Source organism: Anser anser (assembly GCF_964211835.1).
Source record: "Anser anser genome assembly, chromosome: 4".
In the NCBI taxonomy this organism is placed as follows: Eukaryota; Metazoa; Chordata; class Aves; order Anseriformes; family Anatidae; genus Anser; species Anser anser.
Genome location: NC_139724.1, coordinates 30,976,406 through 31,033,160, shown reverse-complemented (window position 1 = coordinate 31,033,160; position 56,755 = coordinate 30,976,406). Strand labels below are relative to the sequence as shown.

At 38.5% G+C, this 56,755-nt stretch overlaps 2 protein-coding genes and 1 long non-coding RNA gene across 5 annotated transcripts; 2 read left to right on the top strand and 1 right to left on the bottom strand.

Moving 5' to 3' along the window:
• Positions 1 to 12,867: 12,867 nt before the first annotated feature.
• GASK1B (golgi associated kinase 1B) lies at positions 12,868 to 34,290 on the bottom strand. Its single transcript, XM_083833731.1, has 5 exons — positions 34,046 to 34,290; positions 32,138 to 33,424; positions 24,613 to 24,827; positions 19,820 to 20,046; positions 12,868 to 19,086 (listed from the first exon to the last, which is right to left on the bottom strand). Exons 2-5 carry the CDS (start codon positions 33,132 to 33,134, stop codon positions 18,879 to 18,881), a joined length of 1,647 nt encoding a protein of 548 aa, XP_083689857.1. The 5' UTR covers positions 33,135 to 33,424; positions 34,046 to 34,290; the 3' UTR covers positions 12,868 to 18,878.
• LOC310898519 lies at positions 20,054 to 32,131 on the top strand. Its single transcript, XR_014583355.1, has 4 exons — positions 20,054 to 21,288; positions 22,466 to 22,571; positions 24,619 to 31,791; positions 31,943 to 32,131. It is a non-coding gene; the product is annotated as an uncharacterized lncRNA (long non-coding RNA).
• Positions 34,291 to 38,490: 4,200 nt separating the features above from the next.
• On the top strand, positions 38,491 to 53,686 carry TMEM144 (transmembrane protein 144). Of its 3 annotated transcripts, none has more exons than XM_083832708.1 (13): positions 38,491 to 38,617; positions 39,546 to 39,661; positions 40,873 to 41,069; positions 42,301 to 42,423; positions 42,805 to 42,904; positions 43,438 to 43,518; positions 45,350 to 45,431; positions 46,628 to 46,701; positions 47,579 to 47,697; positions 49,033 to 49,152; positions 49,623 to 49,720; positions 51,723 to 51,776; positions 52,894 to 53,686. In XM_083832708.1, the coding sequence occupies exons 3-13, from the start codon at positions 40,931 to 40,933 to the stop codon at positions 52,975 to 52,977; spliced, it is 1,074 nt and encodes a 357-aa protein (XP_083688834.1). In that variant the 5' UTR covers positions 38,491 to 38,617; positions 39,546 to 39,661; positions 40,873 to 40,930; the 3' UTR covers positions 52,978 to 53,686. The 3 variants fall into 3 exon arrangements, with proteins under 3 accessions (XP_083688834.1, XP_083688836.1, XP_083688835.1); XM_083832709.1 differs by lacking the exon at positions 38,491 to 38,617 and adding an exon at positions 38,631 to 38,782; XM_083832710.1 differs by lacking the exon at positions 39,546 to 39,661 and having other exon boundaries at positions 38,499 to 38,617.
• Positions 53,687 to 56,755: the final 3,069 nt, after the last annotated feature.

The following is a 56,755-nucleotide window of genomic DNA, read 5'->3' as shown; positions in this document are numbered from 1 at the left end:
CTTTCTGGCACATTTCTTTAAAATTACTGGTTGCATTGTAGCTGTGTTTCAGATTTTACTCTCTTTAGAACCAGACAGTCTGTCAAATGAGTTCAGCAAATAATATGTTTACTGAATTTCATGATGTATTAGAACGCCATTATTCAAAGGAATGTTCTCAATGGTTCATTCAGCTCTGGTCAAGGCTCTGCCATATGGGCTGTTGTTCACTGAATTTGCAAATCCTCCTACACATGCAGCAAAATACCATGGCATCACAAGAACAAGTTAACTTTATAAATCTCACCACCTTTTCCCTTTCCTTGAAACACTGCTGCTATTGTCTTATTTGCAAAATTCCTCTTGGTATATAGTGATATTTAGTCCCAGCATACCACTGTGGTGCCACAGAGATCTTAACTTTTTCAGTTTGTTTGCAAAATTAACATATATATAGCAATTAAGCTTACGAGTTACTTCTCAAAATGTTTTTTGTCTCAGATTCTGGTATCTGGGGGCTAATTTATACAATGCAAGGAGCAAGTTCTGTCAATAGTTGTCTCACTGTTGAGCAAAAGATTGAAAACCTTATCTTAGAGATTTAGCTATACATTTATCATGAACTATGGGAACAGTCTAGCAAGTTATAATTAGCATTCATTAATCATGGAAATGGCTTAATTTCTCTTTTCACATTCCATCCAGGTTTTAATGCATATTATAGACTGGATTCCATGTACTTTGTGGATCTTTTCTGCTTTAACTCATTCCACTTGTACATTTAGAGTCAAAAAAAAAAAAAGTATACAAGTTGGCAATTGTACATTCCTTCATAACTCCGTAGAAGTACTAAAGAAATTACGTATTACCCAAAAAGCTGACTTTCCACTGGCTGTGGAAAAGTATTTCTAAATTAACCTTACAGCAAAAGTCATTGTCCTTCTATTTCACACTGTGAAGATTTACTGCTGGATGTGCAACCCTTTCAGACCAGCAGAATACTGAATCCACTGACCAAACCTATTTTTACAATAACGAGCCTTGTTCGTTCTGTACCTCCTGCCAAGTGTCAAATATATCTTGCCTCTTTGTACGGTACAGCATTAGGGCTATCTATTGACCTGCGTATGAGGCAACCCTTAGTGAAAACAATATCAAAATGATAGTGACACAAACGCTGTCACCGTTTCTAGTCTGTCAGTGTTTCCAGTCAGAGCCTGTTGATTTTGGCACTAACACATGATAGAATTTGTCACAGGAATACTCCATAAAATGTCCTGGTAGGGGAGACAGTGTTTGCATTTGGTGTGTTAGGGAATTGAAGGTTAGTAGTGAGATCCAAAGAGAGATAAATGGTCATAATCTTTGCTAGCAGTGTTATGAATGGTTGCAACATTGCAATTGGCTAGCACACCCCAGAGAAAAGGGTGTTTCAGGACTCAGGACCTGATATGAGACTTGTAGAAAACACTTAGCTGTTGGTGGAAGTGAGAAGGCTAAGATGCTGAATGAAGATGCCTAAAGATGCTGAATGGAAGAATTTCAAAGGTAAATTTGACAGCGGAGTGGCAAGCCTGAGTGACAAGCTGCCTATTGATGTTGTCCACAGTGACAGACAAGTTGTCTGTGAGGATTCGAGAAAAAAGATAAAGATCTTCACTGAACTGCTGGCAAGAAATCCATGAGATGGTATCAGAGAGAGAGGCCAGTCAAAACAAACTAGAGGCTTGGTGTTTCAAGCCAGTTTAGAAAATGCAGACAATAAGGAACTGTTTGAAACAATGGTGAACTTTCAGATTCTTTTTATAGTTTGTCTTGATTTTTTTCCCAGAAGAACAGCATGCGATCTTGGTGTGAAAAGTGGCACACAGAAGTGAAAAATTCCTACATTTATGCATGTTCAAAGAAAACAAAAGGGAAATGAATTCATATGTATTTGGTGCTAACTTCTAAGCAAGGATGACCCATCTCTAGAAGGAGTTATTAAACACGTTATGATTTCCTTCAGCCTCCTGTTGGATTCCTTCAGACATATAGTGTATCTAAATCTTAATGTGTTTTACTATTTACTCACTATCATGACTGAAGATCCTTCTATAGCAAGAACATTACTTCACCTTAGAAGCCTTTTGATAACAGCTGTTTCCAATATTTTTCTTGTTTTCCCTGCCTTTCCCCATCTTAGGTTTGACTTCAGTCCCATATCCTCATTTTGCAGTGCCAGGATATGTGAGGAAAAACATTTTATATAGGGCAGCTGGAGCGGAAGAGGAGATAGAGACAATAAAGCTCAACTGAAAGGCTGGGAGGGAAAAGAAAGCTTTATCTCCTAAATTCTTTTGCCTTAAAAAAATTGCACCTCGAATTTGCCTTAAAGGAACTGCATCTCCGATTCCACTGGTGAGCATGACTGCCAAACACAAGCTGCTGTACCCCCTCTTGCCCCAATGCATACACCCTTGAGCCTTCCCTTCACTCCTCCACAATGAACCCCAGTGTCCTCCCATTTCACTGCCTTCTCCCAGCAGAAACTTACAGACTTACATGTTCTCCCTACCTAAACAAGCTTCCACTGGAGAAGAATGACCTTGCCTGAGCTACCCTGTGCATATGCTATATTGTGTACATGCTGTGCTTGGCCTTGCACTTGCCTGGTGACCATGTGGACTTGACTGGTGGTCACTGTGCTGCGGGCTGAACCTCATTTCACTGGACCTGCTCTATCCCTCCTGGGGAGGGATGGGGACAGCACTCTACTCCCAGTGGCCACCCTCAGCTCATGGCTTGCCTCCACTTCCACAGCTCCCTGACAAATGGTTAGGATGGTCTAATCTTCCAGTGTTCCTCCACACCGCTTTCCTTGTTCTTAGCAAATCAATTCTTTTTCTATAGCAGGTATTGGGGACCTGCCCTTCAACACAATGTATTCAACTGAGTTGTGTCAATACCCTTAATCTTGCTCTTTATGTTTTCTACTTGGTTCTATTTTTATGTTAACTCTATGAAAGTAGCCCAGCCTAAATAAACAATCCCATACATAATCCTTATCCTAAAAAAGATAATTGTTTCCCAGTTCCTTTGTGGCTGGATGGTTACACAGATGGTGTGAATGTCCTTCTGTATGTAGATTTTGGCTCTGGCACTGTTTGTCACAATTGAACACTCCTGTCCCACTATGTCTCCTTCATTTACATGAAATTGTTCACTGGAATTACAAGGTCACACATTCAGGGTCTCCTTCCTTTTCCAGAAGAGCAAGAGACTCAAGAAGCATTACTGATCACTTCTGCTTAAGCGAGGGAGTTTTCAAGGAGTTGCTTTATGGTGTTCTTTTTCCAATTGCTGACTTGACTCACCATGCTCCATTAAGACAGTCTTGTGTCCTAAACGAGCCTCAGAAATGGAAAATTGTGTCTTACAGTAATTTAGACTCCCCCCAAAAGAGAAGATTAATTCCTATAGGATATGTGCTGGCACAGTTCTGAGCAGCTGGGCTTGCACAAAGCAGCCTTTTTTTCTTGATTCTTTGATTCTGGCCAAGTTTTGTCCCTGTCCATAAAAATTGCCTGTATTACCCTGAAAATAAAAGCTCGGGAATTGAGCCTTCCCTGACCTGATCTGGAGGAAACATTAAAAAGTTCATTTTGTTAAGAAACATAATTAATTAACGCTCTTAAAGATCATCAGAAAAACTTTGTTGAAAAGCATTTGAAAAAGCAAAGGAGGCCTCAAAAGTGCTGTTACTCACTGTCCACTGCATGGCTATTGCCTATTATGATTCTTTGGGAGTACTGTGCAAATCTGCTATGTGAAACAGTTGCACAAGAGTACTCAGTTACAGGATTTCCTAATATTCTCCAGCTTCATTCTGGAGAACTACTAAAAACACTGTTACTGTGGTTTTCCAGGATACAAAGCTAGGTTTGTAGCATCATCACATTGCCTTTGGAAATGCTGGAACAGAAGCCAGGCTGCCCTGTGTCCTAAACAGAGATGCTCATCCTGTATTAGAAAGTTATTCTGCACCAAGGCTTAATTTTAAAAACAATCTCCCTTTGTTGAGTAATGAAAAGACTAAGGGTTAAGAGTTTATTTACTTTTCAGTTAAAGCTTTCGTCCTCTTTTTTGTTTTGTTTTCACTGAGGTCAACTTGAAAATGTTTATAAAGTTAGCTTGGAAAGCTCAAACAGTGATTTCTGCATGGCTGAATTACAGAAAAACAAATGAAACTAACAGAATCTACCATAGTTATCTATCTGTCATCTTGTTTGCTGTTTGTTTTTAATAGCCTATCTTCAAATTATTGCTCTATTTTGAAGTGTACCTCTCTTTTGAGCAATGGATTTTTAATGTTATCTATCAAACATTTGTTATATAAGATCACTAATTTTAATCTCAAAATTGTATATATTTCAATCCCCCACCAGCTCTATTTGATGAAAATATGAACAATTGAGTTTAAGGACTGTAGAAGAAGAGGTTAAGGAAACATTCAATCACAATGTAGAAAGAAGTATAAATATCAGACATATGGTTCCCATTATCATAGTAAGCATCTTGATTTTCGAGCAAAGCAGTTTACAGAAATAGGCAATAGCTTTTAAGAAAATGTTTTTGCTTTTAAGAAAATGTTTGATAATATTTAGACAAATTGAAAAAATGGGCAAGAACTCTAATCATAACTGCAATGGTGCCTGCACTGCAATTTCTAGTGTGATTATTCTTATCATAACAAGGCAATGAGTAAGCAGGCAAAAGTCACCATTTTACCAGCTGTGAATCAAAGTACATAAGGAAATAGGTAAAGGCATGGCTATCCAAATGATATTCATAAGAATTAGACACTTAAGTGATACATATCTGTGCTTTAGAGATCTCTTGCATAGAGATATTCAGGGCACCTGAAGTGGAAGAGAGACCCAAATACTTGTACTTGAGATGGACAACCATTGCCACAAACCCATAACATAGTCAGGTCTTTCTGCCAAGGTTTTGTATAAACATGCAATTATCTTGCACCCCGCTTTTGGGCAGTAGCAAAATGCTGTGGAACAATTGTCTAAAAAACAAAGCCAGACCTCAGACAAACTCTACGTGCAAACTGAATCCTAATCTGAGCTAAGGACTGTTTCCAAAGCTCTCATAAAAAACATCTAATTAAATGTAATTTTTAGAGTGCTCTGTTTTTTCAGTCCATCACATTTCATAAATGTTCTTTTATGTATGTGAAATGTTTTGGGAGTATGAGAACTTTTATACATTTGAAGTTTGAAGCTGTATCAAAACCTCAGGAAACAGGCCCATTTAAGAGGAGATACTTCTGTGTAGGTGTAGATAAACTATCTGACAGACAAAATATCGGCAAATCTGGTGTTGGGCCTAAGCATTGATGTTCCTGATTTTTGAAACACACTTTTGTCTGCTTTCAGAGATACAATAAAATATATTTGCTACGAGAAAGTTTCTGTCCCTAGAGATATAGGAGAAGAAACCCACAAAAAAAGTAGATGAAAGGGAAATTGATGTTGACAGGAGCCAGTGGAAGCACACAGGGCTTCGGTAACAGCCTTCTGGTCTTCTGGGGGCTTTGTTTCACAATCCGACACCCTCCCAAGACAATGATCTGGCAAGCATCACCGGTTCCAGAATTTGGCTCCAAATTAGAGTGGCGTAATTACTGATTAATGTTCTTTGCTGGAAATTAATAACTGCTTTGCATCTCTCAGAGAATGGATTGAAATCCTTTCATATTTTACAAGTAAATTAAAGCTGTCTAATTGGATTTCAACTTCAGGAATTACAGGTATCCACCTGCACATCCTGTAATGATGATTTTAAAGCTGATTTGAGGCCATATTGTCGTATGCGGGCATATTGTCATCATCCCATTGATTCTCTTTCAAAGCTGTTATCAGATCCTGTCAGTCAGGTGTAAATCACAGAAATCTAGGAAGTACTTTGCAGTAGTAACATTAGATTTTTGAAATATCTTCTAATTAGTATTTTTTTAAAAAAATATCACCCTCACAAAGTGAGAAGTTAAAGGGAATCCAACAGTTTCAGTGTGTCATACTTTCACAAAAATGAATCTAAAATGACAAGGTAAGTAATGCACATTTTAAGAACTTGCTTTTTACATCATTTTCTAACTTACTTTATTTGATGAGATAGCTAAGACTGTCTGTTCATTAAAACAGAAATCAAGCGAATTATAGGAAATGAAACCAGAAAGAAGTTTTATGAGGAGGCAGCATCAGATTTGATGTTCACTTCTGCCCTTTGTTTCTTTTTTGCTCTGTTGCACCAGGCAGAAATAATATGCATTTTAAAATTGAAAGAAGTTTGGCTCTCAGGACTCATCACGATGGTCACATACATGTTGTCTGTGTTGATTTCACAATAAGCAAGAAGAAAGCTTTCACTTTCCAGATCCAGTTTGATCACTCTGAAAAATTTTAATTGTTCAGTTTCCCAACATCTGTGTGTTGTAAGAAAACTGACCCATAGAAAACTGAGCTTTCTCCAAGAAAAATGACTAATTTCCAAATCTGTTTCATTCATTCATCTTTGTCATAATTATATTTAAATTCAGTTTGCTGCATTATTTTAAACACCTTTTTGTTTGTTTGTTTCATTTTATTTTTTGCTTTTATTGTCTACCCAGTGAATTTCTTAATGATATTATTCTACATTGGAAATCAGAGGTCTAACACACCATGCTGGGAAGCACAGATTATCCTGACTCTTGCATGCCTGAGCCAACAGTTACCATATTCCCTAGGATTGCTGCCACAAGGTCTTCAGGGAGTATTCTTCCAGATTTTAAATGAGGAATAACCTTTAGTTAAAACAGAAGCATCCAAACAGATTAGATATCCTGTTTTAGCTGGAAATGTATTCTAGGCCAAAATGATTTGGGGATCTTTGTTTTTTTGTTGGTTTTTTTTTCTGACAAATATTCTTCTATACTTGTTCCTTATTACTTGGCATCTCAAAACTGCAGCTTTATGTAACAGTTAGCATGTCCAGTTTAGTAGATTTGGAAGTGATTATGAAACCTGAATCGCTAGAGAACTTTCCTCAGACAAAAATTCATGATAGTACATATTTGTGTGAATTCAGAGGTGAATGATTTGTCAGAAAGCACTAATGTCCTTCCTCACAAACCATATTAGCAATTTCAAATCTGTCATATCCTTCCACACAGGAGGCTGTTAAATTGGTTTTAATGTAAAAACAACAAATTGAACTTGAAAATTGTGTGGAATAATACTTAGATTGCTTTCTAAATGAGAAGTATTAATAATATGACATGAACCACAAGTGAAAACTTCACGTGTGGATAAAGGTATGATTTGTTCATTGGTGCTTTTGCAAGACCCTTGGAGAGCATTGAGAAAATGTCTCTGATGAGTAGGTTTTGTATCTGGCATTAATGGAAAGATGTGTCACACCATGTCCAGTCTAGAAGTTCATCATTATCTACTGTGCTTCTGGAAAGTTATTACTTATTTTAGCAAGTATAGAATATACTTAGGGATCATTAAACATGCTGAGGAGCTAAAGTTACTGTGAAGAATTTGCTTTTAAAAAACCACCAGTATAAATAAAAATCAGAAACCCATTAGGAACACATAAGAAGCTAATGTAGATAATTCAGAATTTCCATCTTTTGTGAAGTCATCCCCAGGGGTGTATTTAAGCATTGTTAGTATTTAGGGAGGAGCTGGGTAAATGGAGAGAACCTAGATACAACCTCACATTACCTAATCTTCCATTAGCTATCTTCTTTCCAAATTAGCCCCTTCTTTCCCCATGATTCATGGTGTGAGAGATGTGCCACAAAACACAGCACGCTGACTGGGCAATCTCCTAACTTAGCCAGAAAGAAATGTTGAAAGCTGGACGTCTTCATGTGGACTGGAGGAAACCACCTATTTCCATTGGGATTTAACAGCTGCAAGCTTCACCGGAGTGGTCCATTTCCAGAGAATCCTAATTACAGCACAACTGTGCGTTGGAAAAGCACCCGGACTGAAGTCCTCCTCTGTTAAATAGTATTTAGCACTAGGTGTCCTACATATAGCTGTCCTCAACTCAAATAGGAACCACTACAACTGTGGGTTCCTAGTTTTCTGAAATAAATATTGCTGAATCTCTTTTTCTGAACCTGTTCCAACTGGCACTCAGAAAACTACCATTCACTAGAAAACTTTGTAGGTCAGAGCATGTCTTTGAAATGCAGAGAAATCAAGTTCTGGTCTCTATTATATTCGTCATCCGTATAAATACTTGGTTCCACTGGGCTGTAAACACAACTCAATAGCAGACTAAAGGCTTAGGTTTACGGAAATTTCTGTAAACAGAAGAAGTTTTTTCTCCACTGAAAATTATAAAAGTTGCATAATACATGCTTCATTTCAGTCCAGAAGGCTTGAACAGATCTTGGTGGTAGCTCTACACCAAGCAAGAAGTCATAAGCAAAGCTTGGGAATAGAATGAATAATTACAGAAGTTTCCCTGGAACTGGAGGTCAGGTTTGAGCTTTACTGGACTCAACCTCTGTTCCCATTAATGCCAATAAGGACTTTGTTATGGACTGAAACATACTCAAGAACGGGGCAAAATCTAGCAAAATTAACCATAAAGGGTTCTGCAACATAATCATGTTGTGGCTCCAAGACTTGAGGCTGTTAGAGTGGTCCCCAGGGATGGAGTGCCGGGGAGAGGAGTTGGCCATGTGAGAAACGGTGGCTTCACTGGATCCAGCAGTGAAAGTCATCCAAAGTGCAGGACTTTTCCAGGCTTTTGTCATCACGTAGTGACAGGAAGGATGACAGCTCATAAAAACTTTTGTTTGAGGAAATTCTCTCGATTTTCTTAAACACTCATCCAGTCCTTTAACAGGACAATAGCCTTGATAGCGAGCTCCACAAGTTGTTTTTATAAATCTGAATGAATATCAGATCACATTTTCAGATTTACACTTTATGGAGCACAATTTTCTCTGATGATTTGCAGTGCCTTCTAACAAGGCACATTTACACAGCTTTTGGCAGGACTTTCCCCACCGAAGGGGAAAAGTGATTTATTTTTCCTTGCTAATTACACTTGTAACTATACTTAAAATCAGGGAAAGTGAACGGGCTGAAAAGTTGACCCTAAACTATATGTGGGAGGCAGGGTGCCAAGAAGTATTGAAACACATGTGAGTTGTGTTTTCTTAGCAGGAAAGGCAGCAATTGTGAAAGCTCGAGGATATCTCCACTGGGTGGTAAAGCTGACAGCAGAAAATCAAAGAAATCTTAGCACTAAGGCAACAGTGTAACAAAAAAATATGCGTCAGCTCTCCATGGCCATGCAGATTATTGCTGAGATAAGACTGTGATAGAGGTTAAGAATTCTTTCCCAGTATGGTGTTGATATTGCAAAAGCTTTAATCTGTTGTTCTTTGCCTTTTGGATCTCTTGCTGCAGAACACAGACACTACCAAGTCGACAAAAGCTGTGTTTGCACATGATGGCCACTTGCAAACTAGCATTTTAAGTTCAAGTTTAGACATATGAGCATGCAAAGCAAAATGAAGTGGAAAGCTATGATTTTAATGGGGATTTAATCTCTTTTGTTCTTTGACCTTTTGTGGCTCTCAGAATGCATCAACACTTCTGTCGCATGAATTGCCTTGTTGGCTTAGTTCATGCTGATTCAGCCAAGCAGGCATTCAAGTGCGTCTAGAAGTGTACATTTTGATGACATTTTGTACTCTTCCTAGCAGCATGTACTATAAGCACTGCCTGATGGGGTATAAATCCTGTGAATCAGCACAGGCCCCAGCTGAGATCCCAAGCACAGTGATCCCAGCAGCTGGATGGAAAGAGCCTCATACCTCAGTTAGAAAGCAGCTTGAGAAAGCAGCCACTCAAATTGCTGGCAGTGCACTGAGTCTAGGGGAGCCACCGAGCCAGAGGAGCACCTTCTCTTCAGAAGGCCAAAAAAAGGCACTTGAGCAGAGCTATAACAACCCATAATAAAACCTTCCCAAATCTGATTGATAAGAAAATAACATACTGCAGTTTCTCTTTCATAGGCATTTTTCACTCCTTAACAGGCATGCTTTACTTCTTCTTCCCTTTTATGCCACGAAGTCTGCTCGACCAACAGCCCTACAGTGGCAGTCTCCTAGTTAAAAGTGCAACAGAAACTGAGTCTCTGCAAAAGGAACCCTCCACAGAAGGCACGAGCTGACTGAGGCCCTCTGCGATGGTGATCAGGCAAGGTGGAGCCAGCAGCAACTTGTGGATTCGCTGCGTGATGACAGGTCTCACATTCTCTCACACCAGACTCTTCAAAACAACCAGGTTTCTGGGATTTCTTATCACAGTCTATCTCCCTTCTGTGCCCTCCTCTCAAAAATTCAACTATGCCTTAATGGTACACTAAAATAAATTAGGAGATTCTCTCCAGGCATTTGTGTATCCAAGCTGCAATTGCAGATCTGGATATTAGCAGGGATATGTGCTATAACAAGAATATTATATGGAAGAAAAAGGTCTGGTAAGATAAAAATAGGTTAGTTTTGTATTTGAAAGCTGAAAGATGATTGGTACAAATGTTTCACATCACTGGAGATCACAAAAAAAAATAAAAATAAAAACAGATGAGTGTTTACCAGCTTTAAAAAAGATTTACAGCTTGTAAGGTTCAGGTGCAAAACAAAAACTGCAGGTGTAGTCTTGAGAGTTTTTCATTTAAGTGGCTCAGCTCCAGAGGGAGGAAAGGTTAAATCTATTACATGGGAAGAATCAGCATGATTTAGGAATATCCTGGGTACAGAAACTTAGAGAGCTGTCTGAGTTCAGTAGCATTCATGTCACAGGCCAGTGAGAGCTGTGGGGGTAGAATTGTCCGTGTGATGATGAAAAGAGGTAACAGAATGAGTGCATGGGGGGCGGGGGGGTGGAGCGGAGCTGTTGCTGCCATGTGGGCCAGAGTATCCTACGCATGATAAAATGCCTTAGATGCTTTCCTCACATGGTGAAATTCTTAAGGCTAGATCTTATATTTAGCAGGACAAATCCTTTTATTCTCCTTCAGCATGATGCTTCTATAAGGCAGCTCCAGCTTCTGTTTGGGTATCGCCACCTCCCCATGTTTACTGCAACTATGCCACAGCTGCCTTCAGAGCATGCTTTGGTCAGTTCTCATTTTAACTTTTTGACTGCCCGTTTCTTTTTATTTTATATTTTCAGAAGTACTGAGGCAGGAAAAAATTAGGTGACCAGAAAAGAGTCTATCTTAGGTATGTGATATACACACATCTATCTGAAAATTAAGACATATGACCTGCTGTTGTTTCGGAATTCCCAGGGCAGAGCAGCTCACTGGGCTGCCAGCTTTTGCCATCTGTCAGACATAGTTCTCACACTTCATAAGGCTGACTTTCACACTGGTGCTATTTTCCTTAACAGTTAATAAATTCCGTCCAAATCTCAAAGTGTTTCACATAGTTAGCTGAAGAATACCTCTGATAAGGCATGCTTGTGTAGCTTAACAGACCTCCGAGGAATGAATGCCATGCCAGCTTTTCCATTGAAGGAAATACAGATAATGATCCTGAACAGTGAATGCTGAAACCATGTGATTAAATAAATTAACGTACTGTAGAAGGCTAGAAAGGAAATAAGTACTGGAACTGAACTAATTTTTAGAGAATGTCAGCCACCTATTGCAAGTTGTATTTCACTTAAATAATTGGATTGGTATATGTAGTGTTAAATACAGATGGTACATCACAGTGGAAAAAAATCTGCATTTTGTGTGCATTTCATCTCTTCCAGAAGAACAAAATTCATGGAACTGCTTTTGGAAAACCATCATTAGGCACTAGAAGATTGCCATCTGTTTTCTTTCTTTTCTTCCAGTGAAGACAAAACAGACTCACCACACCCAAGCATTTCCATCCTTCCAAATAAAGATAATTTTGTATATTCTTATACATAAGGAAAAGGCCTGAGTAGCCTACTAGAATGCAGGTTCCTCTCTGTTTGAATCACCTTCAAATATACAAATACATGGGATTCCCCTCTGGGTCACACCCATGGGCCACTTAGCCCAGTAGTACACCTTAGACTGTGGCAATGTGAGATGAGCATGTGAACCTGGGGCAATATCTGTAGTCCCTTTCCCAGCATCCAGAATTATTGTATTAGGAATGTTAGAGGATGAAGGCTTGCCTACTCCTTATAAAGTCCATGTATAGACTTGCTGTCCTTGAATTTGTCTAATCCCCTTTGACTTTCCTCATACTGTTTCCACAGTTTCTCGTAGCAGCAAGCTCCAGAGTCGGAGTACCTGCTGTGTAAAGAACTTTCTTTTACCTATTTCTTTAAAAGAGATACTGGTTTCACTGGGTGCTCCACACCTTTGGTATTGCAGGATTTGTTGAATGACACTTTCTGCACTCACCCCATTAATCATTTTCATGATTTTGTAAACCTGAATTACCAGCATCACAGCCTTCCCTTTCACAAACTGAAAAAATCCATCCCTCTCCTTACAAGATAGCCATTTCAGTCCTCTGATCATTTCACTTGCTCTTCCCTCAACTGACTTTAGCTTCTGGAGATGTTGAGACCAGGCTGCACACACAACCCAAGAGGTGGTCTCTCCAAGGTTTTAAATAGCAGCCAAGTGAAGCCTTTACATTAATCTCTAGTGAAGCTCTTCTCCCAAGTTTGACCCACTCGGTTTCATGAGGTTCTTGCAGAGTTCTTCACAATTTCTCATTCTTCATATACCATGGAAAATTAATACCTTTAACAGTGTCATTTTTAAATATAGTTCATGTATTTCATGACAGACCAAAAGAAGATACTGCTGCACAGCTTATTTTATTTTAATTATTGGTCTCAAATGTTTTATTTGGCTAGGGTAGGGCTTCCCACAGAGATACAGGTGGAATAGGCTGATAATCTTCAGGAAAATCTTGTTGATCCTGCTTGGAGCTCACAGATGTTTGTTTAGAGAATTTACATGCCAAGTTCTATATCTGTGCTATACCTCAGGCAACTCTTCATCTTATTTGTCACTCTCCTTAGGTCTCCTTTTGACCTTAGGTCTCAGTCTTCCTGCCTCTGAGAATATGGATTGACCTAACTGACCTAAACTGTTTTATCTGGAAATGGGACAACTCAGCAAAACTGTAATGAATTTACACAAATGTATCTGAGATTATTTAGCCTGAAGTATGCAGTAATGTCCACAAATAAATAATGTTTTCATAAAACAAATCAAATTACTTTGTACAGGAAAGAATGTTTAAAAATGTTTCAACATCTTTGTGTTTCTCATTAGTCTCTCTTGGATCACGAAAAAAATGTAAACTTCAGAGACTAGAAGTTCTGAGGCTACTTTAACTCTGTGTGGGTCTCCATGCCACATAGATTTCAGTGTCCTTCTGCTACTTCTCTACTTGCTCGATGTCTGTTATAAAGTTTACTAGTCATTGATGAGTACTTCTCTTCTGGTATCATAAATGGTCATGGCCTTTTCTGCTCAATGTCTGTGTAAGTTGACATTGTCACCATGGCTAAAGAATACAGTAATACTGCTGATGCAGAGACCAGAAGCTCCACAGTCACAGAGAAACAGCTTAGTTAAAGTCTCGTGAGTAAACAGAAAATATTTCCACAGGAAGAGCTTCATAATATAACTTGGATTGTTTCTCTGAAGACGCAGTTTCAAGGCCATAGTTCTTTTTTAAAAGTATCTATTAATCCATGGAGTACTTTAATATGTATTACAGTTTTGTTATTTCAGCTTAGAGATCTGAACTGAAAACATGATGAAGACACTATTTTATTTTGTATATTCCTGGCCTTCATATGACAAAAGCAGCAGAAAGTCAAACAATCCATTACTTGTGATAATGCCTTTCCTGTTACTATAAAAGGACAAACAAGTTGATTTTTAAAATGCACAAGTTTCAAATGGAAACTCAGTATGCAATGTAAAAGACATTAAAACCCCTCAGATTTGCTATCACTCTGCTGTCTGGCAGTTTAATACAGATACAAACATATTGCTCTTTTTTGCTACAATTGTAAGCAGAAAACTTTTTATATTATATAGATGCATTAGCAAGGGAAGAGTTAATGCTTTGAGAACAAACGTTGCATCCATAATAAAGTTTTGTTTAAACTTCAACTTGCGTATACCCAAAATTGAATTTATGCTCACAAACAATAAAATTATACATGTAAACAGCAAATTGCATAAACAATTCACTCTGTATGACCCAAACTGAGCACTTTGTAGGAAAAAAAAAAAAAAAAACTAAAGTATATTATATACATATATATGTATGCTCATATTTGCATACACACACATGCAGGAAAGCGTTCCCAGAATTGCTACTGGAAGCTTGTCCTTTAATGTACCCTAAATATGTATTTCCATTTTTAAAACCATGGAATTTACCTTTCTTTAATACAGTGCATTATAGAATATAGAATATATATATATATATAAAATATATAAATATATATATTTGTATGTATAAAGAGGGAAGTTGCTCTCACAGTGCTCCACAAAAGTTTTCATGTCCTCAGCTTCTGAAACGTTTAGGATTATTAACTTGCTGGCAAGCTCCTGAGGAATTTCAAGGCATCTGTGCCTGTGCTACTTATTTTAAGCTCTGTCTTCCAATGTTATGAAATCAGCAAACCCTCTTGACTTTCTTAGTAATTCTATTTTATGTGGTTCTAGCTTTCAGGCAGATTCAAGAATGACATAATCTTCTTTTCCCACCCACAGATTTTGGACTGTTGCTGTTGGTTACACCCTTCCGAGTAATGTGCAACATGAATCTGTCTGATCCCATATGCCCATAAATGGAAGGCAGCCCAGCAAAGATGACTAAAACCCAGTTTCTTGGCTTTCTGTTGATCACCACCATAGGTAGAGCAAGGCCTCTTCATTTTTTTTTCCTGTCTGTTAATATTATTTAGGTTTCTGTGCCGGAATGTCAGTCCAACATCACGCTGTTTTAGAAGGAAATGGACTGACTTTTCAATACACTTTACTCCTGTTACCGAGGGGTGAGCAGGTATCTTGAATACAGTAGCAGCGAATAAACAAGCTATACAAAGTTCTACTATTGTGTTTTTTACCAGAGCATTTAAGTAAATGCACTCAAAAAGTAGAGAATTCTCCACTTGAGTAAAATAAATAAAAAAAAAAAATTAGAACTTGGCCAGTATGTACTCATAAGCACTATAGCAATCATACTTTGTATTATTAGCAGTACTGGATTCAAGTACCAAGCTATGTAGCAACAGGGTAAACATCATAAGGAAAAGGCACTTTCTGAAGTTTGTTATCAACATTATTGAATTCAAAACATTTTACAGTCCAGTCCCAATGCCAGTCCCAGCAAGCCGCTCCCGACTTCCTGAAGACAATGAGAGTGTTTGTAGGAGTAGGAAATACAACGTTTTTATACAGCAGAGACAGCAAGGCTTCCAGCTATGCATACCATAATGCTAAGACATGATCATAAGGTGAGAGCAGGATGCAGCATGCACAGAATGCCTTGTCCTAGACCCAAAGCCAGAGTTTCAGAGAAAGAAGTACTCCTTGGCCCTTGGAAAGGGCAATGTGTGCAGCACTGACACAGCTCAGCTTGCCCTGGCCATTTGCCCTGGGCTCATGGGTGCCTGCAGAAGTTCTGAGAAGACATTATATGCCTCTCTGGTCCATATAGGATAGAGGGTGAGACACCTGTCCATCCCCTTGTACTTTCCACAAAATCTAGACATCATTCTGCCCTGCAGATTAGCTCTAATTACAACTTGGTCTCTATGCCTCTGCCACAAAAAAAAAACAAAAACGAAAACAAAAAACTAGTAAAAAAAAACACCATTCCTTTACAAAGGCAATTCATCTGCAGCATTCATCTCCACAAGATCTCGTCTTTACAACTATGTTTTTTCATAACTTGGTCATGCTCTTAAGGACAGCACCATAGTTACTTGGGCCTCTAAAGTTCAAGTCTACCAAAAAACTTTGCTCTAAGCATAGCTTCAGGGCAATTACTCACTCTGTGGCAATTACACTGTTGCTTTAAGAACTGGCATTTACTGCCAGTCAAATTAAAAATGTTCATATCATACTCAAGGAACACTAGTCCATGTCTAGAAGAAATAGCGAAGAATATATAACCTGAAAAGATAAAAAACACTCGACTTCTTTCTATTCTTGGGTAATGTGTCAACTCTGAAAAAAAATGGTTATTATGAATCAACGAGTTTGCATCAGGATCACAGAATCATAGAATGGTTTGGGTTGGAAGGGACCTTAAGGATCATCTAATTCCAACTCCTCTGCCATGGGCAGAGACATCTCCCACCAGACCAGGTCGCTCAAAGCCCCATCTAACCTGGCCTTGAGCACCTCCAGGGATGGGGCATCCACAGCTTCTCTGGTCAGCCTGTGCCAGGGCCTCACCACCCTCACAGTAAAGAATTTCTTCTTAATATTTAATCTAAGTCTACCCTCATTTAGTTTAAAGCCCTTGTCCTATCACTACACTCCCTATCAAAACTACTTGTTAAAACCCCTTGTTCTATTGCTACACTCCCTGACCAAGAGTCCCTCCCCAGCTTTCCTGTAGGCCCCCTTTCAGTACTGGAAGGTCGCTACAAGGTCTCCCTGAAGCCTTCTCTTCTTCAGGTTGAACAACCACAATTCTCTCCGCCTGCCTTCATGGAAGAGGTGCTCCAGCCCTCTGAATGTGCAGTCTGAGAGGCAGAAAAAGAGAAGGTAGAAGACAGAGTACTCATGGGACATTCTTCATGATCAGGTAGACTGCTATATCATCTCTTGTTCCTCTTCTAAGTTCAGTGCAGGTGAAAGTCATGATTTTCACTCCCAGCAGAGTGTGATAATCCAATTGAACATGTATATAGCAGGAAGAAAACTGTGAGATAGGCTAGAAAACGGGACAAATTGATTGTAATAGTCACCAAAGACTGAAAATCATGATAAATACAACAGGAATTCCATGTGAAATGGGTTGAGAGAATTATTTCTTTCTCTAGGCTCAGGTCAAAATGCAAGCTACAGTAACATCTTTATTTCTGTGATAGAAATTACCTGGCTAATTTGTTACAATATTTTAAGAAAGGGATAATATGAAAACCCAATATGATTCTACTTTGGTGCAATCAAAAAGTCCAAGGCACTCTAAAAGATGGCCTCTCAAGGTAATTGGTAAGTTCTAGGAAGTTTTTACAAATGTATCTGCCCTTTACTGACAGAATAAAATAAAAGATTATTTAGATGGCCAAGCTCTTAATGAGATCTATTTCTTCTAGTAATGCAATTCTTGTTAATAGCTCTTTTGATACTAAGAATGAAAATCTGTTTTAGCTGCAGTGGAATTGTAGTTATTTAAGACATTAAATTCACCAACCACATTAACATGAATATTAAACATTTTAGTTTCTCATAATGACAAACAATAATATTACACAAGCACTTTCAATGATATTTTTTAAATGTTATACACCTTATGGTTTTTTTACTATACATGAAGACAAGAGTAGCTACGAAACCATTCAACTTCTGCCACCATCTCATGGCAAAAAGATCATATATATTCCTTTAGAAAGACAGTAAGAACTTTTTTAAACAGACAGGTAGAAAGTATATGTGAGGACAGACTATATCAGTTGATATTTTACTTTTGGAACAGAGTATTTGCTGGAACAGATTGAGGCTAAGAATCTAAAGTGCTTGTCCAAGCTTCTCTAACAACCTTACCTGTATGAAAACTTGGGGCAAGTCATCAGCTGGAATCATCACCCCACAATGGTCAATCTTAACAGAAAACCTGAGCCTGAATTGCTGGCAAAAGCTGAGCAAGCAGCACAAACAACATTTTCTGTTCTGATTTTAACAATGCTCACATCATTATTGCATCTGCCTTTCGTTAGTATTCTAAAAAATCATGTCAAGAACATTGCAAAAACAAAATGTGTATACTTACTTTAGCAACGTATTTGCACAAAGCTAAAGCTAAATAGCTAAAAAAGAAATAGTAATACCAAAGGATGATTCTGTGAGTAACACCTAGCTAATCAATAGACAGAAATATCAGACAATCTATCCACACATCAGACCAATCCATACTGCAAATAGTACGTTGTAACAAATGACTCATGACAAAGTGTACTCCATACTGTACAGGGAAAAACTGCATTTGTCAAATTAATTATTATTGTTAAAGCCATGCTCTCCTCACTCTGAATCTAAATTTTATTCACATCCAATAGAAATATACCTGCATTTAAAAGAGTTGAATCTAGTCCTTAGATTTCAAAAGATCAAAATAAAATACATTGGGAAATGCTGGAATTTTAGTGTTCTTAATCAAAAAGATAAATTCCTGTACTAGGTATGTTTCAGTATGTAGATGTGATGGCAGTTTTCATCGATGTGTTAAGTGCCTTAAATCTCTGTTCCCATTTAAATTTGCAATAAAACTTTTACTGACTTGAATGATGACAGTAAGAGTAATCCAGACTAATGTACTGAAAATACTGTTGCTAATTCTCAAACATATTAACAGAAGGAGTGTTCATGGTGTGTGCACATTACTACATCATTTATTGTACTATTTAACTTTTTTTCATTTCATTTCACTGGTGACATAGAACTGCACTGTGTTGAGCTGCAGCTGACATTTAAATGATGCTTTTAAGCCACGTAAGACTTCTTATTTAAAAATAAACTTGAAAGTTTGGAAAAATAAAAATTAAATAAGCCTATGAAGTAAATCAATTTTGCTGTCAGTTTTTGCCTCACACAAAAATTTTTAAAGACTGTCCCTCAGAAGCTCATTCATTCATGGGCAATACTTTGGCTCCATGTGCATTTATATAAGTAAGAAGAATTTTGGACCTCCTTTCTATTACATCAATAAGCTTTTCAATTCCTTTCCTGCCTCCTTGGCTCTCCCAGTATACTTTGTCAAGGAACAAAGACTGAAGCAACTTCTCCCGTAAACGCTGGCTCCTCAGCACTGAAACTGCAGATTCAGGGAATCTGGAAAAGCACAAAGAAAATCATCAGTTTTACCATCACTCTGAATTGCAATAATCATGTTGTGGTTTAGCAATTGATCTTATGAATATAGACTGCGACTCAGGAGAGGAAGTCCATGCATGACTAATCATATGCATGTTAATTGTATCTTTTACACAAGTAGAATTACTCATACATTTTTAGACATCCTGTAATTCACAAAATGCTTCATGGGCTGATGATATTTATTACAGTAACTTAGTGTCCCTTGCTTTTTGATTATAGTATGGTAACTCAGAGCAGTGCAAATTGCTTACAGAAGAGGTTTCCACAGAAACAAGTTTACATTAGTGGAGTTCAGACTTTCCTGTGTTACATCAGTCATGCCTTTATAGGTAAGGCATGAATCTGTTCTGTAAGGCCCTGGCAACTTGCAGATGCTACAGGTTGCATCTGCAGATGCAGATGCTAACTGAAAGTGTGTTTAGGGTAAACATAACTAAGCTTCACTGACAAATTAGATCTCCCCAAGGACCTGGCAGAAGAAACCTGGAGTTAATGTAACACTGACACAGTAATAGTATCTGTCACGCAGCTTAGGGAGCAGGACAAATCTCTTCTACACCAAGTACCCAGGCACCCTTTGTGAGCAGTACTTTATTCCTACTAAATGCTAAGGAGAGATTTTCCTTCCAACTGCAAAACCAGGAAGAAATTATCCATCTTTTTACAAAACTAATAACTTAAAACTTACTCATTGATTCCTTGCAGTATTTTGAAGTCAAGATTGTCCTCGCTTCTGTCAAAGAAACCATTATTGTCTATAAAGGCCAAATGCCTTCGGTCATGCCTTCTCTGCACTATGTGTGTCAGGTCGACAGCATCCTGATTGCTGCATTTCAGCGTCAGCCCTTGCTGCACGCAGGAATCTTCCTTCAGAGGTTTGAATCCGCAGCAGTTTCTGTCTAGCCGGTTATAGATCTAAAACCAAGCACAGCAGAGCGCTGACTGAAAACAACTTCAAACAATTTGGGGCACAGTGCCACTGTCAGACTTCGCTCACTAACCCAGCTGGCAGGAAAGCAAGCTCAGAACAAGCATAATTAAAGGGAGCAGTGAAATGGCATTAAAGACCTTGTCCCCAAATTTCATATACTGTTAGAAGCAATTTGCCAGGCTACATATTGTATCCATTTGATGGCCATGATTTGTTATGTCAGTAGGCATTCCTTGAAAATAATGGAACAATAGGACTTTGTAACAAGATGGGGAATACAATTCAAGTTTTTACCAAAATGCTGTAGTTTTGTTTTTTTTTTAATTTTCTCTGTGAGCACAATAGAAATAGCACAACCTGACATACACGAAGGGCCTCTATTTTGTAGACTTTATCAGACTTACACAAGCAAAAAAAAAAAAAATTATTGAAAAGATGAGCAAGAGGAACATTAAGTCAGTCACCAGAACCTACCAAATGCAGGAATGAGGAGTGCATTTCTAAACACAGAGAAGCCTCCGTGAGCTGCCCTGTGGTGCATACTTCAATGACATTATGGCCCAGGCTATTGTTTCACACGCAAATGCTCGCTTATTCATCACACAGCACTTAGCTGGGAGGAATACATCTGGTCTAACTTTAGCGGTGTAAATGCTAAGCATCTCTCCTGACCTAGTCATTTCTGTTTCTTACGTAAACAATGACAAGTACTAGGCACCCCCAGTGCAAAGGATGCCATTTTAGGATAACTGTCTTGCATGGGAAGGATAAATCACTCTTCACAGGTACTTCTACCCTCTGGTGTGTAGATGAGAATAAATGCCCAGCATTTCCAGGGCCCTGAGTGCACAGATAGGCCTTAATTGGCCTAATCAGCCTCACCTGGGACCTCCACACCCACACCTACCCTCTCTCTGCCCACTGGCCCAGGAGCTCTATACAAGTTCAGGCTCAGGCCCTTAGTTCTCCTCTGGGCCTTGCTGTGGGAGCACCTGTTCCTCATCCTGTTACCTGGTGCTCCTGAATTGTTGCTTGGTGACCTTGGAGCTGGATTGCCACCTTGTCTCTGCCTGATGCTCACTGAGCTACCTGAGGGACCCACTGTCATTCCTTCTGGGCTGCCTCTTGGGCCATGGGACCAGCCACGCTGTGTGGATGTCCTGCCCTGGCTTCCCCTGGGGAGCACCCCTGTTCTTGCTCACAGGTGTTTACAGAGCAGAAGACAGGTAAGATGCCTCCAAGGCTTAATGAGTATCTAATTAATGGTTTTTTTTCCTCTCCTTGTTCACTGTGTGCTGCTAACTCTTAAAACTGCTCTAAGCATAAAAATAATAACACTCATGTAAACATGAAACCTTCTAAAGTTAGTCTAAATTTTTGACACCCCACTGAAATGAAGTGTTGTGACTTCTCATGATTTAGAGCTGTGCTTAAAGTTAGAAAGGCCTCCTATGTTTTTTCATCAGATGAAAGTCCAAGAGTTGTTTGTGTTCTCTTACATAGCACTATTGCCACTGGTCTTGCTGCCAGTGTTTATTTTCAGCTGAGAAAATCCTGAGGAAAGGAATGGATTTCTCTCTCTTCCTTGCTGAGCAGCATTCAGCATCTTCAAGCCCAAGAGCCCCTGTTGTTTGCAGTGTTGTAGCTCATTTCTCATTTAATTTATTCTAAGTTTTGCCAAAAAGTGAAATAGAGATTTACAGACTCCTTTGATGCATAGCCCTAATTCGTCTTCACCACACCTCATTACATGCATTAAATAGATGAGGAGATCATGTTTTTGCAGACAGCCTCTTCATAATGCCTTCTGTTAGTGTTAAGGCAGAACACTGGGATACTCTGGAGCTGATGTTGCAACCTTAACAGTTTAACACTGATTTGTTATATATTTATGTATGTACATGAGTGCTTCAAAACTCCATAATTAAAAAAATAATTTTTACTTTTAATGTCCTTACTTTACCTGAGTTCTTGAAGACAAGTAAAGGTCAAACACAAGCATTTTTCAGCTTGCTCCTATGTTTTATATTATTTGTTATTTGAATTCAGAAGATAGGAATCTCTTTAAGGGCACCAAAGCCATTCTGATGGAAGCATGTTTAACAGGGAATACTTCTCACCAGTACTCTTTCTGAAAAATTCATGAAGCAGTTTTTATCAATGTTCTGTAGCTTACCACACTAGACTTGGCACTGTTAAGGTATTTTTATTGATATTAAGCCCAGTTTCTGCTATGATTAATTTCAGACTATTATAATCAATGTCCTCTGAATATCTTGAACACTATCTTGTTATCTTGATGTTTATGCTCTTCAAAGTCTAAGCTGTTCGGTTATCTTTGCACCACAGTCATGGTAAGCACATTGTAACGTGTATTTTAATGATTCTTAAAATTCTCTTTAGCTTTTTCTGCATCATTGATTCTGGTTCCATCTTATATGCACAAGAGGAGAAAATTCACCTGCAGTAGTGTATTGATGTGGCTTTTCTGGGGGAACTGCAGATCCAGGTAGGTTCCATGGAGGCTCTAATTACCTTGCTGATGCAGGCAGCTTTTTAACAGGATATTGCAATTGAGACCTCCTGGAGCAAACTCCTAAGAACTTTGATTTTTTTTTTTGTACATATGTCTGCACAAAACCATACATAAGAAAGGTGTTAGAAGGTTTTTTGGCCTTTTCCAGTCTAGAGGTGGGCAGATCAACATGGAAATAACTAGAGACAGGAAAACCTCTTGGTGCATAAAGCCACATATTCTTTACCATAACTGAAGACTGAAATCATTGAAAAGCTTGAAGTTTTCCACTCAAAACTAGTTACCTGGTGTTATAAAGCAACCCAGGTTAGAAGGGTCCTCAAGAGATCATCAGGTCCAACATTAATATGTATGATAACAGTATAAACATTTGTACCCACAAGCAGCATTTGCAAGATAATTAGTCTATTAAACAAAGTTGCTTATTTATTTAGACTATTAAACAAAACTACTGGAATCCTCGCTTCTATTAGGGCTACACACCATAGCTTGGCATTTTAAAATTGGAAACCCTTCTTAGCATTTTTCATGTTAGAATCCTGTAATGTGCTGATAGACTAAAGTCTGAGAGCACAGGTAAAATTTTAACCTTTGAACTGTAAGACCTTCTTTCACTCACTTTCTGGTATGTACTATCTTCTTTGGTAGGCAACTGGAAGCATAAACTGACACCAGATACAAATGAGGGCAATTTTTTTTGTGTACAGTTCTATCCTGTTGTACTTTATTTCAGCTGACCTCTCCTTCTGGATAATAAGATTTCTATTATGAAGTTTAAAAACTTGTCTTAGGGGACTTTAAAATAATAAGAAAAATACAGAATTCATGTGAATTCTCAAACTGTTCAGAAACAAAAGCAATGGCATGAAAATATTAAAACTGATGCATTATGTACTATTTCTATATGGGTATTACTATGTTTAGTACCAAAAAAAACCACGTATGACCTTATACCAGTTTCAAAGGGTTATTTGCTCATAGTGGAACTAAAGATGGAGTCATCAGACAAGTGACAGTATATTTTTAGAGAAGAATTTCATGCTCTATGTTTAACAAGTCTATAGAAATGCAATTTTCAGGCAAAAAAAATTGAAGCATCATTCATCCTGTAACAGAACTGAGAAAGGCAGGGATAGACTATGCATAAAGCAAGGCATGATTTCTGTATTTCAAGAAATGCAACTCTAAAAAGCTGAATTATATGCAACTCGAATGCAGTGCACAAAGCTAGTGCTTACTGTAGTTTTAAATACAGATAGCATTATATAAACCAGTAAGTGCTGCAGGAGGCTTAGCAACTCTGACCTGTCTGGCAGGCAGGGGTGATTGGAAACAGTGCTGTATCTCAGGAAGGTTTAAAATTAGCTGCCATCCATATGCAGGTACTCCAGTATTAATATTCTACTGTATAATTATTGTAACTGTGGTCATGTGGTGTCATAATACCACAAGGCAAAGCCCTGGCATGGTATTATTTAGAGAACTAATCCTTATGTGCAAAACCTAACTGAAGAACAGCAGCTTTGTTGTTCATCAGTTACTGCTCTACTCCTTCCTCATTAAGTCTAAACACTAAGTCACTGGTAAATTTTTTTAAAAGGCAGAAAATTTACCACTACAACTATTGTCTTGATCCATATTTCAGTTGACTAAAACCAAGCAGCTGAACCCTTTCTCATCATGAGAACAGAGCTTTGCAGTTGTGAGCAGTCAAGGACCATGTCCAGTGAAAGGAGTCAAGGAGAAACAGTATGCCTGACTCAAAGGTGAAATAAAAACAAGATGTTTCAAGACAAAAGCCTTTGCTTCCTCTTTTGGAAAATGAGTCAGTCAAGTTCCTGATTTTTCCATGATTACAAGCTGAGTTTTGAACATTTTAATCATAAACAAATGACTTCAAATTGTGCAAATTCATCTTTCCCCAATCTTAAAACAAACTAAAATTACTTTTCTAACAGTCCTGTGTGCTCATGTGACTTTTGAGGCAGATAACTGTGTTCTATAAATGTTTTACCTGCAGAAGAAAATCAAAGAGTGCCATCTTGGACCATTCATGATGGTGGATTTCAGTACAGCCCCACTCAACTTTGGGAACTTTACCATTCTGCCAGCATTTCTGCTTCAATAGTTGCTGATATCTCCCCCAGGTTAATCTCACTGAAGAATGGGTATTGTTATCTGTTGGACTCAGTGAGGAATCCCAGAGAATAACAGGACAGGCTTGACCAGCTGAAAAAGGAAAAACAAATAATTGCTATACTGGAGCTATACAGACTTGCTTGATCTTTCTTTAGACATTGCCTAAGCATCAATAATTATAGCATTTTACAGATGTGGCAGAAAAAAAAAATGCCACAGACAAATAACTTGACATCCTTTGGTTAATGTGGTCTTATTCCACATCTAAAACCAGCCACCACAGGAATGGACAAAGAACAGGCATTGTAACTGCCTTCAGTGTACAGAAGACTTTTTTCTCTTTGAAGCAGGAGATTAATGTAAGAAGTCATATATTAAACCAAACTATTACAAAGTTCATAGGTAGATTTAGAGCCTACAATGCTGTTGTGAACCAATGCTCTAGGTTTCCCTCACTGCAGTGAATTGATGATGATTTACAAGAGCTGAAAACTTCTCTCAAAGGGTGTTTTCCTGGGTAATGGGCATAAAAAGATTACAAATCCTATACTCAAAGTGGATTTATACTGTTTTCTTTTGGTATTGTATGCCTATAATGTATGATTTCACAATCCTGAAATGATGTATGAGAATACTGTAGAATATGAACCTAGCATGAATAAACACTTTGACAAGTATTTCTTTTATTATACAACTATAACATGAGCTAGCTTTTTTTCTACAATGATTATGGCCACATTCTTTAATTCTTTTTCTCTGTAAAGAATATTCCACTTTTTCCTGAAACTGGTAAGTCAAGTGTCTTAGCTTTGGTGAATTCAAGTGTTTGTAGTATTTAGTGGGAAGTAGCCTCTGCAAAGAATTTAAAATACGCTAAAATACATTTCACTCAATATCAAATAACAGGCATGTGTATCCTCTTTAGGAAAGTGGTACTTTCTATTTCATTGCTGACTCAATGCTTCTGTTGCTGCCTTAAGCAGTCAAGGATCCAGGACTGACTGCGGTTTGTACACACTTTAAAACAAAGAAAATATTTATATTTTTGGGTGTAGACAGAAGGCCAGGATACAATGTCTTGGTATGGACAGGAGGAACCATTCAACTGCAGAGCTGTCAGCTAATAAATAACAGGTGTTGGAACATGTGCAAAGCTTTAGAATTTATTTATATTTGTCTTGAATGTCAATAAACCTAAACACCACAGTTGTATAACTCATGGGATAGTTATATGCAGCTCGTAGAGAGACAAACTGTGTCTTCTATATGCACTTGGACCCAAAGATGCATCTGAAAAGAAGCGCTCAATCTCTCATGAAAGCAATGAGCTTCATGGCAACTTCTCCAGAGGCAACCTGGACAGATGTCTGTACAGAGAAAATTGGCATCCGTGACAAGCAGGAAGGTTAAAAAAAAAAAAGCCAATGCAAATGTTCTATCTGTAAGCAGAATGAATTGCTGATGGATCTCCACTGAGCTGAATCAAAAAGCACTTTCTTCAGTGGATGCTGACTGATCTGAAACAGGTAGGAAATTCTTTGTCCAGAATTAGCAGTGAATCATATGTAAAGATCTACCTTTTTGTTGCCAAAAAAAGCATGATAAGACCCCACATGCAGTCAAGCTCAAATGTGTGTTCAGTTTCATTAGGAAAAGTAGAGAAAAGCAAAATCTTCTCAAACACCAGAATGTATTTGATCTTCTCTCTGACACAACATGTGCATACAAGGTAGTCCTCAAACTAAACCAAGATGCAGCTCTCCACCTCTTCAACTCCCCTCTCCATTGCCTGATGGTTTCTTAGGAACCCAGGTGGTGTCCTTTTGTTAGGAATATCAGTCTCTCTTTCACTATGATCAGTACTTCCTTTATCAGCATTGTGCACCAGCATCTTTTCTCGGCGGGGGGGGTGGGGGGGGGGAGGGGAGTGTTGAGCACTCCTGAAAAATCAGGCTTCTCTACGGAGATGCTTGAATAAGCATTTAAGAATTCAAATTCAGAAACCCTGGCTGTTTCCCAATCTCTCTCACTCTAGCTCCATCACTGACATTGTAGATGATTTTAGCCAAGTCAGGTCAACTATTAGCTAGGCTACTCTACCAAACCAGTGGGAGAAATCATATACAAGCAATAAGAACTGCCACCAAAAAGCAAAGGACAGTGTCCTTCAGGACCAAATCTGAACTTTTATTTTTGTATCTCTGACAGCAGCTTATGTAACTACTTGCAAAATTTTTCCACAAGCCAAACACACAAACTGTCTTCTAACAAAACAAACATCTCCTGTCTATCCAAAAGGGACATGATAAACAATAGTAACATAAATACTTGAAAAATATGAATAATATCTTGCCAGTTTCCATTAAGACACAAAAACAATGTTAAAAGACCAAGGCTAAATCCAGGAAATGTTTGCATTTCAGAGGAAATGGGAGCAGAAAAGATGAGCCAAAATAAAATCTTTCAACTCTGTAATATAAATTGAATTACAGGAATATGAAACAGCAGCTTCAGTAAAGAGCAGTGACTCAATTTTTTGACACTGGCAGGAAAAATATGAAGATGCTGAATTAAAGCAGATAAGGGGGTTGATTAATAGCTGCATGAATTGGCATGACCCCAGCGAGGTAGGGAGAGTTGTTCTGCTTCAGAGCTCCCAAGCATGGGGCTGGAGTAAACTGAGCAATGGAAAGCAAGGCCTGACCAGGAGCTCCCAGTCTGACAGCCAGAACTAAAGGGGTCCAGCACATGTCAGAATACATCCAATTGTTCTGGGAGGGCCTCTTTCCTCTGCAGTTTTATATGGTAACACAGAAGGTTAATGCTTTGCTGCTGCTGCAGCTCCAGCAACCAAGGATGCCACTGCTGCTTGTAACTGAAGGACCTGGGGTCTGAAATAACTTCTGATAAACCCACCATGAGAGAAGGAAATACTGTGACAGCACCGGTGAAGCTTGGCTTCAAAGCAGATTGACTTCATTTTCTTTTCGTCTGCTGTTTTAGACTCATTTAACCAGTTGGCTACCTAAAGATGAAAAGATCTGCAAAATTTCACGGAAAAGTCTTTCGAAACTTGTACTGGAACCAGCTTCCTAGTAATTCATATGGATTTTTCAGCACCAAAATATTTCTAAAAATTCCTTTGGCCCTTAGGGTCCACTGTGTCAGGGAATCCTGAGCTGAGTAAGCTAACACAAGGGAAACCTCAGGTTGCTGAGGCTAGACTGCCCCAAGGTGCTCAAACTGCTTCATTCACAGTTAGGTAACGTTCCCCAGCTTGGCTTCTGTATCAGTATCATCTTAGATATCCAGACACCATATCACTTTAAAAATGGTCTACATGCTTTTTAAGCATATTTGCATAAATACTTTTGCAAATGTTATCATACCATATTGTGTACTAACTTATATCCACAGCATTTTTTCCGACTTTGAAAGAAATACTTTCAAACGTTCCCAAGAGAGCTTCAATAAAGAAAGCAGGTCTTTCATGAGGTGTTTAAAGCCCTTTCTCGAGCTCATCATTGTTTGCAGTGATGCAGTACAGTTTACCGCTGCCACACTTGAAAGGAACAATTTAGTTGCCCACGTAGTATCAGGAAGGGATAATTTAGTGTAGAAAGCTGAGGGGTACTGATACAGAGCATTATTTCAACTTGAGAGTTTGTTTTAGATTAAATTCTGAGAGCAAATGCAAAGGACAGAAGCAGGAAGAATGGAGAAGTTAGGCTATTTATTTTTTCCTCCTACTGCACCTTATTCGCAATGTTTCTGTCCCATGTGCATATGGATGTCCAAATTAAGGAGTTCATGAAATCTGTTGATCTCTAGCCTACGGACTGCACTGTTGCTCATACACAGCCTTCTCTACCCAACAAAATACTGGAAATATACCCACTGGTATATGCATTATGGTATAAGCATTATGGTATAAGTTGTTTGGGTTGGTAGAACACCGGGACAGACAAATTGAAGCGCTTTAGAGTATTCTGAATGCATAAAGCAATGCCAGATTTTTATTACTCCCTATTTTGCCCTAACATTAATGATTCATGTTACCCTTACCTGCTTTTGCACAACTCATGGTGGGATGGCCAAGGCAGGCTGATAGTGCAGGGTATAACAGGAAAATCTATGGCTCCATTAATCACATGGAAGCCAATAAAGCAAAACGACAAGTGTACCTAGTGGAGCTGTCTATCACGTGTCATTCGTCTGCTTGCACTAAACTAACCATGAAGGGTTGTTACTCAGAGGAAGAGCTTCTTGCACTTTTCAGGAACAAAAAGTTCTGGCAAATAGTCAGCTCAATCCTCAGCTAAGAAGCCCCACTGGACTGAGTACACCTGTGCTTGCTCCTTTCGGCACAGGATCAAACATAATTAGCCACATTTACCACATCAGAAAACTGGGGGGGAAGAGGGGTGGTAATTGGCATGCAGTAGCTCAGGCCTTAAGCAAGAGATGCAACAAAACTGTGCAGCAGTTGCTGTGCTGTGTACCAAAAGCTGAGCAAAGACTTCAGCCTCATCACTAAGGTCCAAGGAGCCCAAGTCCTCTCCCTTTGGTGGTGAGCTGCAGAAGAGCAGCAAACCCCTCCTCCTGTGTTACTTCATCAGTGACTCGTGCCCTGGCAAACCCCAGCATCGTCCTACGCTGCTGCTGAGCCAGAGGCAAGCTGTGCAGTCATTTTACTTTGCTGCTCTGCAAGGTGACCAAGGTTGGTCTGTGCCACTAAGCAAGGTCACTGAAGTCTCTCCTCTATTCCTTAGGTTAGGACCGTCAAATAATAAAGATTCTCCATCCTGTGTTATTAATGTGACCATACCAAAACTCATACACACAAGAGCCATCCTCTGCTTTCTCCACAACAGATGGAGCTTTATGATAATTTTTTGGTTGCTTTACAGGCTAATCCTTTTTGGTTTATAGGTGTTTTGGAGCTCACAGCATGTTCATGCCTTGTAGTTAGCAATAGGAGTAATGAGTGCTTGTGTGCACCCGGACTTGTGCTCTCTGCCTGTAAGACTGAACTTGCAAGGGCTTTGCTCACCTGTACTCCCCAGGCTATTTATGTTAGATCAATTAACTGCAAAAATATGAGGGAAAGAGTTACCATGCCCGATTTTTCCATGCATGATGGAAAAAGAATATAGAGCATAAAAAGGTCCAGTTAACACTGAAGAAGGTTTACAATTAACTAGGAAAGAGAAGGGCAGTAGCCAGAGAAATTGCATACAGTATTTCGCTAGGCTTTTAAAGAAAACACATCAGTGAGGGAATTGTGGGAATAAAGGAAACAAAACCTCTACAGGGATTTACTAAGTGGTTCTTTGAAACTGCTCTGACAAATGAATGACAGTTTTGAGAAGCTCATTTTTTAAGATTTTAATGCTACATCAAACATGTCTTGTTACATCACATCACAACTGAGGCAAGCTAAAGGGAGGTGTCGTGGGGAGAGAGATGTCAGCCCAGAAGCTGTGTACATTTGTAGACACACACAATCTCTACTCCTGCACTGCTCTCTTTCCCATATGAATAACCATGATTATCAGAAGCTGCCCTGCAAAAACCATTGGAGAGCCCACCTAATCTTAACCTAAACGCATGCAAGTAAGTTAGAGAAATAAGCTCACTAAGTGTCCATATTGCTCTTAGGAATATGCTTTTGTTCATTTTCTCAACACAAAGGTGTGTTTTCAAGATTATGCTAAATACAAGCATGCAAATAGTAATGAGCGCAAGTAGCTACTAGGCATCTGAGCTCCAGCATATTTTGAGGCTAAAGAAATGGAGAGAGACAAGGTACGGCAACTGTTCCAAATCCTCTGTTCACCCTTTAGCTGGAAAAAATGAAGTGGGACCAAAATAATGTTATTTCTCTTCTCATCACCTAGCAACACTCTTCTTGCTATAGGAACATAGCCAGTTATGTGGAAAAGAAAACTAAAATGAGCAGAATGACTCTCTCTGTCCCAGACAGTCCAAAACATGCTTCAAGGTGACAGACACCGGGTGACACAATGCACAATTAGCCTAATGGGCGCTCACAGGGGCTTGCGGTCTGTCAGCTCTGCAGCCACACCAGGCACAATTCCTCCAACCGAACTACCTTAACTCTTCCTGACAGCTCTAGAGCAATAAATCTCCTGCCTAAAAATAACCTAGGCATAATGTATCTTCCATGCTCTGCAAGTACGAATAATATTCAGAAGCCACCAAACTGTTATTCCTAGAGATTCATTCACACAGTTGCACAGGCTGCCAAAGGGAAGATTTACAAAGTAGGAACAAATCAGAGATCGCTAGGTCCTCCTCCTGCTGTCAGATTTTAGAAAGTCATTCCTGAATTACTTGTTCATTGTTTCTTTTTTTTTTTCTGACAGATGGATCGATATAAAAATATTTTCTATAAGCTAATTTCAGCAGCAAGAAATGAACAGCAAAAACAAATAGCTGGCCACTTCAGCAATGATTCATTAAAATGCAACGTAGTCCTTTAGGGTTGTGATTTGCAACTGTACAAAAATAGCAGTTACGCTGAAGATGTTTAACAAGATGGCTATGTTAGAAGTAAACTTCTAACTGACATTACGTCTGAAATCTATCTTTAATTTCACTATAGGATAGAAAGCAAAAATTTGCACTGAAAATTGTTTAAACCAATCATGTAACCGGCATACTGCGTTATTTCCTGTATATATTTCTGTCTGCATAATATATAATGAAGGTATGTGTAATGAGCCTCAAAACGTCAAGCTGGATTCACTGAGATGTAGTAATATTTTTTGAATTATCAGGGGAGAGGGAAGATATTTTTTTTGAAAATTGACAGTTTCCAGAGTCAGTAGTAGCATTAAGCTTCTTCAGGAAGTCCCCTACCTCTCCAAGTAGGTTATCTGACAAAATACAAAACACCTTTCCTGCACCATCTGTTTGAGAGATTAATTCTTGTGCTCGCTTTCAATAATATCTTATTGAAGTCAAATCTAAGAGATGAGAAAACAAAACAAGACAAACAAAAAAACAGAAATGCTCATCGAATCACCAGGTAATCTTCTGGAATTTCTTTCACCTCTTTAGTCATTCTGTACAATGCCATGCGATCTACAGATGACTCCCTCTCTTTTTTCGCATTCTATAGTCTCATGGACAGCGAATCGTTAGAGCAACTCAATTATTGTATTTATTCTAAATTTCAGGGTACAGTATCCTTTGGACAGGACAATTACATGGAAGAAATTGCAGACAGATATCAGCTTTACTCCCCTGCAACAACTGGATTAGTTCTCAGACTAGCAGGAGTTAAAGGCTGCTGCTGTCCTGCAGTTAATGTGGGAAGGGGAAGGAAACCTCAGCACCCCATCTGGAAGCTGAAAATCATAGGAATGTGTTACCTTGGAAGAACTCCGACTTCCTGCTTACAGAAGGTAAGCTCCTGTTTAGCCCCAAGATCCTATCCAAATGAAAGGCAAACACTTCGCTCATGTCAAGAGGTCTTTTGATGATGCCACAGTGCCCTCGATTACAAGCAGCTTCTGTGGTGCTGGGACCCCTCTCAAATACTACCAGGACTGCTTTCTGAGAAGGTACTTCTTGGATGCTCTCTATTGGAGAATCTGCCAGCATACGCATGCTTAGGATATCTTCTTTGCTCAGCCAAGAGGGAGAGCTCTCGCTGTAAATCCTGATATTGCTCTCCTCAGCCTGGCGCTGTGCCTTTAGACCTCCAGAAATCCCCCCAGGTCTCTGGTGACCTCGCTTCCCGATTGCCATTTCTTTCTGCCTGTGTTCATCCAGGTGGTGCTTTCCTGCCTCCGGAGCTATTGCTGCTCCCTTTGCGCCTGCAGCACGTGTGGCCCTCCCCGGCTGCTGGACAAAGGTCTCTTCCTGGCCAGTGAAAGCGGCTTTCGGAAAGTGCTGCCCATAGGACAAAGGGATTGCATGTTTCTTCCTGCGCTTTGGCTTCACCGTGCCTCTGATGTTGGCAGGCTTGCTGCGCTTGGACCGCAGGGTGATATAAACTACATTGTGTGGCACCGAGGTCCCATTGCCACCAAGCTGGGGTTCCTGGAAGCTGGGTGGTGACAGGGTGCCATCCAGTGGGATGCCCAGAAAAGGAGTTTGAGCTGCATCTTGGAGACTTCTGGAACTGATTTTTTGGTGTCCTCCTCTGTGCTGGGGTAAAACGTGACCTACTTGACTGACAAGGAATCCCAGGTAGATCACACAAGCAGTGCCCACCAGCAGATTCCTCCTTGTTCTCGGTCGCCTGCAGGTCCACAGCCTCAGCACCCGTGGGGAGCAGAGGCAGCAAATAAACAAGTTTTTGATTTTACCTGGCTGATCAAAGAAGGTCATTTCTCTAGCAAATCCGCATGATGAAAACAGCATAAAGTCTTCCGTACATTCCAGCCAGGATGATGATGATGCATGATTTCCCTTCCCCGATTTCTATTTCTCCTTTTCCAAATAGCTTCCAGCATGGATGATGGACAGAGGCTACTGATATGCCTGGGAATGTGTTCAGTACTAAGGATCCAGACACTCCACCTCTACAAGCCGTTAAATTCTTATCAGCCACCACGGGGCAAGTGATTGGCTTCAGAGAATGAATGGAGCCAGCTACGTAAGCAAAGTTTACTGACTTGTAGCCTAAAATATCTGAAGTTCTCCTTTGTAAACTGCAAAAAGAAAAGAGTTGAGCTGATAGTAGCATTTCATTTCATTACTCCTGTACAGTATCTGTGGTTCTATATTTTAAGAGACAAGTTCTAGGTGAGACAGTATACATAAATCCAGAAACATGACAGAATACATCTTTCACTTTCTAATTACAATACAAATTAAACACCAAAATCATGAAATACAGGCTCAATTTGCAATCTCAGCTAGATGTATTCCATCATTAGAAGAAAAGCTTTTCAAACCCAAATCATTATCTTTTTCTTATGAGACAAGAGTCTTTACTAAAACTCATGTTATGGAAATGCTGTAAATTATAAAATATTATCCACCAATAACTATAGCAGTTAAATATGCACATATTCTCTAATACAAAAAGAAAGGAGCAGTGCCACATGTCTAGAGTTTAATAGGAATATAGTTCACATAATTCATAAGCCCCCATTAAAGAAGAAAGATGGTTAATTCTTTACACTCTCATGAAACCATAAAATAGGATCTAGATATAGTTTTTCAAATAAAATGACAGTGGCTTATACATCCTTTCAAAGAAACAAAGATATATTAAGTGCACACTGTATACTTACTGCTATAAAAATGTAAAATTTAAAATCTCTTACCTATTCAGCTTGACTCATCCTTTGTTCTGGTAAACTCCTTAGGTTAACAAAAATAACTTAGTAAAACTGACGTTCTCGAAGTATGCTAGCACATATTTCATTTTTAAATATGGTCCACATGTAGGTATTTCATTACAAGCTAAATACTCTTTGGAGCCTAACTGTACTGAGAGGTTGTTTGCATGTGAACTGCTATAAACTTACATGAACCTCACGTTATAAAAAAAAAAAAAAAAAAAAAAGAACTTCTATTTTAAATTCTGTAATGAAAAGTCCTGTGAAGTATGTGCCTTCCAAAAGTGCATTCCATCCATTTCTAACTCCTGAGGGCCCTCTAGTGCACTGCAGGCAGATGTACTGAAGAAATTCCTGCTTTCCACGGTTTTCCCTTTTTAAAAAGAGGGCCTTCTGACTTTTAGATCTTTTGAGAATTGTATGTTCTTGTGAGGAGAAATGAAAAACAGACCGTGGTTTTAAACTGCTGTTAACATGCTATTAAACAGGAGCATGTTTTCTATTTGTGCTTTCCAAAATGAGGCACAGCAGTCACTATGCAGATGGAAAAGTCAAGGCAGTAAGATGTTAACAGCTTGTGAAAAGTTAAGCAGTGAGACAATGGCGCAGCTATGACTTCTGACTCCTTGCCTAGTCCAAGTACAAAATAATAAAATCTCTGTTTACTGTAATTTAAACTAAAAGAGACATTCTCTGCTCCATTATTAATACTCTAAGGGGAACAGATTGTTTAAGGAAATGGTTTCTGTTTCAGATGGGTCTAATTTGAATTTATAAAAGTTTGTGAGTGGATTTTTTTCACTGACCTCACTTTTCTTTACTTTTTGTCTAAATATGTACTACCAAGTTAAGACTTCAAGATCCCTAGCCATTACTAGGAAAAGAGCTTTTTCCAAGTCTGAGTTCTTGGAGGAATGGAGATCATAAGAAATCTATCTGGCTCTTAAGCTCTTCTCTCAATTTTTAGTTCAAATTCAACTGCAGGGATGTATCCCACCCCCCCCCCCCCCAAAAAAAAAAAGAGAGAGATTAATTGATTAATTTTAAAAGCTCCAGACAAGTGTATCAAAAATCTCAGTATAGATATGGCTACTGTTGCTTAATATCTTTCACACTTTAAAGAAGTTCCCCAATGCAGACATTATTAGATCAGCCTTAGATGCTTGAGGGTCCTGCTGAAAGATGGATGGTTGTTAGCTAGAGTTATCAGCTTTGCAGCCCCTTTGACCAACCGTGACCATAAATCACTTACAGTGAAAATAGCCTCCTATATTCCATTTAATATCAGTGCAAAATATCAGCAAATTATGCAGATAAAATCAGGGCATGGAGCATATTTACACATACACATGCAATCTTTTGAAGCTTAAGATAGGCTTTCCCCTTTAAACATAAACAATGTAAAATAAACAGATCATTTAATTACACCTTTTGGATTTTGTTTCGACTTACTGGTGATTTTGAAAGCAGGCAATTCATCATGAAGCTTATAACCACTGCACATCTTTCAATTAATGCAAAATTTTATTATTATTATTTTTAACTTGCATTGCTAATGGCACAGAGTTGCTTGGGTTGGTAATGTAACACACTGCAATAGCTAATTTTGAATGTCCAGTTCTTGCACGTAGACTGTACCATGACCTGTCCATGGCAATCAAGCAGTTCAGAAATACAGTCAATTCCAGTTACTAAAAGCTTTCCTTTGGTATGGCATTTCTTTTAACTTTTGTAACCTATACGATCTTCCTACAACAATTCTTTAAAGGTTATGTAGAAGAAAGTATAAAAGGATTTGGAGTATTTTTTTCATTCCTGATTCCCTTTGTAGCCTAGAAATTGAAATGCAGTGTACCCATCAATGTGCAGTGTTGATTGCTAACGTTTTTTTTAGGCTTTAAGTGATTATAGCAATATAATTTCCTTTATTTTTTCATGTTCAGGAAAGAGAGGTCTTTTTCTTATGTCATCCTGTTAAATTCTTTGGAATGCCTTGTTGCAAGAATTCAACTAAATAGGATTTAATATCCTGTTAATTTAATAGATATTTGCCTCTAAAGTTCATATCTGGATCTTTAAAAGATACCATATTAAGACTATTTTTTTCAGCTCCCGTGTACAGTTCCAGTGCCCTACTAGATTTCACAAAATAATCAAGTCTGGAATTGCTATGGAGTTGTTTGGAAAACAAACTTTTTGTTGTGTTTCAGGATAAATAAGGAAGTGTTTGCTGTTCAGGTTGGTAGTATTCTTTTTTCTTCATTTCTTACTAACCCAAAGCTGCAGCAGGGCACTAAAAGGGTGGATGGGTGGATCAAGCCAATGGCCACAAGTCGTAAGTTCCCGCATCCTGACTCTGGTGTTGGCAACCACAAACAGCACCATCCAGGTTTTTTTAATGCTCAGCTCCATTTTCAAAATGAGAAGACAAGGGTAACCCATATTTTAGTGAGATAACAAAAATTTACTAATTCACCTTGAAGTTCTCTAAACCTCCTGTTCACATGGTTTTACACATAAGTGATCCTCCCATATGCAATATCCTATAGCCTTTCACCTTTCTCATCCTTCCTAATTCTGGCAGTAAAACCTCTTCCTTCTCATCTGATGTATTATTCATACTCTTTTTATATGACATCTTTCCTAGGTAGTCTTACTTCTTTAATCTACACTAAATACAGCCCTTCACAGCAGTGAATACCATACCTGAAAAAACTAAAAATAAGCACAAACTACCGAGAAAAACATTTGTAACAACAAAGCAATGCAATATTAATATTAACACAAAAAGCTTCTAAGTAGCTAGTGTGTTTCCCTCTGAAAGGCCAGATTACATCTTTATTTTTTTCATTTTATCCTTCCTTCTTGCACCATTTGGTCATTTCAGTTTTAAGACATATGGATTTTAAATATGAATAATTTTTTAGCTTTCTAAGATGTCTCAGTTTGGTTCCTTCCACTGTAGTTATGACTGCAAAAGTTGCTGTGAATAGAGAAATACCAAGAGTTGGCAAGGAATAAAATATTTCCTATGCTGCCTTGTAGAGCATTTTGCAACGAAAGACAATCTATAAGCAGACACCTGCTATATTCAGAGAAGGCTCTGAAATTTGAATGTTGCCGTTTTTGACTTTAGCAAATACTTTGCATTCATGGACATCCTTCCCCAAACAGTGTTCATCTCCAATAATCTATGACTTCAATGAATCCAACCACTACAAATCAATGAACTGGAATCTCTGCATAGTTAGTAATAGTTTAATTTGTACCATCAGTGCTCTTTCAACTATTTTGTTGATGAGAAAATGTTCCAAAACCAGAATGCTTTGAAGAAATAGCACGGAATAGAAACAGCGAGAAATAGGTGGCATCAGTTCCAACCGGTCACAGACAGTGATTAGAACTGATTATTGATCTCTCTTTTGAGATCTGTTCCTCCAAATGAAACCAGAGGCAGGATTTCTGGTAAATATATTTTGTTCCAACACCAAAATATTTTGAGATCGAAACTCAACACTCTTTCTCCTTGGGCACTTGAAAGGGTGTATGTAGTTCCAGGCTAGGCTCATTACTGGATGTGCACTTGCTTTTTATGTGCAGGAAACTAATGGTTATAAAGATTAACATTTTTTCTTAACATTTTCTTTTTTTCTTAATAAAATGACGTAACATGTAGACTTGCATTGCCTTCAAAATAAAAAGCACTTCTTTTTTTTTTCTGGGCTATGTTTGTGACTTAGTATGTGATGTTGTTCCTCTTGGATGCACCACAGCTAAACTGTCTCCATTAGACCTATTCTGCTGTTCATCTCTCAGTGTCACACGGACAGGCGTTTTATGTTAAAATGGCGGATAAATCGTGCAGTCCTGGCTTTGCAGAGCCTGTAGGGCTGAGAATTTACGCTGCAAGGAAAAAAAAAAAAAAAAAAAAAAAGTACATTATTATTATGGATAATGCAGATTTGATTTTTAAAGTAGAGGGCACTGCTTTAGAAGACTCATGCTGTGTTTTTAAGGAGGTCGATCTGAGCTGGCATCTGGAAACTGTAGTCCAGCAGGACAGAGAGAAATGTTTGCTTCATGACTAAACATGCTGACTAATAGTCTGCGCTTTAATTGGTCTGGGTCAAATCCTTACAGGGAAATGGGCAAAAGTCTCTTCTTGACCTTGGTGCAGAAGATTTATCGCTTGGGATTGATTTTTGAACAACCTGGGGGCTTCCAGAAGGACATGGAGGTGATTTCTGTACTTAGAAACAAACGCACTCCGCGTGCTGCCTGCCCAACCTGGCTGCCCCCAGTTAGCCGGCAGCCAGCCGCCCATCCTTCCCATGCCCCGCAAAGCCAGCGGCCTCGCTTTCAGGGATTTCAGGCCGCCCCGAGGGCAGCGCCTTTCCTTTCCCCTGGCCGGCCCGGGGAGCTCCCCTCGCCGTCCTGAGGCCGCCAGCGCCATGGCGGCTGCTGGAGGCCGGCCGGGGGAGCGCCCCGTGGGGCGGGCGGAGGCGGGCCGAAGCGAGGGGCGGCGGCCGTGGAGGGCCGGGCGGCAGGGGCCGTGAGGTATCATGGAAGGGCTGGGGGCCGAGGGGGTACAGCTGGCACCGGGAGCTCGGGGGGAGACTCGAGTCCCGGCTGCGGGCAGCGGCCCTGCACCGCGGGGCTGGCCCGGCCCGGCCCCGGTCCCAGTGGGAGAGGAGGGCGGGCATGGCCGGGCAGGCCGCGGAAGTGAGCCGGGGGAATGGCGCCGGGGGAAGGCGCCCCGCTGGAAGGGGTTCGGTGCTTGTTCCGCCGAGCTGCCGGGCGTCTGGCCTGAGGGAGGGCCGGGGGGGCTGCCCCGGCTGCGGGTCGTGGCTCCCGCAGGGTGCACGCTTCTTGGGGCATGCTGGTGTAAACAGGGGAAGCCAAATCTGGCTGGGTAGCAGGCTGAGCTGCCCCTTTTCCCATGCTCTGTGATACTGCTTAGTGAAAACGCTGCCCGAAGAACATTTTTCAAAAGCATTCATGTCCAGGAAGAGGAGAAATATTTCTCTAGCAGCTAGTCGGTGGGCTCAGAGTCACCAGAGGTCATCGCTGTGCCACCACAGAACTGACAGGAATCACCTGAAACAAGGATGAAAATACCCGCCCTTAATGGCAAATAGAATATAGGAGAAGCATGCAAATAAGCCGTGTGACATGCAGCCTCTAAAAATACTAGCTTAATGAGCAATTTCAGATTTTGACAGCAGTGTAGATCTGCCTTGAGATGAAGGCTCTCAAGGGCAGGTTTCTTGGTTTCATAGCTGTGTGTAAGGACTGTAGCAGCATGTTGCTGTTGTGTTAAGTGAACACAATTACACCATAATTTGTCGTCTCTCTTTGTAACAGAACATGGTGGCGCTTTTCTGAGGAAACCGTGAAAATGCAGAACAAACATCTAGTGAGATAAACCATTGAAGTTAGTGGGATAAGGCCAATGTATACCAACAATATTTTATTTACTCTGCAGCTCAGAAACCCTGAAATGTCAGGAAGGGCTACTTACTGAAGAACCCCCATCAGTAACAACGATTCCACTTGTCTCTGCTTCAAGTTTCAGATACTTCTGACATCCTGGCAACTTCAGTAAGTGCCTCTGGTTTGGCATTTGTTAGCTGTAAGCCATTGGTGGCACGTATGCTGTTAGTTCATCTGGCAATTCTACAATGAAAACAAAAGGCAGCTTTTAGTGAACCCTCTGAAAATCCCAGAACAAGACAGAATGCCCAAGTATGTGCAAAAGTTAATGCCCAAGTATGTGCAAAAAAGTGAAGTTGATTTAATGCTCTGTACCAGTTCATTATTTGCTCTTGACATTGGATCATATAATCATAGAATAATTTTAGTTTGGAAGGGACCTCTGGAAGTCATCTAGTGCAATTCCTCACTTAAAGCAGTGCTATCAGTGAAGTGCATCAGGTTGTTCCAGGCCTTGTCCAGCTGAGCTTTCTCTTGAAGTCATTAAAATTGAGTTGAAAGTTGGCCCTGGTATTTAGCCAAATTTGGAGACCAAGTGCCTAAAACCTTGGAGAGTTGCAGAGTTTTCATCAGCCTGAAAAAGCATACTCTCCCTCAGTTAATTGAAAGTTGTGTTTCTTTTCCATTTTTGGTGTCATAATTCTAGTTTTCCAGCTGTGCTAATCTTAAATGTGCACAATATGGAGATTTTAGAGATAAAAAGCACACAGTTATTTTGCCCTTCAGCACACAGATTTTCTCTTAGTACGTAGAAAACTGAAATATTTTTAAAGTAAAGTTTATCTGTGAATTAATGAAAACAGGCTGATAAACCACTTTAAATTTGAAAGGATATTAATACTTTACCTGCATAAAAACTCACTTAAGAGCTAAAGAAACAAGTCAGGTATTCAAAATGCTGCAGCGTAATCAGTTTTATTACTGTCTTTGACAGTGTGTGAGGGTTTTTCTTGTGCAAAAGCCACCTCTTGTACATTACTTGTCCACAAAAAGAATTTGGTGTATTCACTCAGTGAATCAAGTTTGATGGAATGAAGATAGCTAATGTAAGCCTTTATCTGTCTTCGTCATTATTGTGGTATCACAGTATTTCTCAGTCGTTGAAGAAATCTTTGTTCAACAAAGTTCAAAGTTTGAAGTTCATCTTTGAAGAAATCCCGACATTATTATTTGCACTTCTCTGTGTCTGTGGGTCCAAGGCAAAACAGGGCCTTTCCAGCTTCTGAGACTGAAAAGTAGGGTCCTTTAAGTTGCTGGTTTCTGAATTAGATTGGTATTAGTTAATACTTTACACGTTTAATTCTGCTCTCTGATTTCAGAATCTGTCAAGACTTGCAGCAGAACAACCCAGCAAAAAGAGACACCTTCAGAGCAAAAATGATCATCGGAAAAGTTTACGATACCATTAACATCAACAATGGAACAGATCTTGCTATTGGATTTACTTCTTCTGCAGTAGCTGTCCTTCTCTTTGGGACAAACTTTGTGCCTGTTAAAAAATATGACACTGGTGATGGTAAACTTGTTTCTATTTTTACTTATTTGTTTTTTGTTGTTTTTTTGTTGGTGTTTCTATTTTGGTGGTGCTTGGGGTTTTTGTTTTGTTTTGTTTTGCTAGTTGGAATAATATTTTACTAGCACATGTAATTGTTTCTATAAATAGGTTTATAATATCATCACAGTCTTGATCCATGGAGCATGTTTCAATTTTCTCTGTTGCTGTTAGAGTATAAAGAAATAAGGTATTGGTTCTGGATATGGCAAATCTACTTTTGCTATATACTTCAATAGTAATGATGATTTCATGAGCATATCACAATAGAAAGCAAAATGTCCTTTCTTTTACCATCACAGGGATTCTCTAACACATACACTGTTATTTATATTGTAAAAGTTGTTGGACTTTGGAGATTACTGCTCTTCAAACATGGACTTAGGATAATATGAAAACAATCAAAAATGGAAATTTTGATATTTTTATCTAGTTAACCCAGTAAGAGGAAATATCACTTCTATTTCCTACTTAGAATTTTATCACTTCATCATTCTAGATTCATGTTGTATTTGCATGTCTAGTTGAAGCATAGTCAATTACCAGATCCCTAGAGGAATAAATCTGCCATTATGTTATCATAATACTAGTATCTGCATTACACCCTGCAGAGCCTCTCTCTCTTTGTGCCAAATACAGCCCTAACAGGACACGGCTGGTTTAAGGAGAAAGTGTTAGGTCAGCTGGCATAAAGTTAAATGATCTGCTTGGTTGACCCTTAGAGAATCTATAAATATAGGAGAGATCCGTCCAAACTCTGTCATTCTTAATGTTTTGGGTTGGTGGAAAAGCCTGAGCTCGGAGCTTTGAAGGAGTTTTGTCTTGTTCAGTCATCTGTGCTAGCTGCTACTGGGTTAGTGAGAGAAACTTGAAGTAACTTAATATCCTCTTTATCAGAAACACGTCAGAATTTTCAGGCATTTCACAATCAGGACCTGTGTAAACTTTGCCCAGCAAAGTGTCTTCCGTATAAACAGTGCATAGCAGGAAATAGGTTGACCAAATTTTAACACCCAACCCTAAAATGCATCCTTTGAATATATTATAACATGGTTCCCTGAAGTTCACAAAGGAGGTGTCCAAGTTCATTTTTTCTGTACCATTTAAGCTAAAATGTAGTATATTAAAGAGGTAAGAGACTCACACTTGCAGTGTTCTATTAATTCTCTCTTGTGTGCATTTGATTTTTTCATAGGCATGTTCTTCCAGTGGATTCTCTGTGCTTCCATATGGATAGTTTCTTTGGTGGTCAATTTAATCCAGAATTGCCCTCGTTTTTGGCCTCTGGCTATGGTTGGGGGTTTCGTGTGGGCTACAGGTAAGGATTCTAATTCTTGAAACACAAAGTAATCCTAACTCATCGCAAAAACGGTCATAAAGACTTTTCCATATATAAGGTAGTTATTTGGCTTTTCCAGTCTTGGTATTAAAAAACCTTTACGCTTACAGAAATATTGTGAATAATGATGTTCTCCATGTTGGATGGCCCTACTTAATGTATTTTTATTTGTAAGCAGCAAATTCACACCAAAAATGATTTTTAAAATGGTTTAATTTAATTTTAAAAAACTCTATTGCCTACTAACTTGTAGTTGCCTGAATTGTTTTCCATTCTGAACAGTCTCAGAATCTAAAGCTAAAATAGGCAAGACCACAGTCTAGCTTTTGACTGATTTATTTTATTTTATTTTTATTTCAGGCAATGTCACTGTTGTCCCTATTGTTAAAACCATTGGCTTAGCTCTTGGTCTTTTGATATGGGCTTCTTTTAATTTGCTGACAGGCTGGGCGAGTTCAAGGTGAGTGTGCTTGTCATACATTAGTAGTGATTCCATTTTTTTGCTAATAAAAAAATATTAACCAATAAAGAGGATTAATCATACATAAAAGGTATTTTTCCTTCTCATTGGAAAGTACTCAGATTAATTATTTTATCTTTTTGTGTTTCCTCTGCCTCAATAGGAACAAAAATGCCCAGTCATGTTCACTAACATATTTGAGTAAATAAATAATGTATTTGTTTACATCAAACTAGTACAAGTATTTTGTCTTTACAGCATGGGCTGATAGAATAATTTAAATTAACCTTGGTTTTTAAATACCCAGATTCAAAAAAATCAATCTTAATTAAATTAAAGACTTCTTTGTTTTTATAACAAATGTAGTTTTTTGCAAGCCAACTGATGCACCAATCCATAATATAAACTAATATATTGCTAATATAAACTTAAGCAGAAATATTTCTGTGAGTAAAGATTTTCAAGACTATGTTATAATTTAAGTATTTTGTATGCAGTCAATGCAATTAAGTGTAACTAGTTAAATATTCCAGATTTGGTTGGTTTGGAATTGACCCAGAAGAGGTATCAAGACCAGTCTTAAATTATATTGGAGCTGGGCTTTCATTATTAAGGTAAAAACTTTTAATTAATTTCTCTAACATAATTTATATGTAATAATCAGAGGAACAATTTAACCAAAGTGTAAAAGTATTGAAGTATTTTTTTTGCAAATTGATTTACCACAAAATTCATGAGTTGTCTATACCTAGCTTGTCAGTGCTACATTTCAGAATGGAAACATGCACGTTTTCCAGTACAGTGGTGAAATGATTATTCATAAACATAGAAGTCTGTTTTTATGCTGGTAGGCACGTTCAAGGCAAAGCTGTGGTGCACTAATCCTCTCCCTAGCCAGATCGTTCAACTGGTTCACTTCAACCAAAGTTTGAGAGGGTGCTGAACGTAACTAGAAAAACCTTGGTGAGAAAACATCTGTGAGATTTCCATCCTGACTTAACTCAGTTGTCAGTACAAATCCTTCCTCTTAACAGGAGAATATCCCCCAGATCCTTTAGGGTCCATAAAAAGCCAGAGACTGTGCCTTATTTCTTGTGCTTAGTAACTCCCTGTCTACCTGACCACCACCACCAGTTCCCAAATAGTAACTTCGTGATCTTCAGAAGGACTTCTACTTACTATTTGTTTACTATTTGTATTAGTGCAGATTTTGGTCTAAAACACAGAGGAAAAAGGGTCTCTGTTATATAGCAGTGTCCTTGCTTTCCAGCTGGGTGACCAGGGAGGTCTTTCCAGGAACAGAAAGGTGGCCCCAAATCCTAGGGACTGTGGACAGTAGGCTTTCCATAAGCATGCTAAGCATATCCACAAAATACTTTCAGGAAAAGAAGAGTGTTAAGACCATGGAACCCATTCTTGATGGCTAGGAGAGAGTTGGTGCCCTAGATTCATGAATTTCACTTCCACTCTTCCCTGAGAATCTGTAGCTTTTCACCCATTACCATTATATTTAGGGCATGATTTTGAGAGGTGCTCACAAAATAGTAGGAGTGCTGTTATTCCTGCCTGATGAATTTATGTAGCTCACCAGCTGCTTCCTGCCTATTTCTGAGATATCACAAAAAGTGATCAACAAGGAAAAAGATCCTGACCAAACATGTTTTCCTGGCAAAGCTGCACGTGTTGCTCTGTAGAGCTCAGAAGCGTGTTTTTTTGTTTTAGCCTCCTGTGCGGGACCTGTACATATTTGCCTAGTCCCTCTGGAGGTAGCTGGCACCTTTTTGTATCTATCCTTATTCCTTTAGCAGGAGATGAATCACTCTTCAGATGGAGGCATTTTGCTTATGGCTATAGAAAGAATTAGTAAATCATTAAAATACCTCGCTTAAAAATAAAAAACAGAATCTGTTAGTTCTGATTACACACACACACCTGATTTCCAGGAGCGGGGCGTAAAAGCTTTCTTCATTTTATTAACTCGGTGCACTGGAGCAATCAATACCCCTTCTCCTTCCACATATGCATGAGGCCCTGTGGGAGCAGTGTTCTCCCACTTGGATACAACAGAAAGCTCGAGACTATCAGTTTTCCCTGAGCGCAAATCCAATTCTGTGCAGGTTTAAGTTGTTCCATATAGAATTTTCATGCAGATATTCAACTATATGTGGTTCAACAAAGGGCACTGTTAACTAACACAACTGTTGTTAGCACGTGGCTGTAACTACACACCGTAAAAAAGAAGCATTTCAATCCTATTATATAGAAGAGAGAATTATGAAGTGATAACAAGACTAATCTGTTTGTTTACTTTTGCTGAAGTGGTTTGTTAAGACTGTTCAGAGCAACTGCATTGTAAAAATATATTGAAGTAAATCTCTGGACACTAAATGTTATGTCCTCATGAGCTGACTTGTGGTATTCATTGATGTATTCTTTTCTTCTGAGTGCTGTCATATTTCTTTTTATAAAAACTGAAGTCCAGAGTTCTCCAGCTTCATTAGAAAGAACGCCATTACTGAGAGAAAGCGTAAGTACTCCACAGTTGTTATTCTGCAGCTGTGAAAATACACATACACGTTAAAACAAACAAAAATTGCTTAATGTTAACTGGTTTTCATAGGATATATGGTAAACTACATAAATATGCATTGATTGTATTTAATTTGTGGATCTTGTATATTTAGTTAAATGTGAACAACAGAAAAGGCTTTCCCAAGTGTTCTTTCTCTATTGTCAGCCTTATATATGGCTTGTAAGCCCTTATGGCAGAAGCTATATTAAAGACAATGTGCATTTTTCCTTTCTGAAAAGAAGTAGTAGTTTTAGAAGAAGAATTTATTAGAAGAATAGTTTTTAGCTATAAAAGTAGGAGAATGCTTAGAGGAAATGCAACAGAGTGTACAAGTCTTATCCACCAGATTTTTGCCTTGTTATAGAGCCAAAAGACTGTCAGAAGTCCCTGGTTCTCAGCATTGGCTGTGGCACTGGTTGGAGGCCAAAGACAGGTGCCAGACTGGGCTCCCAAAGAAGTGACAGCCAAAATCCACAACAATAGCTGGAAAACAGGAGGCTCCCAGTACAATTCCCTGTTCCTGCCCTTATTCTTGTAGGTCAGTGATGCATCAAAACTCAATTGCTACCTGAACATAGAGCCCCTGAGAGTTTTCTTGCTGTGCTTGGTGATCGTGATCTCTAGAGGTCCCAATCTACCAGAACACATCTCAGAAGATAAACTGCAGGATTAGAAGAAAGGAATGTTGCAATCTCTTTACATTGCAGATCAGGGTATTATTTTCTCTGTTGGCAAATGGTCCTAGTATTCTGACAGTAACACCAGAGCTATCAACAAAAGGCAAAACAGCATCATAAATAAAATCTATACATTAAATCATTCATCATATTTAAGGAAGGGCAAGTTTTAAAAGGCAGACCTGCCTGTAGATTTAAAAAAAAAAAAAAAGTTAATGAGTGCTCTGTTATGTAGTAAACCCCAAATACATAGCCAAAAACTTAGAAACTTTGAGGTAGGTAGATCCAATTATTACTGCTTTTTTATTTCCAAACTTATTTTTCTTTCTTATTCAGAGCATTTCTGTCAAATCTTGTTTCTCCTTCCATTACCGTTTTCTTAGAGCAAAACCACTGTATTAATACATTTGAGATGCTGTTTTTTATTAAAAAAAAAAGAAAAAAGATTGAGTGAAACCTCTTGTTTTTCTGCAGTCTGTTAATGCTTCTGAAGAGATCTCTGATGAGTCATGGGTGAGCAGACTTTCTCCAGCAAAAAAAAGACTCATGTAAGTCATTAGCGGTTCTTTTACTGATGCAGGTCAAGTAGCCAGAGAAAGTAATATAACACAGAGTAAGAACAGAATTTGCCTTCTAGTTTTCCTAGCACAGACATGTTCATAAATAATAGTTTTTAGAATACTAGCATACTATGCGTATCTCTGCGTATCTGATTAGCTGCTCAACTAGTTGGATAATTTTCTTCTCACTGTTCAGTGTGCTATACCTTACCAAAGAACAAGATTTGCAAAGTAAATAGCAATAGCATTAAGTACAGAGCTGTTTCGTAGCACCTGGTCGATTAGCACCCCAGCACAGAAAGAGGCCATGCTTCCAGGTGTGGCTTCCAGGTGAGTACACCTGGAAAAGGTATTGCAGCATGGTTAGGAGACAGGAGAAGTGGTCCATGGTGGAAGCAGCAGCTAGCAAGGAGACAGTGTGGGGACTGGAGACAGCCAAGGACACAATCATCTGGAGGTGGAGAAGGGGAGCAAGGAAGCAATGATACTGGAAATCATTATAAAGAAAGTACGGACTGAAACAGTGGAGCTGAGAGTGGGAGCATTTTAACTATATTTTTGTTAGTTTTCTCCCAGCTTCTCTTTTAGGCAGTATTGGTTAGTTGATGTCTCTTGTCATGAATGTAGATTGCAGACTATTGGGGCAGGAGTTGTCTGTATTACTTGGACACAAAGTGCAGGAAAACCGAATTACTGTTTTGAAAGTTTTCTACACTAAAAAAGTGCTAAAATACATCGTTTTTATAGCATTGCTACCAATTTTTGTAAGATTTTCAGGTTTTAACTGCAATACTGTATGTCTTGTGTATTGTCTACTTCCCTAATTAACAGTAGGCTTTTTTATCTTTTTTTGCTCTTTTCAAAGAGGATGTAGCCTAGCTGTAGTGGCTGGGATACTCTATGGTTCCAGTTTCGTACCAGTACTTTACATCAAGGACCATGGAAGAAGAAATGAAACTATATACGCAGGAGCAAGTCAGTTTGGTAAAGGCTAATAGGTTACTTTTACTTTATTTCATTATTACGTTGTGGTTTTCTGCTTTCATAAAGGCACAGAGTGAAATTCTTCATACTGCTGGAAATACACAGTGGCAACTTACTAGTTCTGTACTATGTTACATGTTACTGAGTTGTTATTATAATACTAGCACTCCCTTTTTCCAAAAGGTGAATTAAACCATTAAAACAACGGTGGTAAACAGCCCAGAAGATAACATATTTATCTTACTTACTTAACACCTTCTGAAATGTAGCTAACACTCTCAAAATACCAAGTTCATATGTCAGGAATATGAGGGGCAAAAGCTTATCAGTTGCTAAATTAGTAAAGGAAAAGGTTGAACGTAATTGATGAGCAGAAGAGAGATACAAAAGTTTAAGTAATTAAAATCATGTCAGTTTTGTAGTTGAAGCCTTTTAATGTAGGTGTAATAGCTAATTTCAAAACATTTCTCAAGAAAAATTTTTCTTAAGATTTAGGATATGATCTATCAAGTAATACCAGTGGCAGCTTAAGGCCCACATTTCACTGAGACAGCACAGTGCTGCCATTAACAAATGCTTATCGTAATGCATACAATCTCTCTTGGATATAGCAACTTACACATTTCCAAGCAAGACAAAACAGCTCTTATCATTACTGTATCTGTCTTTCCTGATGAGGAATTACAGGTCCAAGGAGATAGAGATCATCTTGCTACATGGCTCTGTTCTATCACGTTGAAAATGCTCTATTTAGTGCTTATCAAATCCATAAGGGATTTGTTATTGTTAATAAGTATAGTGGTCTAAATTGTTATGCATCCTTCAAGATAAGGAAAGGACAAAACTGTGCTATGTTTATCTTGCTTCATATGTGCAGTTGTCGTGCCTGTAAAAGTACAGCATAAAGAAAAGAAGCAAGGCTTTACAACGAATGTAAATGTAGATAGTTAGGAGAGGATGTAATTATGTAAAACCCCTCCCTGCAGTTTTGTAGCCTCACCCAAGTATTTTCTTATGCTTTTAATAAATGAATTCAGTAGCTTGACTAATAGAGTTACAAAAATAACAACTCACAGAAATGCATAAAAGCTTCTGATAAATGCTAGGGTCAATGTAGCATTTAATTCATGTTTAATATGATATGTATGATTGACAAAATCCATCCAGAGCCAGACTGTTAGCTGGGCTCATAACCACAATTGAATTTGAATTGTGGCATCTTACATGTGTTTTTTTTTGTTTGTTTGTTTTTGTGAATGCCATCAGTGAAATAAATTTAGCTAAAATTATGAACTGATGTTTTAGACTAATATGATTTTGCAATTTCTCCTTCAGATTTAGATTATGTTTTTGCACACTTCAGTGGAATATTTCTTACAAGTACCATCTACTTTTTGATCTACTCTGCCGTCAGGAAAAATAAACCTATAGTTTATCCCCAAGCCATACTGCCAGGTATGTTTGTTAAATTAGGAATTCATTTCGGTTACTTCTTCTGATTCTTTTGCAGTGATTAGTTCAAGCTATATAAAGGAACTGTAGTTAGCCTCTGAAGTCTCTTCATTTTAATTTTTGTCTGTTCAGAAAGGTCAGTCCTACTAGGTTAATTAAGATTAGGAAGTAATGATATATTCTTGTTCTAATCTGAAACGTGACATTGCAAACAATGCATTTTCAAAAACTCACTCTGTCAGAGAGTAGAGTATGTTGCCCAGAAAATTGCAATCTTTAATTATAATTTCCTACTTCAGTTGGAGTAGCTGATTTTATCCCTTGAGACTTGGTTTAGATTCTCAGAACCAGCTTGTTAAAGTAATTAAATAATAAACTATTCAATTTCTGTATTATGCTATTAATACAAACGTTTCACAGACTGCTGTCTATACTTTGCTGTACGTGTTTTTGATTTGGATTTATTTTTCTAGGGTTTGTTTCTGGTGTGCTTTGGGCAATAGCCAATTGCTGCTGGTTCATAGCCAATAGCTATCTCAGTGCTGTGGTCAGCTTTCCAATAATTACCGCAGTAAGTATATAAAAAATAAAATCTGTGACTAGAAATGCAGATCCCCACCCCCAGTAGTGAAAATTAAGTTGAAATTTTGACATGTCCAGATATTTTTTTTTCCAAAAGTATACGTTACATGTTCTTTTGCTTGTCTGCGCTAGCGTTTGTTTTTTTGGGAACTTAAGAGAATGCGACAAGCACCGTCTTGGCCAATGCCAGGCATAAAAAGCAGGAGCTGAAAGTGTCGGTCTTCAGGTTATATAAAAACCAGTGCTCTTTGGCCAGAACTATTGTCAACTATTAAATAGCAAACTGAGGTGATAAAAAGAAGAAAAGTTACTTGCTTTCATCCCAGCAAGTATCTGTAGTTCTGGACTTTTTTGTTTGTGATTTTTATATTTTATCAGTCATGTTGCTTAATTAAGTTAGCTTTTTTTTATTGTAACAGTTTTCAAATATACCAAACATTCTGTATTGCTGAAAATAATTTTCTTACAAAAACACAAGGAAAATAGGTTGGCCAATTTTGCCTCTGTTATTCCTGCTTTTGATACTGTACCTTTAAAACACTGTTAATGTTCAGAAGCTGCGTGAATTCCATCACTATGTAAAAATAAATTTTGCCTTTATTCTCTTGCCAGTCTACTAGATGGTGCTGCAAAGCTAGATAACTTCTGGCAAATTAGAGTTCATGAGTATCACAAACAAAGTTCTGCTGAACAGCTGTATTTTGGAAGCAAACTAATGAAACAACATTAATAGGGATTAAGCTTTGCCTCAAGATGCAGTGAATCAGAATAAACTCTGCAGTATGCAATGGAAAAAAAAAAGACTTGGGATCATTCTAATTAGGAACTGAAGGATTAATAGAAAGCAGCTTTAGTAACTTTGTTTATCAGTATACCTAAAGGGGAAGGATGTAAAATAACTACATGAAAAATTGTAAGGACAGCACTGATGAGAAACTGCTTATCTGTGCTGCAGTTTTGGAACTCTTGCTTTACTTCACCCTAGAGAGAACTTCAAACAACATCCCTTTAACAATTTGCTTCATTTTAAAAATGCGTTCCTCTAGCAGTGTAGGTTATCTAGAAAGTGAAGTAACACCTTAGTTGTTATTTAAATAATATTTGGCAATTTCACTAAGAAGTGGCACGCACAAACACATTCAACATAATACTCTGTTTCCTGCTGGCCTAAATTTATGTCCCATCGGGTGTACTGAAGATGGAGGGAGTAAGATCACTGTCCAGACATCTGTCAAGTGTTTCTGAGAGCAGCTGTAATGGGAAGCATTCACAGAGAGTTTTCGCTTCATATTCAGATAATATTTTCTCATCAGTCATGAAAATTCAGATCATTGCTCCCACAGGAGAAAAACTGTATTACTGGGAGTGCCTGGAAATTATCACTGTGTACCTCTTGTTTTCTCTTAGCTAGGAAATCTGTAAGACACCATCACAGATAAACAGCAGTTTTCCTGACCTGTCTTATCTGTCTGGCTTTGTGCTTTGTCCAGATGGCTGAAATACAGGAAATACATTTGTGTTCCAGTTTCTTGATATCATACTGAGCAATAAAATCAAACTTTGTCAAAAGTGGTTAGTGGTGGTAATAGAGGAAACATTAGCAATATCCATGGTGGCTGCCAGGAAACCTGAATAGACCTCTGAAACAAGGTAACAAATGAAAATCTGTGGAGTTTGAACTGGTGAGGCCTGTTACTTAGAGCCTACTAAAAGAATGTATAACTGCCAGTGCAGACTCCACAGCTTAATTTAGGAAGAAACTATGCCCTCTCTTAAAAAAAAAAAAAAAAAATCTCTTTAGCCCTTCTTGGAGAATTTATTGTGTCTTACTTTGTAAAGACTTCGGCGATGTTTATGCTTTTGCCATGAGTACTGTACAGGATGGAGAGGCCTAAATTTGCTATCCAGATGAAATACAACCGCCCTAAAAACAATAATAGGAAGGTGGCACATTTTACATTTGTAATATACAAGTGAATCTTATTCTTTAGGGTCCTGGCCTTGTTGCTGCAGCTTGGGGAGTCCTCGTATTTAAAGAAATCAAGGTAATCTTACTAGGTCTCTTACTTAGTCTCTCTCCTCCTTGTCTGTAGTTCTCAGAACAGCAAGATTTGGTATATAGCTGTATCTGTTAGATTTCTCCTCCTTACAAGTACTACATTATGAAGCTGAAAGTCATGTCATGCAATGCTAAGTTTTCCAAGAAAGATGAACTTTGAACAATTTTTACAGGAATGACGATTTGAATTCCATGACTATTAGCAGCAGTGGGAGTAAATGAAGACTGCAACAGGGTCAGGATGCCAAGCATAGCCTGAAAACAGTATTTATTTGAGCTAGCTTTCAGTAGGGGCAGGGGAATGAGCAGTCGTCCCAGTAATCACGTAGACTAGTAGTTAAGGAATTTAGGGTCAGATTCTTGAGAGGACCAAAAAATTAGGCTGAGGACAGTTGAGCCTGCTGATTACAGTACCGTGTAGAGATTGTTAAACTGATATAGCAACGATAGCACAGAATGGGGTAATTTACTAGATGTTAACATGGCTAAAATTATTTTTCAAGTGGAATTTGAAGCATAGCAGTGTATGTCTCAGGTTTCCTTAACTAGTCTGGCCAAGATCCATTGATATCTATTTTGCCATTACAGATTATATCTGATATTTCTGATGACTCTGTAAAATGCATTAGGCATCCTTGGAGCAGGAACTAGAAGTCCCCTCTCCCTCACTGCAGACAAATGTTGCACCACACTAGAAGACTGTCATGTTCATTATCCAAATCTTTGTGACTCGCTAGGTCTTTCATCTTTTTCATACATTTTAGAATAGTCTCAGCATAGATGCTTACTATTTAAATATCATCTGAAAACAGACTGAAGTCCTTTAAAAAGACTAAAAAAGAATTGATGAATTAATTTTATGAATGTTTCACTATGTGCATGGCATCATAGATTGCTTGTATTTAATTGTTTTGAACAACAAATGTTTCAAATATTGTATGAAATAAAATGCTATATGTTGTATGAAGTAAAATGCTAACATTTCATATAACAGGTGCATTCATTTTGTCATAAATTAAATGAAACTTTATTTTACTTTTTTTTGTGAAGTGGTACCTATTATGACATGATATTTTTCTTTCTCTCTCCACTTGGCTGTCCAGGGACTGAAGAACTACGTGTTACTCTCAGTAGCATTTTGTATCATTTTGGCCGGATCACTCTCCACAGCTTTTTCTAAAGTTTGAAGGGATCTTCTTACCAGTAGATGGTGCTACTGTCTAGTATAATCAGAAGGACACTGATGGTGTATCACAATAGGTATTTCCAAAATGTATGTCCAACATTTACCCTAACTTTCTTTGGGCAGGTAAAAATCGTTCCCACTTAGCATGAAAGAAAATCTGGAAATGTTTGCTTCCGCATCTTTTGGAAGAGCAATTGTATCAAGGGTGTTCTCTTAAATAAAGCTCAGTGATTTTCATAGTTACTGATTTTTCTGGTTTAGGTATGAAGCTTGCATCATTGTAAGTTCCAGTTCCTTTCTATGATGATGGATTAAAGGGATATTGATTCTTAGTCTGTTAGTACTCTGTATAGCTAATTCATTTTATTCCAAAATTCTTTCTTGATGACTTGATTATAACATGTCTTGAAATATTCTTTTTGGAACTGATACAAAGATGTGAAACAGGTTTTTTTTTATTTAGAGGCATTGATCTTTAAAGTCACCATTTTACATAAAAACTTTATCTTCCAATCACATCAGAATTTTGAAGGAAATAAGGGGGAAAAATGATAAAAAATGTGACATAAATTACTAGCGTTTGCTTTAGATGCAAGAGCATTACGTTGAAATCATGACCATGATACAAATAGTTGGGGATTTTGTTGTTTGTTGTTTTTTTTAATTTGAGTTGTATGCAATTTTGCAAATAAACACTTCTTTTCTGAAAACAGTGATATTGCAATGTGAGCTAAGCATGTAGTTCACAGTTTGTGTCCAGATCATTTGGGGCATTTTCTGAATACTTATTACTTATTTTTCTTTTCCATGTAGCACGATCAAAGCTTAAAAATTATATATGGTGAAATATCATGCTAAGACTACCCAGTCTTTTTGCTACCCAAAGCAAGGTCATCTATATCTAAATCACTTCTGACAGTTGTTATCAAACTTGTTTATTTAAAAATAATAAAGTGGGTTTACCATCTTTTTAGACAGACTACCCAGTTTCTAAGTATCTTTCCAGCTAGAAAGCTCTAATGTCCAAAGATGTCACTGTGAGCAATGTTATGTCTGCTATTCAGTGACCATTGCTGACATGGAGAACCATTTGTTTTCTTACTCATCACAGCTTTCACACATGCAAAGCATGTTGTCTGAACCCACCCTTAGTCTTCTCTTCCACACATTAGATAAGTCCAGTTTCTGCACTTCTCACTTGTTTGGAATATGTACATCATTCTTTTTACTTCTTCCCAAACTCACTAAGTGGACTAAATCTGCCTAGAAAAAAACAGACGCAACACTCAGACTACAGTCTTACAGAAAACAAGAACAGCAGCAATGGGATTATTTTTTTCATCTAATTTACAAGCTGTTCATGATCATACATGATAGTATGACGCTTTTTGCCAACACAGCTTGATATTGTAAGCATGTCTAAATTACATTCATAATTTCACCTTCCTTCTTTTCCACACTTCTTTGTCTACTGCTTGGCAGATTTTATCTTAGAAGTGTTGCTTCACCCCCTTTTTTCCATCCTATTCCTATCCGAGTGTCAGAACGTGGTGTCTGACAGGCTTTTTTCCCCATCGGGCATTTCTCCAGTTTTGCTCCATATGTTAAGTCTGGCCTTCAACAAGTTTGCAACATTTTCCAGCCTGTTGTTATTTACAAATTTAATAAACATGATCGCTTAATTACTCTAAATCATTTATGAAAATGTTGTATGGTATTGGCCTGTACTCTCTTTTTTTTGGAATCTAAAGCAATCTTTTGACTCTGACAGGGAATTAATTGATTGCTCTCATGAGTACAATTTCTCTTACTGTGATTTTATTTAGATTGCATTCTCCCAGCTTATATGTAACATCTGATACAGCTGCTGCAGTCAAGATGTATAATGTGTACCACTCACAAGCCCTGCTATTGCAGAGAAAGCAGGTCAGTTTGACTCAATTTCTTCTTGACAAGTCCTTCTTGACTGTTACTTACCTAACTGTTACTGTATTGTCTCTGACAAGGAAGAGTACTTTGTTCAAATGTTTTTGAAAGAACTTGAATTAAATTGGACATTTATGATTTCCCTGGTTGTGATTCCCTTCAACTCCTGTATTCCAGGAATAACCCCTATGCCAGAAAATTGCTAATAAACAAAGGATTGGCAGAAACAAAAGACTCTGTTTTCAGGCTCCTCTGCTTTACAGGCATACTTTAATATGCCAGTTTTTTGCCAGTCAGTATTGAGTTCTTATGCCAGCATTTGGAATTGTGTCAGCACTGACTGTGATCTGTTCAAGCAGGACAGAAGGAACAACAAGGGTGCTGGGCACTTCAGTTTATAATGTCATTTTTGTATAGGGACAGATTCTCATTTATTTCCTAACATATTTATGAACACATACAAAAAAACAAGTAACTCGCTGTTTTGCTAGAATAATTACAATTAATTATAATATTTATAAAGAGAGCATGATTTTAGCACCAGTCCGCCTTGACATGCCAATGGAATTGCTCAGGAAGGCTCATCTGTTTATTTTACTGCCTCTAGGTCACCTTCCACATTCAATTGAAGTCTGCAGGTACAGTCTACGCTATTCAATGAAGTATGCTTTTCACTAGTTTATGTTAAGTGAATTAGTAAGGCTGTAGTATGGAAAAACGGTGGAACAATGTTCAACCAGACTTCTCAGGAAGGAGAACCGTGTCTGAATGTGCTTGGACAGTGAACTAGCATGCTCACACTACTACTTTCTGGGTAGAACGAGCTTTTAAGGAGTGTGTAAGACCAATATTGTACAACAGGTCTATCAGGCCCCAGAGATCCCTACAGCAACTTCAAGGGAGAAACAGGAGCAAGCAGGGTAAGGAAAGGTCAAAAAGTCTACATGCAAGAAACGCGTGAATAAAAACTGAACTAAGCATCAGAAAACCAAAGATAGATTTTTGTAACAGAGCAAAGCTCTGGTGGTAGGCGAAAGGAACAGGGGCGTATGAAGCTGCGTGAAGTTGCATCGAGTTCAGGTCCATCACATTGCAGAAGCAGTACGGTGCCTCCCAGTCACCTTCTGCAGCTGGGCAAGTCACAGTACCTGCTGAAAAGTCAGTGCAGAGGGACCATCATGCAACTGCTGGTCAGCCTGCACCAGCTCTGCTCTGCAATCTGTCCTCAGCTGTGCAAGGAATAAGCAAGCAGTGGTGCTTAAGCTGAATCACTGTGGGACCTAGTTTATCCTTAACCATAACCAAATGCATTAGGCTTTGGCTACCTTTGCACTATCCTGTTTTCTTTGGTGCTGTGAATATCCTGAATTAATATATCTTGGGTTCTTCAGATTTTTATTCACTCTCTTGAGGGATGCTCAATGTTCGTGTTCATACATGATACGATGTTCATACCAGATGGGCCCAGCATTTGATTACTGAATATGATTTGATTACTGGATATGGTAGGGAACAGTTAAATCTATCAGGGCAGGAGCACCTTTAAATTTCCCCCTTTCTACAGAAGGCCAGTTGGCTTTCTGAAACAAACTCCCCAAAAGTTCTCTCCTGTCCACAGAAATTACCATGTATGCAATTTGATGCAGTCCCCAGTCTGTATTGTAAAGCTATCAGATGTGAAAACTTAATTGCTTATTGCTAGCACACTAATTACAATTCTTGTTTGTGAAGGCTCAAGTACTGGCTTTATTAAACGCTTTCTTAGCAGATATTCTATTGGATTTGTCTTGCCAATAGGAAAAAAAAGAAAAAAAGAAAAACACCTCTTTGCAGCTCTTTTCTGTGAAAAATCC

Bases quoted from the DNA above. Each gene is read 5' to 3' on its own strand.
- GASK1B (XM_083833731.1), bottom strand. From the start codon at position 33,134: ATGCTGTTTTCATCATGCGGATTTGCTAGAGAAATGACCTTCTTTGAT. The intron at 24,828-32,137 runs GTAACACATTCC...TTCCTTTTTCAG, and splicing joins GAAGTCGGAGTTCTTCCAAG to CTGGTCAAGCCTGTCCTGTT. The intron at 20,047-24,612 runs GTAAAACATTTA...GCTTGGTTTTAG, and splicing joins TCTTTGATTTTCTTCTGCAG to ATCTATAACCGGCTAGACAG.
- TMEM144 (XM_083832708.1), top strand. From the start codon at position 40,931: ATGATCATCGGAAAAGTTTACGATACCATTAACATCAACAATGGAACA. The intron at 43,519-45,349 runs GTAAAAACTTTT...TTTTCTTCTGAG, and splicing joins GCTGGGCTTTCATTATTAAG to TGCTGTCATATTTCTTTTTA. The intron at 47,698-49,032 runs GTAAAGGCTAAT...TTTCTCCTTCAG, and splicing joins CGCAGGAGCAAGTCAGTTTG to ATTTAGATTATGTTTTTGCA.